Source organism: Pinus tabuliformis, chromosome 6 (assembly GCF_031772625.1).
Source record: "Pinus tabuliformis cultivar Carrire ecotype Pingquan chromosome 6, CPIR1, whole genome shotgun sequence".
Taxonomy (NCBI): domain Eukaryota; kingdom Viridiplantae; phylum Streptophyta; class Pinopsida; order Pinales; family Pinaceae; genus Pinus; species Pinus tabuliformis.
Window position 1 is genome coordinate 723,783,242 of NC_142292.1, and position 72,089 is coordinate 723,855,330.

The following is a 72,089-nucleotide window of genomic DNA, read 5'->3' on the forward strand; positions in this document are numbered from 1 at the left end:
AAATTCAAGTCTCTATAGTCCACAAAAACCCTACATTAGGGGAATTTTGAGGTCTAAATTGGGCCTCCTAAGAAAAATGTACGACCAAAATAAACTTTATAAGAACCAATAGCATTAAAGATGATGATGTCAAACATGGGGAATGTTTCCCCATTTTTCGAGTAAAAAAATAAAAGATTAAAAATTAATAAAATAATAAAACTACTTTTTCAACTAGTATTTTCAACTTATCTCCCTAAGGGTTTACTCAAATTTCGAGTGTGAGTACTCGTTGGATGTAAAATTTAATTCCTCATCTAATGAGTAGCCATGTTGTGTACTTCCAATGTACCCTATTGCATGAAAAATGAGAAATACATGAAAAAATGTGATTGCAATCACGTTTTTCATGTATTTCTCATTTCTCGTGTAGTAGGGTCCATCAAAATTATGGAAACTTAATACTTCTTGGATCATGAATCAAATTTTGCATCCAATGAGTGTTTCTACTCAAAATTTGAGTAAACACATAGAGAGATAAGTTGAAAATACGAGTTGAAAATAGTTTTTTTCTTTTTCCCTCAAACATTTGATGATGTAATCTAATTTTATTTTATTATTTCCATTATTATTTTATAATTTCCTTAGGAGGTCCATTTTATACCTAAAAATTCCCCTAATTATCATCCTTCTTTTCTTTTCAACTAGAATATGATTAGAAACCCACTCAGTTAAGGGTATCAGATAGATAAAATTAGCAACAACCAATTTTTGGACCTTTTCTTTGATAGTACCTACCTTCAAAGGATTAACTAGTTGAAGCCTTTGACAAATAGGTGTATCTCCATCATAACTTTTAATATCATGTTGGATAATCCAGGGGTAAGACCAAGCAAGTACAACAAAAAATTATTTGAAGAGCGTAATTTAAGTTTCAATCTGTTGAGGAATGTAATCTACGCCAACCATAATGTTATCCATGACATATGGTTTCATGGAAATGTTAATGGATATATTCATTGAGATGTTTACCAAGTTCCCCTTCATGGAGACAACCTAAATGAATATAGGGGATTGAGATTATTCATCGTTAACAAAGGAATCTAGGATTTGTGATGACTCATCCAAATGATATACCTGTGGAAGAAGCAATGATCAATTAGGAAGATCCCATTAGGGATGATTGGAGACTGATATGACTTCCATAATTGCTTCATCAGAAGGAAGTGGATTATCAAGAAATGCATGAGAAATTGGATGATCAAGTGCTTAAATGAGCATAAGATAATCATCAAGTGGTTCATGAGGTATGCCACTCGACTTAACAAACTTAGATTCCAAGAATATGCATTGATAAGCAAGCTATGTTATACTTAAATACATTTTCTCACCATACTAATTCATTTCCAAAGGAGAAGGCACCACCAAAGGGTCAGGAGACCAATGGGGTCCCCAAGTGATAGAATAGATCATGTGCATAAGATACATCAAAGAGGAAGGAGTATCAAGAAGGGGTAAAGGAAATAAATTGATACGTGATGGGATATTAAACAATCCTACACCAACACTCTCATAAGTTAGGGGGTTATCTCCAATGAATGACACTGAGTTTCCTATATAGGTATATTTTTTGACGATATGTAGTAGGATAATTGATTTATCATGAAAATATTTCCTTCATGAAGAAATAAAAGCAAAAAAAACGTCAAAGACATGACAATGGCCATTGAATAGAGCTAGCTACGACCAAAGAGTAGATTATAGTCTAAGGGAGCATCAAAAAGTTCAACATGTACAGTCATGGTTTCCCCCTAGATCAATGGTAAATGAAAGAAGAATACCCTAAGGCACAAAGGTATGACCATCAAAGGCTTTCAAGGTAGTACTTGACTTAACAAGTGTTGGAGGACCAAGAGCTTTCCAACATGATGATACCATAATGCAAGTTAGAAACCCTTCATCAATAGGAGTGTATTGTACATTTGGAAGCAAGACACGTACCATATTTGGAAAGTGAGATTATGTGGGAGTCTAAAATTAGAAGAATCCAAATTTCAAATATGATAAAACTAGACTCTGAGGGGTAGACCCTTCTGATAGTAGTCAATATGGCTTTTCATTTCATAGGAAGACTTTGAAAAACATCCAAAGCATACATGGCACAAGGTGCTTGGGCTAGGTGTTCAAAAATATTATAGTATTGAGAAGCCCATGCATTAGTTTTGTTTTTCGACTTTTGTAGAACACCCTTAGGTGGGAGATATATTGGCTCTAAAGGATTATCTAGCATGAGAGGTCTAGAGGGCTCAGTAATGACTGGTTCTTGAGAGGATGATCTCAACTCAGGGGTGTCATAAGACTTGGCCCTCATATACAAGTTAACATGTTGCTGTCACTGCTGCAAAACCCTCCAAAATTTTTCCTAAATCTAAATTTTAGAGCATACTTTGACTTCACATGTTTTCATCGCAAACATCATGAGTCATTTCATGTGTTTTCTCTTAGTGTTTCGATCTCATTTGTGAGAAGATCAAAGTGTCATATTTTAGCATGTCAAGTGTTGCGCAATGTAAACAAGCTAGTTTTGGTCTGTTAGGGAGTAATTCATGTGAAAATGAGTTTTTCTTATAATTAAAACATATATCACACTCATTTTAGATGTTTCAAGCACTATCAAACAAGTGTCATCATAGTTGTCGCACTTGGTGTAAGTCGTCACAAAGTTGTTGCATTGAGGGTAGTGTGTTATGAATGTGTTATGAATGTTCCTTGTATGTCATCAAGTAATCTAAGTGTTAAATATTACTTAGAGTCTTGTTTTGTTAAACTTCGTGGCACAAATCCAACACTTAGTCAAAATTGATAAAACTCCTCGACTAGACCACTAAGCCTCTCTCAGTGAGCCTAAACTACACATTGCGTAGTATCAACCCTTAAGAAACAACATTGTCCCTTGGCACTATGCAATGTGCATTTTATGCCTCTCAGAATTGTGTAGTGCACAATCCCATTTCTCAAGCGCAACCCCTGAGCTCCAAAACTGCACAATCTACTTCTCCAGTTAGCCATGAACAATGCATTTCACAATCTCAATCCTCAATCCTAGCCCTTGAGATCTTGAACTGTTTAATTGTGTAAGAAACTATCCTCCCTCTCCTTCAAGCAATGTGCAGTGAGAAATTGCAGTCATCAAGTCCTTAGCCTGGAGCTTTGGATCCTCCAACTATGCAATCCTCAATGATAGTCTAGCCTGAACTGCACATTTCACAATTTCAAGGCTCATACCTAATCCTTGACTGCTTGAGCTATGCAATTCCAAAGTCACTTAGCCTCTCCCTCAATCTACCACCTAGTCCCAACTCATTCAATGGATTATCGTGAGGCATCTTAGACTAGGGGTTTATTAGACTGATATCATATTGTCATGAGTGAATTACATATATAGCTATTCTATCATGTTATGACAGGATGATGAAGAATGAGATGGAGAAGCAGATCATGTTAGAAGACACTCCCATAGTTGAAAGTTCAAGTTGATCGATCAGGAGGAAGTATAGGGACATAAATTTGCAACAACAGCTCAATATTTGATAACACTAAAGACACATCATCTCTAAGCCATAAGGAGGTGGAAGAAGAGATCATCTCCAAGAAGATACTAAGAAAAAAATAATAATGGATTGGCATTGCCATGTCATCATGCAGTCCATGTCACCTGTGTCATGTCATGTCATGTCATGAATCATCATGTGCCACATCATATTATGGATTAAATTCTTATTTGTAAATTTATTGTAAACTGAAGTCCAAAAGACACATATAGAATGTAAAGAGTCATGTAAAAGTTTAAAAGTCATAGGAACTCAAACAATCATGAGGGTAATCAAAGAGTCATAAGGGAGGTGAAGGATCACCCCACTAGTTATATATACACCGTCACTATACAAGCAAAGGAGTTTTGACCTTGAATTTTCCCATAAAGCATGGAGAGTCAAGTTAGTTCTTTTAGGGAGAAAGTAGTGGCTCCAACGCTTCACTATTGGAGCTAGTGTTGTTCATTATATACAGGTGTGTTGGGACTTTTACTTAATATTTGAAGCTTGATGGTCAACATGTTCTTCATGCATGGATTACAAATATTTGTAAGACATTTCTATGAATGTTTATGATTCATATTTGTTTTCATCTGTACTACATTAGTTGAACTATTTTGGTTATTTTAGTGCTTATCATATTAAGAATGTGTTGTAATGGTTGTAATGACTGTTGCATATTTTTGGACTATTTCATTGGATGTTAGATGGATATTTCCTATTCACAAGTCCCTCTACTAGCATGATACTATTGCCTCTCTCTTAGAGGCTCACATTATTTTTCCTCCCCAATAAAAGAAACTTGACACATCTAAAATCGAACATTCACCATGTAGGTTTTAACCCTGTACAGAAATTACCTGCATATGAATTCTTAAACACCGAAAATAAACAATGCAAGAGCATAACACATAAAACATATATACACAGAGATTTTCCCTTGGATCCCAAAACTAGGACTACCAGCTTGATTTTTCATTGTGTTCCTTTCAATGTTACAATACATATTTATACATGCCGAAGCATCCAATACCATGGACCGAAAACCATAGGTAGGTTCACCCAACCTAATATAGGGTCCAAAAAAATATTTCCAGGGGGAATACCTACCCCCCTCAAACCCCCTGGACAGGGGGGGCTGCCGCCCCCCTTATGACCCCTCCGCTGTGCAATCGGCACAACGAAGGGGGGCTCTACCCCTGCTCTAACCCCTCGGTTCACTATGTAGGTTAGTCATGGAAAGCATATAACACAACCCAACATTCTCCCACTTGTTGTTTTCTTTCCACAGGGGGCCACAAGAGATCTTAGTCATTTTTCCAGCCCTGAAATGCCAATTGTTTCTCTACACCAAGAGAACTTCTCAGAGCTCACAGATTTTGTCAATGCATATGCAGAATTCTTCAAAGTGTCCACCTTTACCAGCAACACCTTTTTGTCTTCTATCATATCCCTCACAAAGTGATATTGAACATCAATGTGCTTTGTCTTTGAATGATAAGCAGGGTTCTTTGCCAAGAAAATTGCACTTTGGTTGTCATAGTTTATCCTTATAGCTCCTTGTACTAACCCCATACTTGAACACAATCTCTACAACCAAACTGCTTCCTTGCTTGCCTGAGTGGCTACCATGTATTATGCCTCTGTAGTTGATAGTGCCACTACAGATTGTTTCTTACTTATCCAACTGACTGCACCTCCAAATAGGTTAAACACATACCCACTTGTAGATCTTCTCTGATCTAGATCTCCGGCCCAGTCCGCATCAACAAAGCCATGGATATCCAAAACTCTATCCAATCGTGGACTTCCTTGGTAGCACAAACCATAATCACTAGTGCCACACAAATACCTGAAAACCCGCTTCACTGTTGTCCAATGCTCCTTCCCTGGTTTTGAAATAAACCTGCTCAATACTCCCACTACATGTGCAATGTTTGGTCTAGTACAGACCATTGCATACATCAGGCTACCGACTACACTTGCATATGGAACACGGGACATATCCTCTTCCTCTTCTTGTGTCTTGGGACACTGTTCAGCAAATAACTTTACACCTACAGGAATAGGAACCTTCACTGATTTACTATCCTACATATTAAACCTCTGTAGTATTGTCTCGACATACTTCCTCTGGTTTAACCAGAGCTTCCTCTTTGCTCGATCTCTTTTAATTTCCATGCCCAAATTATAGTTTGCAGCACCAAGATCTTTCATGTCGAATTTGGAGGACAATTGGGTCTTCAAATCCTAGATAATTTCTTTGTCATTTCCAACTAGCAACATATCATCCACATACAAGACCAGATAAATAACATGGTCACCAATTAATTTAAAATACACACAATGATCTGCTTTTCTTCTGGTGAAACCAAGTCCCCATATAAATGTATCAAAATTCTGATACCACATCCTTGGTGACTGTTTTAACCCATACAGAAACTTCTTTAACTTGCATACCAGTTCTTTATTACCCTTCACCATAAAGCCTTTAGGTTGCTTCATGTAGATTTCCTCTTCCATATCCCCATGAAGAAATGTTGTCTTCACATCCATCTATTCTACCTCAAAATCAAAAGCAGCAGCAACAAATAAAAGTAATCTAATAGAGGTTACCTTGGCAACAGGAGAAAAAATATCACCAAAATCAATTCCCGACACCTGGGAATAACCTTTTGCTACCAACTGAGCTTTATATTTCTCCACCTTTCCTTCTACATTTTTCTTCTTCTTGAACACCCATTTGTTGTCAATGGGTTTCCTTCCAGCTGGGAACTCCACCAGATCCTAAGCCTCATTTTTGTCCAAAGATTCCATTTCATCAACCATGGCCTCTTCCCAAAGTTTTCCATATTCTGAATCTACTGCTTCCTTCACAATTCTAGGATCATCATCAGTAATAGATAAAGCAAAATTTAAACAGAAAATAGATGGACTATACCTTTATGGCTGCCTTCTTTCTTGAACTGATCTTCTTACACCCGGAGTTTGTGGCTCTTCATCTTTTGATTCCTCCTCTGCTGTCTAGTCTAATTCTTCCTCCTTTAGCTCAAACTCTATCTTCTCAGGTTCCATTGGTTGGAATTCATGTTTAATAACATCTTTCACCTCTTGAAAACCACATCTTAGCTGTACACAACCTTCCTTGTTACTGGGTTCCAAAGCTTATAACCCTTTAAACCATCCTTATACCCAATAAAGATGCACTTTTTAGATTTACTATCCAACTTGGTTCGTTTCTCCTTTGGAACATGTATATATGCATCACATCCAAATACCCTCAGATGTGAAAGAGAGGGTTTCTTACCAGTCCATACCTCTTGTGGATTCTTATCCTCCAACACTGATGAAGGTGATCTGTTGACCAGGTAACATGCTGTCTCCACCGCCTCTGCCCAGAATTCCTGTCCTATCCCGACACCACTGAGCATGCTTCTTCCCCTTTTCATCAATGTCTTATTCCTTCTTTCTGCAAATCCATTTTTCTAAGGTGTATATGGAGTAGTATTTTGCCATGCTATACCACACTTCTTATAGAATTCTTCAAATTCCTTACTACAAAACTCTCCTATGTTATTTGTCCTCAACACCTTTATCTTCTTCTATTGTCTAGTTTTCCACCAGTGCCTTAAATTCTTTAAAACTGTCAAAGACTTTATATTTCTTCTTAAGGAAATATATCCATGTATTCCTTGAGAAGTCATCTATAAATGATACATAGTACACAGACTTACCTAGTGATGGAACCTTCACAGGTCCAAATGCATCACTGTGCACAAGCTCTAATATATGTTTCTCCCTCTTACCACCAGAGGGGAAACTCACCCGATTCTGCTTCCCATATACACAATTTTCACAAAAATAAAAATCCAGAGGGCTATTAATCATACCTTCTACCATACCTTTACCATGAAGTATTCGAAGGCCCTTCTCTCTAATATGTCCAAGCCTTTGATGCCACAACATGGTCTTCTCTCCAAAGACCACTAGATTTTCTGCTTCACTTTCAGGAACCACAAAACTGTTGCACCCATCAACAACAGTGCTACCTTGCAGCTTGTATAGAGTTCTAGTCCAAGCTCCCTGCATCAATACCAGTGCTCCTCGAACCATCTTGCAGGTATCCTTCTCGAACATTGTTTTTACACCTACATCATCCAATTTGCTTATAGAAAACAGATTTCTGGGTAATGCAGGAATATACAGAACACATGAAAGTGTTCTAATGCTTCCACCTTGCAACTTCAACTTTACTTTTCCACAAAAAATGATTCTAGCCTTCCTATCATCCCCTAAGAAGACATCACCACCATCGTATTTATCATACTCACAGAACCACTCTCTATGGGGAGTGAAGTGAAAGGATGCCCCTGAGTCAATCAACCATGCCTCACGATCTAGATGTGTACTTGAAGAAGCCAAGTACACATCCCCACTTTCATCTGAGGTGGTTTTCGCCTCTACAGAAGAAGCATCATTAGATCCCTTTCCTTTGTCAGGAGCTTTAGATTGACAGTCCCTTTTGTAGTGCCCTTCCTTTCCGCATTTCCGACACACCACCTTTACAGGTTTTCTCAGAGATTTAGATCTCCCTCTAGATTTAGATCTCCTACTCAATGACTTATTTTTGTTTCTGTTCTGGTACCGTCCTCGTACAAACAAGACATCACCATTCTAGCTCTCCATATTTTTCCTTCTCATATCCTATGTCACCAAGGATGAGACTATTTCATCAAACTGCAAGGTAGTTGCATTGCTACCTATTGCAATAACCAGAGTATCCCATGAATATGGTAGAGAACACAACAAACTGATGCACTTATCTTCATCTAAAATTTTAATATCAACAAACGTTAACTAACTTACCACAGTATTAAATGCGTTCAGATGCTGTGTCACTAAGTCTCCATCTTTCATCCTCAGGTTATATAGCTTTTTTTGTAAGAACCGTTTATTCACCAGAGACTTAGATTGGTAGAAAGTCCCTAACTTGTCCCACAAAGCCTTCACCGTAGCTTCCCCTGATACATTTAGCAATATTGAATCTGAGAAACACAATCATATTGTGCTCTTTGCCTTCCGATCCAACTTCTTCCATTCTTCATCGGATAGTCCCATTGCTTTAGTACTATAATCTACCGTGATCCACTCATCTTTATCCACCAATAGATCCTCCATCTTGAGTTTCCACAACTCAGAACTCTGACCATTAAATTTCTTGATCTTTATCTTTCCACTGCTTTCCATCTTCTTTCACCACCAGAATCGATTTCAAAGATCTCCTAATGAGCAGGGTCTACCACAGGCCCGAGCAAAACCCCTCAGCAACAAAGGCGTCCCCTTGAAGCCAAAACAACTCTGATACCAGATGTAGGTTTTAACCCCGTATAGAAATTACTTGCATACGAATTCTTAAACACAGAAAATAAACAATGCGAGATCATAACACATAAAACAAATATACATAGAGATTTTCCCCTGGATCCCAAAACTGGGACTACCAGCTTGATTTTTCATTGTGTTCCTTTCATTGTTACAATACATATTTATACATGTCAAAGCATCCAATACCATGGACCGAAAACCATAGGTAGGTTCGCCCAACCTAATATAGGGTCCAAAAAAGTTTTTCCTGGGCGCTGCCCCGGACCTCGTAAAGGGGAGCTACCCACCTCCCTCAAACCTCCCCCCACTGCACAATCAGCGGAACAAAGGGGAGGCTTCGTCCCCCCTCTAACGCCCCAGTTCACTACGTAGGTTAGTCATGGAAAGAATATAACACAACCCAACACACCTGGCACACCTACTTGCTTCTCGAAGTCACATATGTGGTTCTCTCTCTTGATGATAGCTAAATCTAAGGAAAGCCTTTAATAAAATGGCAAATGGGTCATATTCCAAATGGGGTTCCTATCCCAAATAGTGTGAGTTCTAATTGGGACCGTATACCAGGGAGACCCCTTGAATGTTGGCAGGTCCAATACTGTAAATTCCTATTCAGTACATACATGGATGGGTGCATATCTAAGAGGGAGATTATTTCCCCACCATTTCTCCTAGGAATGGGTGGAGGAGCTTGTGCAACAATGTTTTGTTGTGGCTAGCAAGGAATTAATGACTCAAAATAGTTTATTGCTAGGTAGATGTTGGTATAGAAAGAATACGATGGACTTCATCCATACGAGGGAACTTGTGAGTGAAATGTTCTCCTTAACAAATATTACAAGGAAATTCAACCTTCTGGGAATCATTTACTTGTGCCCCCACCATGATTAGGTTGATTTTGAGGAGTTTATGTAGTAGGTTTAGGATTATTCTTTTATTTATTCTTTTTCTTCTTACTACCAGGTTTCTCAGGATTCTTAGGTGTTCTGGACTTCACCGTGAGAACATTGATGGTCTACTCAGAGGAATGTGCTTGTTGAGAACCAGATGCACTTTTTAGGGCTTGGGATGTGATAATAAATTTCCTTAGTTGAGTGGCTATCTAGTTCATAACATCACAGACAAGGGAACCAATGACACCATTAGATTGGGGTCCCGACTTGGGTTGTTGTGGATCAGTTAAACGTCGAGGAGAATTAAGTAGAACATCATGCAAATTTCTCGATTTACAATAAATCATGTTTATATGTTGAGAACATAAGATAGCTTTATCCTTATTAGTTTTCCCAACCATAGGACATCCTTGACTATGGGTGGCAATACAGATATGGTGAACCAATATTTAAGAACCTCATTGGGGAATATGGTTTTAACTAACCTTTTACATCTCCTCCTCTCATGGATATGACTAGAGATGTTAGTAGAGTTTTCATGTTTAAAGTTAGATAAGAGGTTATTGTTGAGATCCTTCCTAGAAGGTAATTGGAAGTGATTCAAGACATTATGGGTGAAGCAGGAGAAGTCAGTATAAGGTTCCTTACGAAGTTCAATATATCATTTAATGACATCACTAGTCAGGGTTCTTTAGAAATGTTGCAACCTCATAGGATCATCAACCAAAGAATTAGAGGAACATCATAGATGGTAGGTGGTGATGTGAGTCGAAGGGTTCTCTCCTAGATTCCCTACAAGCTTAGGAATATCAGATGGAATTTTGGGAGGCATAGGTGGCCACCTAGGATCATAGCATATGGGGTCATTCATTAATTTGTCCAATTCTAGTAAATCAAGAGAGGAAAAAATGGAATTTGGTTATGATTAAATGGATTAGGGTGTAAGAAGTAGCCCCCCAAGAAACAATATGGTCCTACCATATTATAGTTCATAGAGGAAGAATAAAGACCTTGGTTGTATTTCATCCTAGTAAGCAAAGTTCATGGGTTAATAGATGAGGTGAAATGATATTGTCCACTAGAGGAAATGCCGCAAGTCAATAGTGACTCTCAAATACACGTCTTCTAAAAGGAATATAATCGACACTATAATATGTACCTCTCTATGTAAAAGTATTCTCATAAGTGTAGAACATCATAATTATAGTGGCACTAATGGGGTTTGTACCCCTAGATAAACTAGCCCCTCTGATGGAAAATGAACCGCTAGAGAAAGGTATACTGCCTAACACAATATTCCAAAGTGAATATGTATCTCCAAAAATATTAGTTCTCTAGGCTCTATAGAGGTACTAGTTGATCCCCCCCGCATGTTCATCAAGTAAAACATGCTCCTATAAGGTAAAGTAATTGTAGGTATAGAAAAACTAGGAATAAAGATCCCAGCTCTAGCTAGTTAACCAGGGCTAACCATTCCAAAAATAAAGGTGGACAAAGTGTTAGGTACCTATAATTCTAGTGATTCCCCATTACTATTGTTATTGTATCCCTTATTGTTATTGTTGTGCCCCTATTGTCCCCATATTATTATTATTGTGCCCCATAGAAGCCCACTATTGTTATTGTTGTGCCATTATATTATTATTTTTATGTCGACTTTGATTATATTGTGACCCCTTAGACTCCTATATATAGAAAAGAGGTTTTGTCATTTGTATCCTCCCAAAACTGTTAATTTGTGTAATGTAAAGGAGGTTTCCCCCTCGAAGAGGGTGATTTTGAAGTTGTTAATCTATCCTTTCTATATTTTTGCGAGTTGGTTTCTTAATATTTGGTATCAGAGATTTGGATTCTAGGTTTTTGTTGCTGCAAACAGGTCATTGTGGAATTTTCACTATAATGTTTTCTCTATGAAGTTTCAGAAGATAAAAAAACCCCATTTGAGAAGAAATCGTTCTAAATCTCGAATCCAGATTGCAGACCTTTTCTTGATATATTTTTAGAGATATTATCTGAGGAAGTTAGGGTTTTTGTAGACTCCTGAATTACATACAAACAGGTGACCTTGGGAAAATTGTCATAACTTTCTATTTGAACATCAGATTGAAATTTTGTAAGAAGTTGAAGAAAGACGATGGACTGTAGTTTTCTATGTTTCTGTTTCAAATTGGAATGTTAAAACCATGACACATGGCATGTCAAATAATTTTTCTCTACTGAAAAATTATATAATCATGCCGTCTAGGGAGATTGAGAATAACTCTTTCTTGGAGAATCTAATTTTGATAAGACTAGTGGAATTGGAAATTTGACTCAGAGGGCTACCATAGGAAAAAAATTCAGACCTTGGAGATTCATGATTACATAGATAAATAGATTCAATATTGAGCTTCTACAAAGAGAAAAAAGGTGTGTAGTATTTTTAAAATTTTGCATAACATTAGGCTGAAATATTATTTTGAAGTTAGAAGGGCATAATGAAGCATAATTATCATTAATTGATGCCACGAAGAAAGAAAATAGAAACACCTAGTAAGTAACCTGAAAGCTCTAGCATGACTCATGAAGAAGAGGAAGAAATGCAACATGAGATATCAAAATTATGAGACCAAGTGCAACAAATTTCACTCTCACAAAAGGTAATAGAAGCTAAGATTGATGTTTTAAAGAAAGGCATGGAAGCTAAGATAAATGACAGGGAAGCTAAGAGGAATGGTGTGGAATTTAAGATGGATGGCATGGAAGCTAAGATGGATGGAATGGAAGCTGAGATGAATGGAATGGATGCTAAGATGTATGGTATAGAAGAAAAACTAAATGGAGACATGGAATATTTGAAGATATATTTGACTAAGTTGCTACAAGAAATGCTTACTAATGGTGAAAGGGTAGGAAAGGAATCTCATGATGAGAACAAAATAAATGTTAATCATGATTTCATAGAGTCTAACGTTGGATTGAAGACTCATCATGTTCCAAATATTGATATGAGGAAGTTTGATGGCAAAGATACTGTAACATGGATTTTACAGATGGAGCAATATTTCGATCTCCATAATATGAAAAACACACAAAAAGTATGCATTGCAACTTTATATTTGGAACCAAATCAGTTTGTATGGTATCGATATATTTTCTCTTGTAAACAAATTGCCACCTGGGCAATTTTTATGGAAGAAATGATAGCACATTATGAGGATACACAAAGCAACACTTTTTTTAGCCAATTGATAAACCTCAAACAAAAGGGTTCAATGATGGAGCACATTGAGGACTTCCAAAAATTGAATATAGGGGTAAAATATACTCCCAAGGAGCATAGGATTGATGTGTTCATAAGGAATTTAAAGGATGACATTGAACATGAGGTTCACGTTTGGGAACCTGACTCATTGGAGAAGGCATTCAGGATGGCAAGAAAAATGGAAACCAAAATTATGGCAACAAGGAAGCTTACCACTCATAACTATAAGGATGGAAGTGTTGTTTCTCCTAGCCTACCACAACTTACAAGGTTGACACCCCAACAATTGGAAGAAAAAAGAGCGAAAGGGATTTTTTACAGTTATGATAGAAAATACACTAAAGGTCATAAATGTGCCAAGAAGAAATTATTTTACATAGATTGTGAAGAGTGGGAAGAAAAGGAACAAGAAATTTCAAAAGAAGAGGATAAACACCAGTAAAAAACCCTAGATAAAGAAGAAATGAATTTGACCATATCTTGTAATGCATTGGTCAAAATTACCACTCCTCAAACTATTAAGATATAAGGACATATCAAGAATAAAAATGTAATAGTGTTGATTGATTTGGACAATACCCATAATTTTATTCATTCTAAGATAGCCAAGGAGTTGAATTGCTTCCTAGATCCAACACCAGAGTGTCAGGTGATGGTTGCAAGTGGAGGAACCATAAATTTTTCTGGAAAGTGACATAATATCAAGCTATCCATGGGAGAATATGTATTCAATATCCCAATATTTCCCATTCCAATGGGTGGTGCTGATGGTGTACTAGGAGTCCAATGGCTACAATCCTTGGGTACAATAGCTTTTAATTTTCAAGAACTTTTCATGAAATTTTATTCGGAAGGAAAGGATGTTGAATTAAGAGGTATTACAAGGAAACCAGGAAAGATAATAATCTCTAATGGAATGAAAAATCTTCTAAAGAAAGAACAATCAGGTGTAATTGCACAATTATGTTTGCTAGAGGTTCCTACATCGAAATCATCTATTTCTCCAGATCTCCAAAAAGCCTTGGAAAATCATTCCATGGTATTTGAGACTCCCAATGTTCTCCCACCTATTTGTGATCATGATCATGCTATTCATTTGATTCCAGGAAGTGTTCCTGCAAACATTAGGACTTACAGATATCCCTATGCCCAAAAGAGTGAAATTGAACGTATGGTTGCAAAAATTCTAGATGGTGGTATAATTCAACGTAGTCAAAGTTCTTTCTCTGCTCCAGTAGTATTGGTGCACAAGAAGGATGGATCATAGCACATGTGTTTGGATTATAGGGATCTCAACAAGATCACTATTAAAGATAAATTTCCCATTCTTGTCATTGATGAACTATTGGATGAATTTCATGGATCAATTTACTTCACCAAGTTGTATCTTCATTCAGGATAACATCAAATCAGAATGAAGACTAAAGACATTCTGAAAATAGCATTTAGAACTCATGAGGGTCATTATGAATTTTTGTTCATGCCTTTTGGCCTTACCAATGCACCTTCTACATTTCAAGGTTTGATTAATTCCATTTTCAAACACTTCCTTAGAAAATTTGTGTTAGTATTTTTTGATGATATATAATCTATAGCAAGTCTTGGAAGGATCATGTTCAACATGTTGACAGGGTGCTCAAACAATTGGAGGAAAAAAAATTATATGCAAAAAGATCCAAATTTTTCTTTGGAGTACAAGAGCTGGAATATCTGGGTCACATTGTATCTCATGAAGGTGTTAAGCTAGACCCTGGAAAAAAAAAATCCATTAACGAATGGAAAATCCCCACATCCATAAAGCATCCGCGAGGATTTATCGAGTTTATATGCTATTATCGCAAGTTTGTTAAAAATTATGGGATAATAACAGCACCTCTAACAAAATTATTGAAGAAAGATGCATTTTTATGGACTCCAGAAGCAACGAAGGCCCTTGAACGTCTTAAAGAGGTAATGTGCAAAGCACTAGTCTTAGCTATGTTGAACTTCACAAAAACCTTTATTTTGGAATGTGATGCCTCAGGAAATGGAATTGGTGTTGTTTTAATGCAAGAAGAAAGACCCATTGCTTTCGAAAGTCATCCAATCAAAGGAAAGTATTTACACAAATCTATTTATTAGAAGGAAATGTTCGCAATACTACATGCACTTAATAAATGGCAACCCTACCTAATGGGAAGACACTTCATGATGAAAATGGATCATGATAGTCTTAAATACTTTTAGAACAAAGATAATTGTCAGAAAGCACCAAAAGTGGGTCACAAAGATGTTGGGTTATGACTTTAAAATCATCTACAAAAAGGGGAAGCAAAATGTTGTGGCAGATGCACTCTCAACAAAGGATGAGGATGTTGAAGCATTGTTTTGTGCCATTTCTATTATCCAACTAGATTGGATATACGAAGCAAGGGATGAATGGAAGAATGGTGAAGAAGTGTGGGCACTCATTCAAAAGCTACAACAAGATCCTAGTACATATGATACATTCAGCTGGAAAAATGATTCATTATGGTACAAAGATTGATTATACCTATGTTATAATTCCCAACTCAAATAAAATATTCTTATGGAATTGCACACCTCTCCCTTCTGATGACACTCGGGATTTTTAATTACTTACCACTGGGTTAAGAAGGAAGTTTTTTGGGATGGCCTTAAATCTGATATTGAAAAGATTATGGTGGAATATTTGGTTTTCCAACAAAATAAAGTTGAAAAATTAAGATCCCAGGTCTATTACAACCTTTATCCATTCCAAGTCAATGTTGGGAGGAGGTTTCAATGGATTTTATCACAGGTTTACCCAAGTCTGAAGGAAAGAGTGTCATCATTGTGGTAGTTAATAGACTTACCGAGTTTTCACACTTGTGTGCATTATCTCATCCATTTAAATCTAGTACAGTTTCTACTCCATTTATGGAAGCAATTCAAAAGCTACATGGAAACCCAAAGATTATTGTAAGTGATAGAGATCCTATTTTCACTAGAAATTTTTGGACGAAATTATTTTCTTCTCTTGGTACTCAGTTAGCTCATAGCACATATTATCATCCTCAATCTGATGGGAAAATTGAGATAGTAAACAAATGTTTGGAAGGATATCTTCGTTGCTTTGTATCTGATAAACAAACACAATGGGTCAAATGGTTGCCTTTGGCTGAATGGTGGTATAACACTTCCATCCATACTACAACAAAAATGAACCCATTTATGGCACTTTATGGATATCACCCACCATCCATCACATCATATTTAAGATAAAATTCTAAGTTTCAAGCAGTGGAAGATCACATCAAGCATGAACAACAAGTTCTCCAACTCTTAAAGGATAACCTAACTTTGGCACAAAATAGAATGAAACAATAGGCAGATCAACATCACAGCGAAAGAAGTATTGATGTAGGTGACTGGGTATTTCTATTTCTACAACCATATAAACAAATGTCCCTCAAGAAAGCTAAGAAGGATAATAAATTATCACCAAAGTATTATGGTCCGTACAAGGTAGTGCAAAAGATTGGTACTATGCAATACAAATTGGAGCTTCCAGTAGATTCCCAAGTGCACCTAATTTTCCATGTTTCATGCTTAAAGAAGCTTATTGATGACAAGCTCCCAGTTCAAACAATATTGTCAGAACTTGACAAGGAAGGAAAAATAATGTTGGAACTTGAAGTACTCACAGAAACAAGAACTAAACAGCTATGAAATCGATCAATTCCAGAGTATCTCGTCAAGTGGAAGAACTTACCCGCAGAAGATTCGACATGGGAGGATGAGAATTTTATACAGAAGCATCCAGAACTACTAAAGAATTGAGGAAAACACTTTTTTGAAGGAAAGGGGCATGTTAGGTCCCTATAATACTAGTGACTCCCCCATTACTATTGTCATTGTAGCCCTTATTATTATTGTTGTGCCCCTATTGTCCCCATATTGTTATTATTGTGCCCCATAGAAGGCCACTATTGTTATTGTTGTGCCCTTATATTATTATTGTTATTTTAGATTTGATTTTATTGTAACCCCTTAGACTCCTATATATAGAAAGGAGGTTTTTTCATTTGTATCATCCAATACTTGTTAATCTATGTAATGTAAAGGAGGTTGCCTCCTCGAAGAGGCTGATTTTGAAGTCATTGATCTATATTTTCTATATTTTTGTGAGCTAGTTTCTTAACATAAGGAAATAGATATAAACATGTTTGGTAAATTTACAAGGGCCATAGAAGCAATTGGTGGAATTCCTCAAGAAGTCGATAGAGGAATTTTCAAAATAGGAGGAGTGGATCCTATTACACTGAGTTGTGGTAATGATGATATGGCAATAAACATTTTCGTTGTAGAAGAAAAAGAGTGACTATCTCCCTCGTGATAGAAGTAATGCTCTCACTAGGCAAATGACTAGACAATATTGAAAATGGTTAAGTATCATAAGGTCTCAGTTTCACTAAAATAAGGCCGAAAGGATTAGTCAAAGGTGGGTTGACATGTGAAGGTGACTATCATCAATGACCTCAGTAATAACTATGTCTCTTCCCTAGGGACCAAGGTTATCCCATTCAAATTAAGTATGTTCTATGCCCTTCGTTGCTAAAGTTATCACACGTCTCTTAAGTGGTGAACCTTCCTCTTCAGGAGAAAGGTTTAAAATTCTATGAAAATGTTAGATATTTTGGTCAGCCATTGTGAATATATGGGATTTTTAAATTTTTTTAATTAATACACCCATATGGCAAAATAGACTTGGACCAAAAAAAACACGCTAGAAAATCTAATTCAAGCACACACACACCAAGAGAGAGAGAGAGAGAGAAAGGATGTTCCCACTTCCATAGCTTGGTTAATTAGGTGCCAAGTCGATAGACTATCGAATTGTCTTGAAGATTCATTTTGGATAGTTAGATAGGTGGTGTACTTAATGATCCTTTTATACCAAACACAAGTGCCCTTATTAGACTTGGGATATCCCTTAGGAGGTCCAAGTGAGTTTGACAAATGTCTTCCCCTGAGTTAGAAAGGATGTCCCCCTCTCCATTACCCCTATAAGGAACATAGGACTATGGCCACTAGGGATACACATACAACAACCCATCTTGGAGGAATAGTCATCAGTTGGGTCTACATGCAAGGGTAGGGAAACTATGCTTGAAACCCCTTAAGAGATTGCTCAAAGCAAGTCGTACTCCTCTCAAGTGAGTCCCCAAGTAATATGTGTAGACCAACACCACCAAGACCAAGTGAAATAGGGTAGATCATTTCGTTGGCCCCAATGTGACCTCGTGATTGACCCTTATGTGAGAATGGTTTCCTAGGAAATGCGTTAATACAAATGGATTGTATCTCCCTATCATAAGAAGTTAGGTTTTTTTCTGGCCTTGTGTAGTTTACCTTACTCCCTTAATCTTAGACCCTAGCCTAACCTATTGCTGGTGTGCTACTAGAGAAAAGAAAAATATCAAATCAATTTTAATATGAGTTAATTGCATGTTTGTTATTTACTCAAACAGAAGTGACATGCAACTAATATGGTGTCTAAAGGGTCAAGACACAATCCTATTGTAAGTAATATGGGAAAGTAATTTTTTCCTTTTCATTTGATGAATTGTAGCTACATAAATGAACATAGTCCTTTTACGTTTCAAATGAAATACAAAAAAATTCATACACTCGCAATTTTCACTCTCTAAAATTCACTAAATTTATAACAAAAATTGACGAAAAAATGAAAGAAAAAACACAAAAAGTTTCAAACAAAAACCAAGGAAGAAAAACAAGTGCACAAAAGCTAAAACTTGGATTTGTAAACCAAAAGATAACCAAAAACAATTTTCCAATGGCTGAAAAAAATAAGAAGGAAGTGTAAAGAGAGTTTCAGGGTTGTAGCTCAATGAAGGCAACAAAATTTCATGCAACAATCACCTACAATGGTAAAAATCCAAACCCAAATTCAAGGCCAAGGCTAAAGAAGTATGAAAACCAAACAAAATTTTTCAAATTTGATTATATGAACATATTTGGAAGACTCAATTGGACCTCTTATGTCTATATTTTAACAACCACAATAGGAAAAAATAAAAAGCGCTAGTGAAAGCAATCAAAATCGAGAGAAGGCACTTTGACAAAAATACCAAAATTGGAAAGTGAACCAGATATAATCTGAAACAATTGTTCTGATTCAAATATGAGATAGATATTAATTTACACACTTATAAGAAACCATATATCAAAATATGGAAGCAATATATGAGGTAAAATCACTCAAAAAACTTAAATTACATAGATTGTCATAGATTAACTAGCACAAAACAAATATAGTGTTACAAATTAGTTGTGCACAATTAGTGAAAATGTTGAACACCACTCTATAATTCACTAAAAATTTGTGAAAATTGACCAAAACAAATTTAAATATTTGAACTAGGCCATATCTAATGAACTATAAATCAAATCAATCTAAAATTTGCCCATATTAGGTCAAAATGTAGCATAAAAAACTAAAAAACCAAAGGAAGACCAAAATCAAAAGCAAAAGAGGAAACAACACACAATAGTGTTAGACTCCCCAATAGAGTCGTGAATTTTATTGTGACAAAAATCACTCAATCACAAGGATTTTTTTCTTTGTGATCCTTTCCTAGGACTCGCCAGACCATGTGTGAACAAGTGTGCAATTTAAACAATCTCATTACATGCAAAAAATTATATGAAATGTGAAGGAAGATGATATATTATACCACTTAGATGAATAAGTAGTATGTGTATGGAGAAAACAGCTTGAGGTCATACACCAAAACTCCTCGCTCCCAAAGTCCAAGCCAAATACCTACAAAAACATAACCAACATGAATATTGAAATTATCCAAGAAAGACCATGTTAGCATAGTAATAATCGATAACAAATGGACAACATACAATCATCAAAATAAATCAACATAATGGAAGAGTATTGGCTTCATTAAAATGAAAAAACGGTATAGAAAAAGAATGTTGTATCATCAATAAGCCTCTCCTCTCCAACCTACAATCGTGGTCTCCACCTCTAACAAGGATAGCCTCAACAAATTAGCAGAACACTCATGCTAGTCCTCACTCTCTACATCTCATTTCCCTTAACATGAAAAGTTTATATATACCTTTTACCCTCTCTAGGGAAATTTATATGGACACCAAGGGGCTATATAATTTAGGAAAACTTTGGAATAATTCGCTTGTAGCCAACTCATGAACAAATCAGTTGAGTATATCTCTTAGGGAATGAGAAAAACTAGAAGGCTTGGTAGTGTTGCAGGTAATGAAGGGATAATCAAATACACTGATTCTGATTCTAAACTGAGAATATGAGTGTTACAAAATATGAATCAAAAACAAAAAACGTTTTTGTAAAAGAGTCAAAATCAAGGGACAAGGCTATGCATAAAGTTCAACAAGGCCAAGGTTCTTGCAACTGACTCAATATGGGTAAAATGGGATATACAATTTGTCATTTTTTTCTTAAAGTTTAAACTAATTAAATGATGAGATATAATGTCCATATATCTAATTCATATTAGTCTTCTTATGTATGTAGAATATTCAAGATGTACTACACAATAAAAATTGTATCTACATGATACATAGAGTTGTAACTTTTGTTCCCAGATAAGTTATGGCCATGCCTCCTCAAACCCATGAAAGGACTAGTATGTGTAAAAAAAATTCTTCTTATTGACAATTATAAGTGACTTATTACTATTTTCAATGATATTTTTTTACTATCATAGAGACCCCACCATTCACTCATTAGTGGACACCTAGTAGTGAGGGGTTTGGGGCACCAAATATATCTTGTGAAAATAATTGATCAATTATTGATATCTTTAATTATGAAGGTTTGATTTCATGAGAAAGCATAGATGTTTCTATAACAAGATGATATCCCATTGAATTTTGCAACAAATATTTTTTGCTAAGTTTATGTTACATATGGACTTAGATTATGCTATCACACCATATACATTTGATGGTCCAAGTATGGGATCTAGTTAATATTGTCTTAAGGCTTATAGTGACCCTACCATAGCACCACTTCCTATAAGATTTGTATAATTTCCTAACATGAGTATTAATTTACCTAAGAAGTCAGTGGAACCATTCCATATCAAAGTTGTGGTAAGGGATGCGATTTATAAAAACATGCACACAATATTATGCATTATTTCAATGTCATTATTTAGGGAGATATATAGAGCACCATTTATTTATGAACATCTTGATTTGTTATGGGTGGACCATGGTGTACTTCAAATTCCACCCCATGTAGATTTACCATGGTATAGTGTGAGACTATAAGATTCATGTTTTCATTTTCATGAGGGATGTAGGCCACATCCTAGAGGTGAGGCATAGTTTTGTCCAATTATATGTGCTTAAATTATCTCTATTAGTCATTAATTGATGATGATAACACAGATAGGATCAACACATATTTACTTTTTTTTTGTTTTTATAACATGAAGATAGTTGCATTACTGCATGATATTGAATTTAATACAAATATTTTCCCTGCACTTAATATATGGAGGACACCTGTTTAGCATATTATTGGATTCAAAATTTTTCAATATAAATTTGTTTTATGTATTAAAATGGTTATTTCATTCTAATTTTATTCACATGACCCTCATTCATATTATAAAATATAAAGGAAAGGTATGGTAAATTTTCCTAAACCCAACCTAAGCTTAAACCTACACATATATTCACCCTTATAGTGATGGAAATTCAAACCTAGTTTCTGTGGAAATTTCATTTAGCACAAAAACTCGAAATCATTTTCCTAATTGTTAATTTATTTACCAATTTTTTTGTAGTTTGCTACGGAAAATACCAAATTATTCACACCGTTATTTTCACAAATAAATACTGTGGAAGAAACCTAGCGTTGGAAACTGAGAAAATATGGCACACACACACACACACACAAAATGACACTGTTATTTTTGGACAAATGTCCCCGAAAAAAACCAACTTGGGAAAACGGATGCAGCAACTAAGGGTTTTATTATTATGAAACATTGAAATTTGAGTACAATATATGGATGCCCAACTGGAAATCCAAACAACAACAAAAATTGGCCAAAATTATCTAAGGTAATTTCCCTTCCTCCACAAGAAATCCTTGCACAACTCTACCTTAGAAAACTCATCCTCCTGGCCTATGGAAGCGGAATCGAATTTTCCTCCAAGCAAATCAAGTTACTCTTCTAAATAAACTGTGTAGACCTTTGTGCTGTCGCACTCAGAATAACTCGGACTCTTGTTGTTTCCCCTTCAGATCTAGAAAAAAAATCCTTTAGATCACTATCTCTACCCCTCATTATCTCTTCCTCTTCACTAAAACTTGAACTCTTTGGAAACTGACTACTGCTACTTTGGAAAATTGATTTCTCCAAGTGTCTCTAGTGTATTCTCCAAGTGCCCATTTACTTCTCTTATAGTCCTTTATTGGAGTACCAACAACCAATATTAAAACATAATCAAGGGCTAGGATCATCTTAGAGTCGTTCTGTGTGATTTTATAGAGAATTCTCACTGTGACTTAATTAATTCCAATTGATTACCTAGTTTTCATAAGTTTAGATTTACGAGACATTAAAAATAGGTTAGTAATCTAATTAATTCATCTCTATGTGGAACTTACAAACACGATTTTTGGGTTTTGGATATATCATGTATTCTATCCCCTCCACCAAATTTCATGGCTAGAACACAACCAATGCTACAAAAAATAACACTCCCTCTTAGCAAGCATTGTGTTCTAGTGTTGCACATCTTGCCACAACACCCTCTATTTGTATCATCTCCCATCATGCTGCTAATGTCCTTCCATACTGCCCACAAACCATTGCACATCTCTAATTCTGCATCTATGTTGTTGCTAACATTGTTTTATTGCTTCCAACTCTGCATCTACACTACAACTCCCTCTCATCTATTTTTGTTGGAACTATAACTACTACAATTAAGAATCTAATATGAAATACTTAATCAATTTTGTTCACTATGATGCATCTGTCTCCCAAGCCCTGACTATTACTAGCATCTGCACTATCTTCGAAGAATTTGCACTACTGCCAACTATGCACTGAGCCACTTGTTCTATTGTTAACACTACTCTACACTCCTCAACATTTGACTACTACTTGTCTACAAAGGTGACTCTCGTACTAACTGCATCTACTGCCACTAATCCATGCTACTACTGAATAATGTGGCCCCCCTGTAGCTAGGTAATGATCCATGAGGTGGACTCCTCAAGGACCTTTCCCAATCTCTATAGCTCTCTTGGGCTACAACTATAGATCACCCCACCTCACTCCTCGAGGTATATATACGAACATAACAAACTCTTCCTTTATCCTAGAGGAAATATTTTCTATTTCTGTGGATACTACCTGTTGGTCCTTCTTCTCCTACTTTTCCTTCTTCCTAAGAGAACAATACGTGTTGTAGTGGCTGAACTCATCACATCTGAAGAACTTGACCTTTGATAGGTCCTTATTTTTCTTCTTCTACTCCCCTTGGCCCTGAGTGGGACCTTTATATGTGAGGGCTACATTATCCTCTTCCTTCACACCCTTAGATCCGATGTTGTTGCCACTGATGGAGCTCTTTAGAAGAGCTCGCCTCAACTCCTCTTGTTGCAAGTCAGATCACAACTTGTCCCATTTTGGTAGCTTGTATCAGCCCAATATACTTTGGACAAAGACTTATCAGTCCTTTGAGACACTGTTTAGTTCCAACTACGCTAGATTTTTTAGTTGAGTTGCTGCCCTAACAAATGCAAGTTGATCCTAGACTTCTTGAATCCTAGTGAGGAAAGGATCTATACCTTCCCCTTTCTACATCCTTATTCATCTCATATTTTCTTTGAGAAACATCTTTTATTGCTCAGAAGTACCCTCATATAGCTGGGCAAGAGCATCCCACATCTATTTGGAAGTATCCTTGCCAAATATATGCGATACTGTATGGTCTTGGACTTCATCTAGGATCAACCGCTATTTAATTTCCATTTCCCTTTGGTATTCCTTCAGCTGATCTGTATCCTGGGGAACTGCCACAATGTTGTATATGTAGATGTTCATGCCATATTCATCTAACAAGAAGGACATTCTAGCCTTCTCGATGCCATAGTTAGAGGAACCCTCCAACCAATCCCAATCTCTAAGACCTATTGTGGCCATCTATAAATCTATTGAAAACTCCCTCTTTCCTTGTGCTTGGTTGTGGATTTTGGTATATGCACTCCCTTTTGGAGTGAGAAAATATGCACCCAACTACTACCAATCTGTGGCTAGAAAATCAAACTTCTGACACTCGAAGTTCCTTGAGAGAAATTTTCCCTATGTGTGTGCTTTTCTCTTCCACCTGACATTGATTCTACTACTGGAAAGCCATCTACATCCAACCAAGGAATCTTTACATCTAAATTTTGAGTTGTTGTTGTTACCTGTAACTGTTAGAATCCCCATCACGGGAAACCCTATTTTTTTCTACCAATCCTACAACTGAAAATCAAATTTCTTCGGTAGCAATTTGGCTTGCCTGTCAGTGACCTACATAACTTCTAGGAATTTTGGTATGCTTCTCTGTCTGAGCAATGAAATTATCTCCTCCTCTTATGAGCTTTCAGACTGATCACTTATGCTCTGACACCATATGGAAATTTCATCTACCACATCAACTAGAAATTATTTTCCTAATTGTTAATTTATTTAACAATTTATTTTGCAGTTTACTATGACAAATACCAAATAATTTACACTGTGATTTTCACAAATAAATACTACAGAAGAAAAATAGCACTGGAAATTGAGAAAATAAAGAACACACACAAAAAAATGACACCGTTATTTTTGGACAAATGTCCCCGAAAAAACCCAACTTGGGAAAATTGGTCCAACAACTAAGGGTTTTATCATTATGCAACAGTCAAATATGAGTAAAATCTATGGATGCACAACTATAAATCTAAACAGCAAGAAGATCTGGACAAAATTATCTAAGGGAATTTCCCTTTCTCCACAAGCAATCCTGACACAACTCTACCTTAGAAAACTCGTCCTCCTAGACATTTTGTGTTAGCTTCTGTCCAGTGCTTGCGTAGACCCTTGGATGTCTAGCTCGAGACTTCCTCTAGTGAAGTTGTTCTTCCTATCTCTGCTGAGGAAATTGATTCTATGGTCCTATGGAAAACTCTCTCATCCTTTGGAAGCTGACTCGAATTTTCCTCCATCTAAATAAAATTTCTCTTCTAAAGAAACTGTGCATTTCTCTACATTGCCTCATTGGGAATACCTCTACCTCCTACTGATGGCTCTCTAGATCTAGAAAACTTCCTCCACATCACTGTCTCTGCCTCTCGCTGCCTCTTCTTCCTTACTGAAGCTTGAAATCTCTGGAAATTGATGCTGCTACTTTGGAAAATCGAATTCTCCATGTGGCTCCAGTGTATTCTCCAAGTGCCCATCTACTTCTTCTTATAATCCTCTATTGGAGAACCAATTTCGAATACTTAAAATTAATCAAGGTATAGGATCATCTTGGAGAAGACCACTATCAATTTATAGAGAATTCTCACCTTGAATTAATTAATTCTGATTAATTAACCAATTTTCCTATGTTTAGACTTAGTATTTAACATTCAAAAATAGGTTAATAATATAATTAAGTCATCTCTAGGTGGAATTTCTAGAGACTATTTTTGGTTTTTGGAGATCTCATACATTTTAGCCTCTCTACCAAATTTTGTGGCTAGAACACATATGATGCTAGAAAAACTAACAGTTTAAAATCGATCATGTACAAAGGGGTTGGATAAACATGTAACACCTCAAAGAACCATGTGGCACCTCAAAGAAATACAAAGGGGTTGGATAAACATGTAACAAAATTATGTTGTAACAACATATAATTGGAGCAAGGAGGTTCGACATCGCAACCTTCGAGTGAGGTGGAAAACACCCAACCAATGAGCCATAACGCATGACTATGCAGGTGGAAGACTACTATATTTAAAGTTTGGTTATGACAAATATGGAAGGTCGGTGGGCTCGACCTTGGGAAATCCACACATAAGCCAAAAATCAATGATTATTTTAATCAAAAGCACCAATTGAATTGTCTAATGTTTCAAGACATGTATGGCGAAGTTATAATTTATTTGAATTGAATATTTCACGTTGTAATTCTTTGGGGTTTATTATAATATGGTTTTGGTATGAAAAACCAATGATTATAAAAATGGTACACCAGCCAAAACACAATCTGTTGAATGATGATTAGGGAACAAGTTAATTTGTTTAAAAAATATTATCTATGCCAACTAATGAGCCAAGGGCTCATACGTTTATTGGACTATGTGTTAATGGGGGTGTAACATTTAGATCAAACGTTATGTTTTGATTAGGCTGCCATACAAGTGGTTATAACAATAATGCACCATGATTTTTTGTTGTAATGAATGGGCTTGACCCAACGGTCTTAGACACAACCTTCGCGGGCTCAACACCAGGGCCACGGACCCCCAAAAAATATATGCCAAAATATATTTCCATTATAAGAGGTTTTTGGGTTGTGAAAATTTCATAGTGTTGAGGCCTCTTATTACTTTCTTAAACCTCTGTATTTTTAAACTAAGAGTTTTAGAGGTAGATTTTGTAGAAACTGAAAGGAGGTTTTTGGTGGAGTTTTGGAGGCCACTTCCTGGTAGAAAAGATCTCATTTTGTAGTAGGTTTTAGAGGCTTTTTTTGATGTAATAAAGTGTTTTTATTCTTAGCATGAGAATAATGAAAGGGGCCATTCCATTGGAGGTAGGACCCAAAGACGTAGCCCACATTGGATGGAAGCTATTATCACATGGTTGTCATTATTCTTCTCTTCTCTTTTCAATCTTCTAAGTTTTGTTTCTAATTTCAATTTCATTCAAGTCTTTCATGCTTGATTTAAATTTTTAAGATGGCTTAATTTAATCATTCACACTTGAACATTTTTTACAAGCCAATTGACTTTAAAAGATCCATATCAACCATTCAACCATGATTCCGGGGAGATTCATATGCAATATACTTTGAGGAAGTTGTTTGAGGGTACCTTTGGGTTGGACCCTTAACTCGTTTTTTGGGTTTTAAGTTGGATATGTTGATCAAGAGTTGATTTGTGAGCTCATATGGCCCCCAAAAACTTGAAATGAAACAACTATAAAAACCCATAGCTAGATGTATTCGTTACCTTGTGACTTGAGTCAACCTTAACTTGTGATCAAACATAGTCATTACCCTGTGATTAGAGTTAGTCCTTAATTTGTGACTCGAGTTAGCCAAAATTTCCATGCTCATCTTAGGTGAGGCTATAGCTTGAAAGGGACATTGGTTGAGCTTCCTAATGACTTATATGACCAATTTCTCCTTGCTCTCGTGGGGAAATGTTTCAGTTTGGAGGGATAATTTTTCAAACTCATATACCAGAGTGAGGCATTGTACCCAAATGGTACTAGATTGTATGTCAAAATTTGGCTCAAGGACACCCTTTACCCTTGTGGAGTTATGGCACTAGATCAAGGTTTACTCACCATTAAAATATTGTGAGCAACATAGTCTATGGTTCGGAGGAATATCAAAGGTGTACAACTAGTTGGTGGTATATTATAAGAGATAAGTATTCAAGCCTTGTGTACAAATCCTTAATGTGCATAAAATATGTTATGTTATATGAATATACATTGTAATTAATTAATCTTAATGTTGTGTCTATTTATAATGAAATATATGTTGTTATGTACTTTGTATGTTATGCATGCCTACAAGGCCTCCATGAGTAGATTAATTGATGCATAAATGAGTGAATTGCATGGAGACTTATTAGCTCCAAGTAGGAAAAGGTTACCTTAAATATGATACCTATGAGTAGTGCATACCATTTATGAATTAGACCAAAAATCGTGAGTCAAGGTTTGAGCTTTAGGGTGAATACTTAGAGGAAGAGTCTTCATAGAAAATATGACCCTTAAGGTTAAAGTGTGCTCTAATAAACTTAAGGAATCCTATTATAATGTCATAAATTAATTTTATATGGGATGAAATAAATTATAGATCTAAATTAGTTATAGATTTAGCCCATAATTGTTAGAAGATCTATGAGGACCCTTGGGCTATAATGAGTGCATTATTTACATGTAGAATTGAAGTATGAATGAATAAAGAGTTAATAATAGTTTCAAGAGGATATTATTTCCATAAGAAATCAGCCATAGCGATTTTTTTCATAGTTACAATTAAAATGGGCTTGGTGCCATTGGTTTCCTGACTGAGAATAGATAAAGCTAAAATTTCCTTGGTCAAGAAGAATGAATATGCAACTTGTCGATTTATTTTACCTCATAGAAACTATCTATAGGATGGTCCAATGTCATGAAATTCGATTATAAATTAGACTAAGTATGATATAATCTCCTTAGATAAATTTGTACAAGTGTAATGTGAAGTGAACAAAAACTTGAAATTCCATGTTGAACCTGTATCATTTAGAAAATTTGTGGATGGGAGCCCCAACTCTAGCCCTTGCTCACATGGGTTGGTAAGGGGGTCAATACCATGGGCCTATCCATAGGGAGGTAAATGGATAAAGATATAGAATGGGTCGATGCCCCATTATCTACATTAGTAGGAATTTGGGAAAAATTTGTAAAGGGATTCATGAAAAATCCCAAATGTGGGATGGCCAAATGGGAAGAACCTATAGATGGAACTTAGAGTTGGAGCTATGAGGAATCCATAAATCCAAAATTTTCATTCAGTGATACTTAATGTTTTTCCTAGATCCATATATATCCATTAGTCATGTTTTCGCTAATATTTTGGCATACTAATAGAACTTTATTATCGGAAAACTTACCATCCCATCACTTACCATGGAATTTTTCAATGTCTCACATAATATGGATATCCAAAAAAATTGAAATCTAATAGATGTTGTATCTATTAGAGTTTCCCCATTTATTAATAGAATCTTAATGTTAGAAGGACTAAGAATCATTAGTTCACCTTTTTATCAAATGATTGATATTCTCTTATTGATTAATAGGGTTCAAATAGTGGAAATACATAATATGGTAATTGAATACTTTATAAAAATGCACCCTATGGAAAAAAACCTCGATTTGTATTCTAGTGGGATACAAACATATAGGATCCATTTGTTGTAATAGCCCTCAATATTTGAGTGGAAATGTTGTAGCCTTGAGAGTCTCATCTTTAATATGTCAACCCAAGGTTCATACAAACTTATGAGGTACCGTGCATTATATGCAATTTAAAATTTTCCTTTCTTTTATTGCACATTAATCTATGGAATCTATGAATTTATTGATTAGGTGAATAAACTGGTAATCTTAGTCAGATGTCACTTTATCTGATCTATCTTGGTAGGAGGTGAAGTCTGAAGCATCTAAGTGCAAAAATGGAAGTTCTACTAAATCAAATAAAATGGAGCTATAAAAATAAAAGTATTGGAAATTAAAGTTATAAGAATTTAAACTAAATTGATGACATTCAATAAACTACTCTATATTGCAGGGAAAATAATGTTAAACTAATCTTGCAAATATAGTAAGTAAATCTAATTAAAAAAATTAAATAATATGATTCAAGATCCTATAGGAATCTTGTAGTTGTAAAAATTTCTTTCTCAATCCCTCCTCATTCACTTAATTGACTAACTCATATGTTTTGCATATAACCAATATGATATCCTAAATAATCAAGCAAAAATAGTGCACTCAAGTATGTTTTATAGGAAAACCCATATTTCTATAAGAAGTCCCATAACATTCTATAGGAAACACAATAGATGAAATAAATGTATTAAATACATAAAGAAAAGGTGAAATCAGACATGTGAGACAAATAATAGCTTATGGAAACTAATATCAACACTCGAAAAATAAGAAATGTTAACTACAAGCATCTATATGAACATGAAATTACATCAATATCACTACACAACAAACATAAATTATAATATCTTAAAAAACATGTGGAAATAAGGTTCATAAAGTAGCACAAGGGTTCTAAAATGCCTATGGATGGTCCCTCTACAATGTTCTTAGGAACCTCCAACAAAATAAACTTAGGAAAGCTGCAAAATATATATATATATATATATATATATATATCCATTAATAGAAAACTATCATTATAGAAAATGGAAATAAAAAAGTTGGAAACTCTACAAAGTAGTAATATCATTTTGTCAACACCTTAATAGTCCTTTCCACTGGTTCAAGCTCACCTTTTTATACAAAATGTGAGTGAGTATCCTCCTCCATAGGATGTTTTCATTTCTTTTCAAAAATCCATAGAGTTATAGTGATTGTCTCCCTAGGGTTTGTTGTGCAGCCACCTTATCTTTAACTATTGATACCCCTAATTTTAAAGTGATTATGTACGTAGATATTGATAGATGAGGGGACAAGACCCCCGTATTCATGGTAGGCTACTAGATGAACTAATTTTTCTTCAAAAACCTATCCACACTAGGATGTAAAGGCTACTAAACGTCATAAAAAACATAAGTATGGATAAATCATTTAGGCACACATTTCAACATAAGGAATGACATGTAAACTAGAAGAATGCGTAATAATCAAGGTCATAAGTACATGCATTCCAAGGTGAAAGAGGTTATATATGGGCCTTTAAATGTAAAATTTAAAGCCCCATCATAACCCACTACTTAGATGTTTTCCAACCCATGGAAAGATTTACCTTTTTCAATCTTCTTGATCCTCGAGTTGCTCCTCCCTTATCTCTTTAGAAACTTATCTAGCATCCCATGCTACAAAGTTAGTTGTTTCTCTTGCTAGATAAAACCTAGCTAAACTATATATTTATTTCCATTCCCTTGATTCTTATTTGTGACTAGTGTCTTATGTCATCCTCAATAGTAATGGGTAGTATAACTTCAGTCCAATCCATTGTATCCCCATTCTCTTTTCCATTTTTTTTAAATGTTAATTAGTTATTTTGGGGGTATTTTTACTCTTAGCCATATTAACATATTATTTCCTGATTGTGTGGATGAATTCCTCTTTCATCAAACACCTCTTATAGACCTTAAGCCTAAAACCATAGACTAGTAGAGATATTTTCTATTCATCAATAGTCATAATCTTGATAGATCCATCCTCATGACATTTCTCTATTCAATATGATCCTAACCATCTATTCATTAACGTTCCTTTCAAATATTTGACTTTGGAGACATAAAGAGGGTACCAATCACCTTCCTTAAAGTACTGTTTTTTGATAAATTTGGCATGCCACATTTTCCTTTACAATTGGACCATCTTAATGTGAACAAACCCTACATTCTATGTTCTTCTAATGTATTAAGCTATTGTCTTCTTTCTTCCCAAGAATTTGTCAGATCCATTTCGAGATGTGAAGCTATCCTAAATGTAACAAATTCAAACTCAAAGGGAATCATGACCTTATCTCCAAATACTGATTAATAGGGGGTAACCCCTATAGTAGTCTTCTAGGTAGTGCCCATGTTTTTTCAATAAGCTTGTCAGCCTAATCTTTTCTACTCATGCTAATTAATTTTTTTAGGATGTTTTCTAATTACCGATTTTTCAATTCAACTTGTCCATTGGATTAGGTGTAATATGGATCATCCTTCTTATGATGGATGTGATGTTTCTCAATAATCCTTTTGCTAATACTCAAAGTGAATTTTGTTCCTTGATCTATTACTATTTCCATTAGGAATCCATACTTATAGAAAATGTTTTATTTTAAAAATTAGGCTACCTTTTGTTCTATGTCCACATTGATTGCTCCTGTTTCAACCCACTTAGACAAATAATCAATACATATAAGGATGTACCACTTCTACCTTCCCCAATTTCCCATCCCCTGTTTCTCAAATGGTCCAAAAGATGCTTGGGGCTATAAAGGAATTTCATTTCTTCTAGTAGGTTTTCCCATCCATTGACATTCATTACAACAAGAGGTGTATTGATGGGAATCCTTGTGAAGGGTAGGAAAAACACATCTATTCTGTAATATCTTGTATATTATTCTTCTAGATACAAAATTCCCTCAATAGAGCCCATCATGGAAAGTCACTAGAATGTCATATACTTCATCTTCCCTTACACACCTTCTTAGGAATTGGTCAAGCCCCAATTTGAACAAGAATCCCTTAATGCATGTATACGAGTTACTTTTCCTAATTATTTTACATCTCTTCTTATAGGATGGATGAGGAGGATTTTTGTTTTAGACAAATAGTTTCCAAGTCTAGCAAAAAAGGAAGTGTATGCTAATATGGAGAAGAGGAAAAAATATGCTATGACATTCTACTTTCTAGGTTTATCAATGAATTCTAAGTCAAATTATTCGAATAATAATAATCATCTAATAGTTATTACATTAACATCAGACATTTTCATTGGATAATTAATGTTGACATCGTCAATATGTACAAGTAATTAGTAACAACTGATATAGTGTTTAAACTTATTAGAGTGTGAAAAAGAACAAGAATCTCCTTTTCAATCACATTGTAATAAAACCAGCAATAGATAAGTTTTTTACAATGAAATAAATTGCATAAGGAATATTATCTATTTTCTACCCAATGACTACATCTATAGCATTTTTTTTTGGCATCAATGTGAATATGAAAAGGTGAAGTCCAATTGGGTCCTTTTAGGACATGTACATATGCAATTTTTTATGTAATTCTTTTACAGTCTTCTTAAAATTTACTTGACCAACGAAATTTTGTATTTAGTGAGTAGGGACCACTAACGGGAAGAAATTTTGTTAAAATCCTTTGATGAGCCTTCTATTAGTACCCTACATGAGAAAGGAAACCTCTAACATCATGTTTACATTTCTTCCTTATACAGAAAAAGGTCAGTCTCATAGGGTGCATATATAAAATCCCTTTATGTTTTTGAAGAGGTGGTTATCCTCTATTCAAAAAAACTCATATTTAAAACTTGAATATCAAAGATTAAATATTAAACTCAGGAAATTGTGAGTGAACCATGTGTTCTTTGGAAAGAAAATTTGATAAAATAATGAATTTAGTTCTCATAATTTCGTTCCACATTGATATCCATAAGAATATGTGAGGATATATATATATATATCTATATATAGATATATATATATATATATATATATATATATATATATATATATATATATATATATATATATATATATATATATATAAAGATGGAAATATAAAGCATTGGTTCACATATACAGAGAACTATAAAATGGTATCATGCATTTGGAATCACAAGAGCATAGGAAAACATCCATGAGATTCTTCTTATTTGGAAAATAAAGTTCATAACCACAAGTGAAATGAGTTCTCAAAATAAGCTCTCTACAAGAGTTAAAAATAATATATGGACTTCAAATATCAAAATAGAGTTGAATTTCTAAATCATAGTCACAAAATCTTGTCACCTAATCAAAAAATTAAATGCCTTTAGCCCATAATGGGGTTGGGATTGGGCTCGCATATAACAATAGCTATGGGAAAGGGTACCTGGAAGAAAGGAGATAAATAAAATCATGGATTGGATTTAGAAAACGTGCAAAAATTACTTAAGGTGGATCAATCCAAGACTGAGAAGATACAAGGGAATTTATTTAGAAGGAAGAAAACACTGACAAAATTGTAAAGGGATGAAATGTGGAAGAAGTTTATGTCCTATATGGTTACAAGAAAGATCATTATTCCAACTACTTGGGAAGTACTGAGGATTAACAATTTCTTATAACGATTGTTGTAGACATTTGTCAATACATTCTTTCTTGGGAGGAATCGTGATGCCTTGCTTTACACGTAACTCAAATATCTCTTCATCAGTTTCTCATGCATATGATCATAGTTGTTTGGCCATAGATAATTGATCCAGATTTTTATTAAAAAAGTAACAAACCACTTTTAACCTGGGACTCCAAAAAGTGTATTAAGTTTTTGAATTTAGAAGCTAATGATGTTTTAATTGTTTCTAATTATTATTTTAATATATATTAAGGAATCATAGTGGAATCTATGGTTATTCATGGGCCCCAAATGTCCTTGAAAACTTTAAGAACTTTGATAAAATTGTTACCTCTATGATCACCAATATTTGAGCACTCAACAATAACATCTTGCAGTATTTTTATCCTAGGAAACTAACCAACTTTTATTTTCTTTATTCTCTTCAAATTAGGATGGTTTCGATGTTTTTTTTAAAGGTCACTTATACTACTAAATGCATTCACAAAATTAGACAATTCATTATCAACAAATTGTTGATCATCTAGGAGATATTTCTTTATATATTCAACAAATGAATGAATCCCCTGGGAAGTTCCTTGTATGTAAAGTACTTTTCCATGCTTACTTGATAATTTCTACTCACTTATTAATATTAGTTGACATATAATCTGACAACATTCGATAGGTTTGATTGTTTCTTAATTGTTTTGGGGTGTGCCAAGGGTAGTGACTGTAATCTATGGTCCTTGAATAGCCAATGGGGTCATAAAGAGTGGAGAAAGATTTAGAGAATTTTCAAGCTCAATTCTTCTTAAGCTTCAAATTTTTTGTTCCTTTTTCAATAATAGTGTGCAAAGGGCTCACCTATAGTTTGATGCAAATTTAGTAGATATATGATTCCAACTCTAGAAAAATCAAGTTTAGAATTCCATTGGTTGGTCACCTTCTTATTTAAAACCTCGACTTTTTTAAATCAAAACTTTTTAGTTTCCTTGTCATATTAGGTTTTTTTATGGCCAAGGATTTTTCCTCAAAGGTGACTAATTCTTCAAAAACAATTTCTTCTATCATTTTCTTGATTTTGACCATATGTGTCATAACCCAATCAGGCATGATAGTATTGTCAACTTTGATATCATCAAGTTCTTATGGAATTTGAGACCCTTTGTTAGTAGAAATTTTATTCTTATATAAATTGGTAATATGTGAATTTTATAAAGTCACGCTGGGAGGTGGATCCTCTCCATATCCTTTGCTAGAGCACTCATCATTACTCTCTCCTCTGACATGGACAAGACGTCTTTTATTGTGACTAAAAGAAGAGCTTAATCAAGGTTTTGGCATTGATGTTGGTGGACCAATCATAAGTTTTTTACCTCTATGTTTAGTATTCCCTCTTGTGTTGGTTTTGGCTTCCATGATTACTTTTGTAGTAGGGATGAAAACTTCTTTTTCTTTGGATGGGCCAGTAAAAATTTCCCATATTTCTTCAAAAATTATTTTAAACAAACCCTTATATATGACCACAAGCAGATGCATTGAAAATATGCCTTCAGGGTCAACTTCTTAGATAGATTATGCTTAAGTAAAATTTAAAGAATCTTGTAACTTAGACAATTCATTTATATGAGCAAACTTACAATAATCTCCCTATTGGTAAATGGTAACAAAATGAACTTCTTTGTATTTGTTTAAAATAAAATTAACTTTAGGTGGTATTGTTGGTAGATTTCAACAACAAAATATCTATCGAGAATAGAATTTGGTAGTAAGAAGTTTTTATCTTGAAATCCATAAATTCTGACAAAGGTATGGTCTTCCCTCTCCTTATTTATTACCTTTCCCCATAGGAAAGTTTATGATTCAGTAGAAATTCACTAGGGCTCCCACCTAGCTAGCATAAAATTGACATCTTTAACATATACATCTTAAATTTGGAAAAAATTAAATCGAGACTTATGCTTCCATTGTAAGAAAAACCAAAATTATATTGAATCCAGATGTAGATTCAAATTTCTTCTATGTGGGAGTCCATTAAAAGTATGCCATGAGACAAGATCCTTAACTAGATAAGTTGTCATAAAAAATATTCAAGTCTTAAATAAATTCACTAAATGAAAGGAAATCTCATCAGAGGTGACCCTTTCCTAGGAAGAGATGAAATCTTTCTCGAAGGTATAATATAATACATACAAACTAACCTGAGAATAGTTGATTTTGTTTCTCATCCCATTAGTAACATTGATAGCCAGGGGAAATATTTTTATGGCTCCATAAATATAGAAATGTCAATAAAAGAAACATTGGGTGGGACTTGTGTTGAATGTGGTAGGAATTCCCAAATGATATTTGTCTTGATGCCCTAAGAATTGAGAAAGGCATCGACTTTAGATATTTAGAGTTGCTTGGTGGTCTTTGGTAACTTGAACATTCCTGAAGACTTTGAGTTAGAGTAATTGGATTATACTTAATGCTAAGCTTAATAGTCCTAGTCTTTGGGTTGAAATGTATGGCACAATTATAAACTACTTCTCTAAAGTTGAACAATTGAAGAACACATGCAATGTTTGTCATCCCCATGGTCCAAATTTTATTGGTGTTCTTTTCTTCTGGAGCCATATTGAAATACCAATTGTATGTAGTGGACTAGTGGAAACTCTTTTCTAGGAGGGTGTGTGAATTAGTTAATGGTTCTTTCTTTCTTTTTGTGGTCATCTCTTTAATGTACGTAGAGATGTATGAGAGATCAATGAAGCTTTAGTGGAACTTAGATGTTAAATTCTCATTCTTTGGTATAATTAATAGGATGTTACTTTATTTCATGCCACTTCCCTTGGTCCATGTGAAATAATATTTGGGATTTAATGCTCATGGTCATTTTCTTAGTAAGGTGATGAGGAGTATTTCATGTAGTACAATGTCAAGCATCTGAAGAGAGATTCACATCCTACCATATAAAGTGCTTCCTTTACCTTGACGATCAAAATTCCTTAAATTAACTCTTAATTTACCTTGAAATGAAGAAATGGTTGTGTTAATTAAAGTGTTAAAGCCAGTGAGGTGGTCTCTTAATATTTCATGCATGAAGAACTATCATGCATGGTGTTATAGACATTTTTGGGCACTACAACCCCAAGCATGAAATGTCCATAAACCAAGGGATCCTAAGTCCCTAAAAGTGTTGTTCTAACCCCTAAAGGAACAAGGTCAACTGATTACAGCTTCTCCCAGAAGTTCTCCATGAAAAACTACTCAGAACTGGTCAAAACAGGATCATTTCAGCTACCCCATAGGCAAAGTGCGTTGCATCTCACCTAAACACACTGTGTGGGTGCGTTGCATTTCGAAAAGCCCTTCTATGGGGTGCGATGGGCGAGAAGTGACAAATGGCAATGTCATTCCGCAAGGTGGAGAGGCATGGAAACTTCCAGAAACTTCTCCTGTGACACTTGCCTCTCTGAATTCGACCAAGGATGAGTAAGAGATCATCAATCTCCAAGTGGAAGCAAGAACTATCATAGGGAAGACACTAATCAAATCACAAGTTGACTCATCTCCCTTACAGATATCTATATATGGATCCCTCATCCTAGAGATCCAGAGGCTGGAATTTTGCATATTGTAAGGAATTGCTATTGGTTTCTTGAGACAACATCAGACTGTTGGGTGATCTAAGCTTTGTATGAGGTGAAGAGGGGCTTCCTTGCTGAGAGGATGATGGTGGGTCAGAAAAACTGGTTGTAACTCCCCTTGGCTCTTTCTTGTTTATCAATAAAAGCTATTCAAGTTTTCCTCCATACTCTTGTATCACTCATGTTTGCTGCATTTGTATGGTCAATTTATATCTGATCCTAGATTGTTTATGATTATAGATCCATGTTCTTGTATAATGCTATGCTACTGTGATCTTACAGGTACTTTGTGAAGCTGGGCGTGAAAGGGAACAAGTAGCGAAAGACTATCAAGAGAGAGAGGAATCGAACTAGGAGATTAGCGCAAGACAGAGGTTGGTCTTCTTTGTTCTTCTCTCATCTATACTTCATAAGGGAAAAACGAAAGTAGCTTTACTTTGTTTGTTTCTAAGGTAGCTATCACACCTTAGTGGGATAAGCAGTTCTGTGTAGACACTTTTCCCTGTAACAAAATGGTGACCATACTGGGGATGAATTAGTTTGTTTGTTTATCTTCCTTGTTGTCTATTTTATAAACTTACAGATGGAGCCTGAAGTCGAGCCAGGTAGCTTTCGAACTGCATTTGCTATGCAAATGCAAAGTAGATAAATGCCGCTTCAGTCAATCTCCGGGATTTGTTTATAAATTAAACAACTGATTTACAAACTCTCTGATTGCCCTCTGTGATAGCTCTTAGATCCTCCTTAGATATACCCCTAATTGTTGCATTACTGATTACCATTTTCTTGGCCAGAACCCATGAATTGAACTGCAAACTGTGACCCAGAACCTAAGAAAAGTCTCGTCTCTGGCCCATCGCAGGTACTGTTCTGTGAATCTGAAATTCAGCACACTTCCCGAGTGTAGTAGGTGCGATGCATTTCAAATTCCCTGTGTTACAGGTGCGCTGATCAGACTAGGCATTGTTCAGTTTTGGTTTCTGTAGTTCACTCTTTCCAGTTCTATTCATGAATTTTGCTGCCTGTGATCAGTATATCTATGTTTGAGACCCCTTTTCTTTGTTGTTATTCTGCCTCCTTTGTACAAAAGAACTGTAAATGTTTGTGTGTGTTTGTTCGGTCACTTTTAGTTCTCCTTCACAAAAGCAACATAATCGTACTGTCGTCCTTTGATTTGAAAGCGTCGCAAGTGTCGTTTTTAGGCATAGGAAAGAGTTTGATTGCTGTAGATAGTCGATTATCCTGTTACTATTGTATTTGGTCTGAATTTGTAATTTTTCTAGTGTTGAAAACAAGTATTCATTTCCAAATCGTAAGGTGTTGTGATTGCCTCCATTTTTTATTTCGAAAAGAAACTTGTTGATAATTGTCGCTTGAAAAGTAATTCAGATTTGTGCATCAACTTTCTTTTTATCATTTACATACTAAGAAAGTCGAAAACAAATACATGCATGTGCATTTGCATTTAGACTATTTGATTGGTTTGATTTAGGAAAGTGCATTTAGAGTGTGCTCTTTGCTCTTTGTGAAAGAATACTATCTCTCTTTCCTTAGTAGCTAGGATTTTCATTGCACAAAGAAGATAAAAGACTGTTTATCATCTTAGATTGCATTTTAGGAATTACACATCTACATCTCGTGGTGAACCTGAAAGGCAAACTTCATAAACAAGATCAACTATAAAATAAATTCAATGAATCTAACAACACTTTGGAACCTAACGCACAACATTTAGAAGTCTAGGCTAGAGACGTATTCCGGCGTCATAAAGCCTGGTAACTGTTGTTCTCACTGATGGTTGGGTGATTCCTCCACTTTGAGACGATAAGTGCCAGTACGGACTTGTGCTCCCACGTACTGTCGAGTATATTTTGGGAGACCACAATAGGCTTAATCCTTTATCCATAGGAAGCCGTGTCTGCTGCCCTATCGATCGCAATGCACTGAACACAGCATTCGGGAAGATTGACTGCCGTACCGTAAAAAGTATTCTGCAGTTTTGCGATTGGTTTGGTAATCCCTCTACCTAGATTTCCAGAGCAGTCCCTTTCGTTCCTTTTCAGACTCCTTAACGGAAAAGGTCCATCTGAGCACTTGTCACTTCAGGCTCATTAAAAATCGAAGGCGACTAGAGTCATCTTTTGTTTTTTCTCGACTCTTAAAAATTGAAAAAACAAGTTGTGTCAAAGCGTCTAAAATTTATTTTAAACGAAATAATCATCACCTTTCCCTATGTTGATCTTAGGTTGAGGAAATGGAACCCACCAACCAAGGAATTCCCCTTGGAGGAAATCCTAGTCCCTTCTCCTCTTGGGGAGATGTTGGTGCGCCCCATATGGCCACATTGTCGCTTCCAGGATTGACAATCGGCTTGCCCGTATGGCTCTTCTCAACCTTTGTCATTCAGAACACTGTAATTCCTGAACAATCGAGTCAGCAACTAGATGAATCTAGAGTTACCCACCAACCTTCTACTTCCTCCAATTCTTCCTCTCCTCCTTCTTCTTCGCTTGATGGGGATGGTAAAGCCAAAAATCAAGTACCTGAGAAGAAGAAGGAAAAGAAGAAGAAAGAGAAGAAGAAGAAGGAGCCAAAAGCGAAAGGGGGCAACCAAGCGTCGTCTAGCGAAAATCCACACACTGCACCGACCAGGCCTAAATCACCATGTGTCATTTGCAATGGAGACCACTATCATAGAGATTGTCCTGACATCCCTCGGATCTTAAGGGACTGGTCTCCTCGTTTGCACAACCCGGTGTCGTCAACCTCTGATGATCATGTTGAAAACACACCGTCGACTAGTGAAAGTGAAGCCCCAGGACAAAAAGGGAAATACAGATTTCCTTGTAAACAGTGTGAAGGCGACCATGCCGTCCACCATTGTCCCTTCTTAGATGAGGCTAAAAGATTTTTGGACGATCGTCCGGTTTCACCGTTACGACTTCCTCCTAGATATAAAAAACTCTTGCCGAGTCTGTCACTAGTTGAAAAGCCGATTGACCCGCCCAAGTGGTCGGCCGAAGCGTCTATCATTGAAGACAAACCATCTGAACCCATACCAGATGAAAGTCAAAAGGTCGATGTAGCAGTTGACCCGGTCTTGCCTTCAGAGGTTCCATCTTCAGATGATACAGTCACAGAAGAGAATAAGGATGACATCGTCCAAATTCTTTTCGTAAGCACAGACTCCGATGAACATTGGGGCAATTTACCCATTCCTTTACCACAGGAAGGAAGTTCGTTAGAGTCGTACCCAGCCGTCTATTCGATCCCACCTCCAAGCAACCTAGTTGTCTCCTTCGACTGGAATCAACTAGGGAGACCCCGTTCACCAGCTAGTGTACTATTCCGAATTATTGCTCAAGTATATAGAATGGTCATGGCTGGTACCATCATAGATGAAGGGCTTCTGTGAGTATCCTTTCCTCAACTGCTTGTAAAGCGCTTGGTTCACCATCGCTTTTGCCTGAGATGAGAAATCTAACAGGCTTTGACAAAGGAACCAGTCGACCGTTAGGGATCCTTCCCAATGTGCCCATAACACTGAGAGGGAAAGCCGTTCACATGAACGTAGTGGTAGTTCAAGGACCCCTGGATTATAATCTACTCCATGGACGAGACTATATTTATTGCATGGGAGCCATTGTCTCATCACTCTTTAGAGTAATGTTTTTTCCGCACGAAGGAAGAGTGGTCAAGCTCGTAGACCAGCTTTCATTTCCCGGATCACGTATAGCAAATAGTCATATACCATCCCTGAATGGTCTTTTCACACAAGGAATGTCTCATCAAACCCCAGTCCGTCCACCTGATGAGTGCGAGTGATTCGGGGGACATGACTAAAACCCAGGGGGCATGCACCCTGGTCTGCTTCGACAGGAAAACTTCGGGTATAGGATAGGTTTCTGCGAGAGATATATGAATAGACTGTACTCCCGTCCGTGATTGGAAGAGGGGGTTAGACTGGAACAAGATTCTCTCGTCAAAGTTATGTGAGTGGACTATCTCACCTTTGTCTATTTCGGTAGACATCGCCGAAGAAATGTTTTGCTTGCGCTGTGAATAGAACAATCTTTGGTAACTTGAAAGAGGATTACCTTTCCTGATAAAACAAATGTTTTATCAGTAGAACAAAAGCTGGCCTTGAAACTTTATTTTATACCTGGGGGCATGAAAACCTTTTGGCATGCAAGCAAAGAGTGACTATTTCCTTTTTTAAAATTTGTAGGTCCTCTAACCCTTTAAACTCGTAGGATTGGTCGTTTCCTAACTTGCATAAAGAAAGGATGTGGGGCAAAACTCTAAAAATTGTCGTTTTTAAATGGGACATTCTTATTATGCGACTAGATTAATCGAGCGGTTTTAGCACATAGTTCAAGCTCGTTAAAAAATAAACATAAGCCATGAGCAAATGTTTCCCCCCGCGTTTAAGCTCATTAAAAAATGAACTATTTCCCAGTAAACAACCATCATGAATGTAGTACTTCAGCCTTTAAAAGCCTTGGTCGTGTTCTCATCATCACCTCCAATCTGTATTGGCCGATCATTCACCTCCATTTGATTGTTTACCCCTTTTGAGGAACAGCTGCGAAGAGTGATCTCACTAGCCATCCTTGTAACATTGCCATGATTGGAACATTCCAAACCTTACTAGGAATTCGCTGCTACCCAATTTTATCACTCGTTCCTCAAAAGACAAGTCTACTTTAAGCTCTTTTCAACTGACTCGTAAAATATGAAAAGATTGCCAAGCCATTGGCCTCTCCAGCTCGCTAAAGGGACCAGAAGTGCTATCCCTCCTCTAAATTTTAATCTTTTTGGACCTGAGGGATTATTACACAAAAAGATCGAGCGCTTGTTTTGTTCGGCTCGTTAAAAGTATCGAAAATTCATCCCTTCTGTATTGTTTTATACTTTTTTGGACTTAAGGGATTAGATGACGAAAAAGGAATTTTGGAGTTTCCTTTACGTTCCTTTTCAGACTCTCTAAAATTGAAAAGGACCGAGTTATCTTTGTCGTTAAACTCGTTAAAACTTAATAGCGACAAACTTGTCCATAGCAGACAAGAACGAGTTTCACTATCGCTAGGCTCGTTAAAACATAGCGATGGGTTTGCCCGAAGGGCAAATTATAGAACAAGCATATGTTATCCTCCTCAAGCTTGACAAAAATAAAGAGGTACTGGTCAGAAATGACTGGGGAAAATTGGGAAGAAAACTTGAAGAAACTTTTTTGGTAGCCAGTCACTCTTGAACATGACACTTTCACTCCACATCCAAGTCGGGTTGGGTTGTTTCACTCACCGGTCACATCGCCATGGTCCCATCACACCATCCACATTTGGGGTAATGCTACCAATCCATCATGTCAGTGTCGCCGATATGTTCAAGAGAAGTCATTCAGAGAATTCACCTGTGTGTCACCCGCTACAATACATTCATACTCCATTCTTTCATGACCGCCACCCTGAACCGTATATCATCAGATCGTTTTCACCTCCATTAAAATCATTTGCTCCGTTCCGTGTCATTGATGTGGGATTCATTAAGGCCCTCCTGTGACGGACCGCTTCTTGTCGACATCAGCTCATTATCCAAGAAGTCGATCTAGGAACACCCCGTTCAATACTTTGAAGCTTGCATGCCTCAATGGCAAGTTTCTCACTTCCGATGACAGGTTTACATCAATGACCTTTGACCGAAAGATTTTGCGTGGTGTTCGACGCCAAGTCCTTTATTCACACCACGTGAATTGTACTGCAGTACCTTGAGGGTCATTATCATTATCGGTGATTCCTCTCGCGCTTGTTAACATCTTACATCATTCGCTGGTAATCAGGCGATGTCTTTCCATGTTCGACTCCAAAACATCTCTCACATGGATAGACTTGTACTTTGAGTGAAGATCGGACGAGATTGAAGACACCGGATCTAGTTTCATCCATCCGGGCTGCGATATATATTCAGTGAAATAAAGACATCAAATGTACACAGATAGTCATCCAATCAAAGGGATGATGGCTCTACCAGAATCATCAATCTACACTCAGACGATTGTTTGTCCTATGTACATGAAAATGAATTTATAAAGCTAAGCATGGGAATGCCTGCCTCAGCTAGATCATGAAAATATTATGAAGATAATGTATTGTATTGTATCTTATTACAGGTCTCCTCCCAGCTTGAAAGAACTTCGGATCCTCATAATAAAGCATTTCACCCGACATCAAAAGATTAACGACCACATGCTTTAGGGGGCAATTGTTATAGACATTTTTGGGCACTACAACCCCAAGAATGAAATTTCCATAAACCAAGGGCTCCTAAGTCCCTAAAAGTGTTGTTCTAACCCCTAAAGGAACAAGGTCGACTAATTACAACTTCTCCGAGAAGTTCTCCATGAAAAACTGCTCATAACTGGTCAAAACAGGATCATTTCAGCTGCTCCATAGGCAAAGTGTGTTGCATCTCACCTAAACACACTGTGTGGGTGCGTTGCATTTCAAAAAGCCCTTCTCTGGGGTGCGATGGGCGAGAAGTGACAAATGGCAGTGTCATTCTGCGAGGTGGAGAGGCATGGAAACTTCCAGAAACTTCTCCTGTGACACTTGCCTCTCTGAATTCGACCAAGGATGAGTAAGAGATCATCAATCTCCAAGTGGAAGCAAGAACTATCATAGGGAAGACACTAATCAAATCACAAGTTGACTCATCTCCCTTACAGATATCTATATATGGATCCCTCATCCTAGAGATACAGAGGCTGGAATTTTGCATATTGTAAGGAATTGTTGTTGGTTTCTTGAGACAACATCAGACTGTTGGGTGATCTAAGCTTTGTATGAGGTGAAGAGGGGCTTCCTTGCTGAGAGGATGATGGTGGGTCAGAACAACTGGTTGTAACTCCCCTTGGCTCTTTCTTGTTTATCAATAAAAGCTATTCAAGTTTTCCTCCATACTCTTGTGTCATTCATGTTTGCTGCATTTGTATGGTCAATTTATATCTGATACTAGATTGTTTATGATTATAGATCCATGTTCTTGTATAGTGCTATGCTACTGTGATCTTACAGGTACTTTTTGAAGCTGGGCATGCAAGGGAACAAGTAGCGAAAGACTATCAAGAGAGAGAGGAATCGAATTAGGAGATTAGCGCAAGACAGAGGTTGGTCTTCTTTGTTCTTCTCTCATCTATACTTCATAAAGGAAAAACAAAAGTAGCTTTACTTTGTTTGCTTCTAAGGTAGCTATCACACCTTAGTGGGATAAGCAGTTCTGTGTAGACACTTTTCCCTGTAACACATGGGAATCAATGTATGTGGCAGAATGGGTGTGTGGAATAATGTAATGCATAGAGGATAAGGACATGTATATCTAATATTTGGAAATGATGTGTGCGAAGGTCTAATTGTGTGAATAACATGTGAATGAAATGCTTCCACACATTAACATTTTTTGTAGAGGAAAATGACCGTGAAGAAATACGTTATATGGGTTTCGTCTAAATAGGCCCATAAGAAAAAATAACTAAGTATGGATATTTCCTATAATTCATATAATTTGGTTCGAAATTTGACTCCTATTGTAATAGAGACTCTGTTTGGGTTACCAAAATCCCAGAACATGGCCAATAACCTACTCCATTAGGCTATGTTGTTAAAATATACAAGTAGATCAAGTTAGATACAAGGTTAATAGGTACAATACTATAAATTTCTACATATAGGAAGATGTTTTAAGAGCTCATAGGTAAATAAATGTTTGAGATGTTTCTCATTAATACCAATAGCCGACCATCCATTCCCTTCAAAATGTATAAATTGAAACCATTAATTTTTTGAATGATTTATGGTCCAATCCATAAGGCATCAAACTTTTTATGCATTGAAGTATTTTCCTTTTCTTTATTACACAATAGAACTAGTTATCATATTGGAAAACTCTTTCTTGTTGCTATTGTTATTGAAATTTATGGTTGAAATCTCTTCTCTGCTCTAAATATTTCTGAAGGCTTGCTCCCTTTGTTCTTCTCATTCAATTAACCAATGAATTATAACTTGAATAGGTGGGATTTTGTCTTCATCATAAATTTGTTCTAGTATGGTGAGTGTATTAAATTCTATACATACAAGTAGCCTTTTATCCTTTACATACACCAAATGATTTTTTTTTTTGACAAATGCTTACTTTTGGACTATCTCTACAAGCCTGCAAAGCATTTAACAACCTTTTGAGCCAATTCTTTTGATTATATTCTAAATTTTTATTTATAATATTAATCAAGGTTTCGCTTGTAAATTTAGCCAAACTATTACCTTATGGATAATAATTGGAATAGTTTCCTATGATTGTGCCAAGCATTTCACAAAATTCTCTTAATATGGATCCAATATATATATACTCATTATCAGTGACAAATCTTTTTAGAACACTAGATTTCGCGAGGATGCTTTCTTCTAGAAATTGTATTAGGTGCTCTATATTAGCCTGCTTTAAGGCTACTAATTCTAGCCACATGGTGAAATAAGTTTTTTTTGTTATGATGCAAGCATGACCAGTGCCTGATCTGGGGTTAATTGGACTAATAACATCTAATCTTCATTGAGTGAAAGGAGAACATACAAAAATAATATTTATAAACATAGTAGTTTTCTTTTGTTTTCATGAGAAATTTTGACATGAGGTACACTTCCTTACAAATCATCGGAGTCTCTAAAGAGTGTAGGCTAGTAAATTGTAGCTTTAATAATTTTATGAGTTGTTACAATAGGAGAAATGCTCTCCACACATGCCTTCATGCATTTCTCTAATGATTTCAAGGCTTTTTCTTGAGGAATGCATCTTAGTAATACTTTATCGATGTTCCTTAGGAACAAAACTACGAATACCAATACATAAGAATTAAATTTCATTCTCAGTGTTCCTCTGGCTTTTCCTACTATCCCATGTTAAAATTGTCATGATTTCAAATAAAACATAACATATTTTTACAAACATTCGTAGAAAATATTTTTGATCTTCTTCATTCAAAACTCAATATTCACTACTTCAACCCACTTGATTAAGCTAGATAGTCCTTGTCCCTTTATAGCTTTTGAGAGATTGATCTTAATACCATATTCTTGTATTTTTTCAAATTAGTTAGCCAAATTACCTTCTCGCAATGGTTTCATTACTATCATTTTATAAGTGTATACAATACATAATAACATTGAAGCTTCTGAAGTATGAAACAACTTTAGCTAGGGGATAAACTTATTTTCTAATCAAAGAATACTTTAATGTTCTTGCAATCACTACTCATGAAGGAAAAATTATGCTCCTCTTTTGGTTCCTTTGCTTGAATCAATACTACAACAATAATTTATTTGATGCAAAGGTGTACAACATAATATATTTTATGAACTCACGGACGATGAAAACAAGAGCACATTCTATTGCTAATTCGATATCACTGAAGGCCTTATGAGTATAATTTATCTATTTAAACCTAGTGTCCTTATACAACAATTTATTGAGAGATTTGACAATAGATGCATAATATAGAAAAAAGCATCTTAAAATTTATTTTCCAAAAAAAAATTGGACTTCTTTTTTTGTAGTAGCTGGACTTAGTCAACATATTGCTTTGAATGTCTTTGGGTCTATATAAATCCATTCTATGTGGCCAAGCAATCTTCCCTCTAGTACTGCAAATAAACACTTCTTAGGATTAAGGGAGAATATTTGTTGTATACATCTTTCAAAAAATTGTTTTACATGAGATCAGTGGGACATCCTAAATATAAATACATGGTTATGTCACCCTGATAATATGCCATATTTTTTCCTATCATTTCCTTAAATGTGTAATCCATGGCTCTCTAAAATATGGCCCTCACATTTTTTAGTCCAAATGGAATTTAAGCATAAGCATATGTTCCCCATGGTGTATTTAATGTGTTATTATGTTTATCTTCTTTTTCCACTAATATTTGATTGTATCTATAAAATAAATTGTTGCTCCAATAACTTGTCGCAATGGCCCTTCCATATTTGGAAGGGGATAATCATATTTAAGGGATGCTTTGTTAAGATCACAAAAATAAATACATAATATTATTCCTCCAATCTTGTTTATGACAATGAGTGGATTTGCAATCCATTTTGATGGCACTATTCGAAAAGTAATTCCCTATCTTTCCATTTTATCACTTTCTAACTTGATCAAAGGTTTTATCTTTAGATTAATTATCTATGACATTTTTCTGATTGGTTTATTCCATTCTTTTAAAGACATGACATGCTCAATGATCCTCTTATTATATGCCTTAAAATCTTGATATGCTTGCATGAATAAATTGAAATATAATTCCTTCAATAAGGTGACATACTGATCAAATTACTAGCTATAGGTTGTCCCAACATTTAACCATTTGGGTGCTTTAGAAGTTCTAGCATCTCTCTTTCTAACTTCTTCGATTTTTTAATTTCATGGTTTTTTTGACAATTGGAACATATATATTTGATCATTAAAATTAAACATTGATTCCAAAGACATTGGTAACCTTTTTTTTCCAACATTTCCTCATTCTATTCCCGAGAAATAAATTCAATGATATGTTCTTTGTTCTCAAAAACTTGAAAATTTTCCATGTTTTCTATGACAAATGGGTGGAATAATACTTCAACCTTTTATAGTGTGTTAATAATTTGTTGTTGTTATTGATTTCAAGTCTAGTCACTAATGTCAAGTGATGGAAAGTTCATGGGAATCTTGTTGAGTATTCATAATACTAGTGATTCCATTGATTAATGAGTGTAGGTTGTAGATTATTTGACTTGACATCATGAATGTAGACCAGTTGGATAGCCTAGAATTGTAGTAATTTTTCCTTTGCTAATCTTGATCAAATGATCATGCAACTTTTTTTATTAGACATTCATATCAAAGATATTTCCAACAATATATAACACTTAGTCAAATTCTCAAGGAAAGAGGAGATTTTTTTTTTTTTTTACATAACATATGTTTTAGCAAGCAGAGATGGTTTCAAGGCATCCCAACATCGAGACTCACTTGTGGTGTTCTCACTTATTGAGTAGTTGAAACATGTGCATGCTAGATACTTCAAATTTATATGAGCTTTACTAAAATCTATGCTTTGAGGGTATCTAGGGTTGCACAAGGAAACCACTTACGAGAAAGGCTAGATATCGTATTTCTCAAGTAGGTGGTTGACTCCCATATAGGTGGTATAATGAAGTGAAAATATAGGTAGTAGGTTGATGAAATATCATCTGGAGGACACGACATGTGGAATGATGATGTGAAAACTATAGAACAAGACATATGGAATGATGATATAGTAGCCATAGGTAGTGAGACATGGCACCCATCTTTTGGCATCTTCGGTGGCCAATTGGAAAAGCAGAAAATGACATGTGGTAGGTACCTAGACATGTGAAAATAAAAAAGGATTAAATGTGGTAGTGTGCTGATATGGTAGAGATGATGCCACAGTAACATGGCAAGAGAACCACGTAACAACTTCTTATTAGTTCTTGAATTTTTGACATGGTAGTCTCTCAAATATTGGGATACTCACTAGGAGGATTTCTTTTAAGTATTCACATTATTAAATATGTTGGCCATTTTTCTGTGGTTTTGAAATCTAGAGGAAAAGGCCATCCAGGTATCTTGGGATCCAGAGGTGTACACTGCATACTCATTTGTCAAAATTCCTAGATCCAGATTTAGTTAAAGTGAAGAGGTAGCCATGTCAAAGTTCTAACAACAACTTTCCACATGCAGAAAGAGGCATTCATGTACCTTCCCATCTAGATATGGAATAAGTGTTATTTTTTGTGAATTCCCAAATCTATATTAAGTTGTGAACTATGTTGTTATGGTTCTATAATATGTCAACATTCCATGCAGTAGAAGGCATATTTGCATTCGAGGGTTCAAAAATGCATTAGTTATGGTCAACTGGCAAAAGGACCAGATACTGGATACATAACAACAATCAAGATTTAAGATCTAAGTTAAAACACTTAGTCATGTGGAGGTTCAGGCATGGTAGGTGCCAAGAAATGGCTCTCAATCACTCATGTGCCATTTTTAATTTTTTGTAGCAATGGTGTGCTAAAAGACACTTTCTTAGGAGTAGGTTGTTCCCTACAAAGAAAAACAAGTTGTTTGGTTATTGCCAATGGACAAGCATGAAGAAAAAAATTATTGCAAATGGTGGAAACAATACATACACAAACATAAACTAAAACAAAGAGATAAATACACAAATAATGCTTAATGAAGTAAACAAGTCAACATAATTATGGAAAATGTCTCCCTTTATTGAAAATTGGTGGTATAAGATGAATATAAATAGTAGAATACTAAACAATTGAAGATAATTATTTGAGAAATGGTGCTAAAAAATCCTCAGCAAGGAGGTTATTTTATTCACTCTCTTTGCAAGATTCTCCTCTCTATCCAAGAAGTATTAAGGCTCTCTCAATGGTGAAATATTGTCCACACTAGAGTGTTGGATTTCTTGTTGGCTTGTTGGGGCCTAACCCAAGTTCGAAGGTGATTTAGCCAAACAAATCCCGATTCTACTGGCCCTTTCAGTAATAGTCCATGGAGCGTGGACTGAGGTCTCACCCGAAGTAGTATGGGAGGGTGCTAGAACTAGGTTTCCACACCCTGGGGATGACTGATGGGTTCAAGTGGTCCGTGGTTCGACCTTGCGCACACGTCACTACGTGCACTTACCTATACCTCGTAGCTTGTGATGTTGTCTTCGCGCAGCCCTACTCAGGGGTTGAACAGTGTTATTACCAAAGTCTTTAATAATCATCCAATATTAGTTAATTAACTTAGCTTATTTGTATGCCTTCAGTTATACTTAACAATATTCATACAAATGCGCACAATAAATAAACAATATAATTGCAATTCATATTCAATAGATAATAACCCAAGATAGATACACGTAATTCAGATAACACTTCTATTTATTATTCTCTTCCTTTAGTCACAGAGTCTGTTCTGCCCTGCACACTCAGCTAGAGGGGTCTGCGCACTCAGATGCAGAGCCTCTTCCTACTACTATGACCCAAGATACAAATGGACACTTGCTCTATATTTCTATCTCATACTTTGCTATAACTTTCTTACTTCTTTTTACACTTAGAGCTTCAATCTATTTGTAGGCTGACATTACATTCAAACCTAGGACAGATATCCCTATGACTCTAACATACATTTCACACCCACAATTCATAGAGCTTTACAATAATATCACTCAAAACTTGGCCTTTGAGACCCCAACCCTGCTGTGGGGGGATTCCATGCCCAACATTGCTAAGAAGCAATTCTTCCAACACAATAGTGCTCTACTTCTTTTGCTTCAACAATGAAATGAAGGTTTTCTCTTATATAAATTTGGCTAGCATAACATTGTCTCATGTTTTGGTTCTCCCATGGCCTATTGCTATAGAATTTTTTGAGCCTATATTCCCTCTTTTGGTCCATGATTGATAAAGACTTATGATTAGGACAAGATTATTCCATTGAGGGATGCACATCTTTGGGGAGACTTGAATTCAGTTGTCCTTGACTGAAATCCTGTCAGGAAATCATCTTCCAAGTGTGGGAAGTGGTCCCGAATTGTTGATTTGGCCATTCATTTGACTGCATGGATTTCAAAGAAAATACAACCCGTCAAGCGACTACCGAAGAAAAATCCACACAAACATCTATTTTTTAATTCCATATAATTTGGAACTTAGGAGAAATTAAATTTTTTGACCTTTATAATGTCTTCAGATAGAACATCTTCACTTAAGCATTCTTCTAGATGAATTTAGGTGTTGTTTAGATTGTACAAATATCTATATGACTTTTCGGTGTTAATAGTTGATCCCTGATGTGTGAGGTTAGGATCAAGTGTATAGCCAAAATATGTCATGTTTTATTTACTTAATGAGAGTTTGATCAACTTATGGATAGAGAGAATAACCTTTTTTGGAGATGTGCAAAGAAACAACCTTAATTGAGGATAAAATATAACCATGCTCTGAAAAAAGTGCTTATACGATGTTGGGATAGGGTCCCTAGGGTCAATTTTAGGTTATTTTAATCAAATTTTTAGTGGAATTTTGTAGAGAATGTAAAGTCTCCATGAAATGTGGAAGCAGAGCGTGCAAAAAAATGGGAGTCAAAGGGCCTTTAGTCCCTTGTATGGTTAAGTGATAGGATAGTTTTGAGACTCAACCATAGGACGTGGGCCATGGTATTGTAATAGAAAAGCTATAAGTGTTTGAGTGATAGTGATTTTATAGATATCAATATTTTGGAAAAAGAACAAGTGAAAAGGCAAGAAAGCTCTGTTTCCTGTACTTAGGCGAAAGGGTAAGGCTCCTATAGCTGAGTGTGCAAAGACCTTGGCAAGTCCACAACTGATTGTGTGGGCCCCTACAGTTGGGCGCATAGGTTGGAAGAGTCTATAATTTGAACATTAAATCTAATAAAGATTGATTTTGGACCGAATCTATTGCATCTATGCCTTGTTCTTAATTCTATTTAAGTTTATGCAATATTGCTTAATAGTATGTTTTCTAGGAAAGGAAGTATATCTTCTGTGCGAATCTATTGAATCTTTAATGTTTATGTGTGAAATGAGTAATGATTTTTTTTCGAAATGGTAGTATTTAAATCTGTGATGGTAATTGTTCGAAGTGGGTAGATTTGTGCGAAGGTAGATCTAGGGTTATTATTTACTAAGAGAAAGTTATAACTCTGCTCCCTTTAGGTTTGAAATGTATGATCGTAGATCTTTGCAAAGGTATAGAAGCCATCTGAACATAGTTGTATTAGTGGACCATATGAGGACACATATTTGCATGAACGAAGATCTGATATACAAGGGCTTCAGATTACTTATCACTTGATCTCTAGATGCAGAATCCTAGTTCTAGCACCTCCCAATACTTATTCAGGTGAGACTGCAGCCTGCGCTATGTAGGTTATTGCCAAAAGCGCTAGAAGTTAGGGTTTTGTTGATTGGCATGAATAACTATGAACATGGGTCAAGCCCCCTTAAGCAAACAAATGGTTATGTTCCCTAGGTACTTTAGCATGGAGTGATTTGTATACATTTTAAAATGACCACCCAACAAATAATCTCAAAACTTTTGCAGCGCATAGAACATCGCCAACCCTTCACACTATGTAGTGGAATAATTCTTCTCAGCCTTTGATAACTTTCTACTCGCAAAGGCTATTAGATGATCAGTTTGCTCCTCTCCTGGCTATGTTAATAAGACACCAAACACAATACAAGAAGCATCTACATGCACATGGAATTCTTGCTTCTTGTCTGGAAACACCAAAACGTTGCATCCTTCTTCAATAATGTTTCCATCATTGCGGCTACCTGAGCATATGCCTTGATAAACTTTCTATAATACCTAGTGTGCCCCAATGTCACGCGCAACTGTTTTACATTCCTAGGAGCCTACAAATTCACAATCACAATGATCTTCGTAGGGCCAATCATCAATCCCTACTTACATGCGACATGGCCAAGAAAAATTCCAAAGGGCACACAAAATATACACTTGTTAAAATTTAGCATGATTTGATACCTTTGACATGTATCCAGCATAAGGTGTAGACTCGTAGTATGGCACTTCACCAACCCAAACACAGTCCAATCATCAAAATAAACCTCCAAAAATTTATTAAAAATTCTTGAAATGTCGCGATTACTACCCGGGAGAAGATTGCAGACACATTCTTTAATCCAAATGGAATTATTGTATATGGCTTCCTTGACCCATTTATGGTGCCAGTAGTGTCGTTGGATTCCCAATGCACAAAGGGAGTATAGTACAACTAGGCGCAGTATTCATGTAAGGAATTCCTCGCGGACTGCCATGAAGCATAGGAGGACAACAAGCCATTTCACTATGCCTAGCTCCTTTTGCTAATTTTACTAGTAGTATGGCACCTACCAGAGGATAGTTAGTTTCCTCCGTAGGAAGAAGATTTACCAAAGGCAATAGAGTTCACTTCGTTGTGGGCGACAAAGGATCCGGAAAGGATTAAGAAAACCAAAATTTTCTGGATATTGGTTGAAATGGACCTCCACATAATAATCAATCAGCAGCCAAGGTTGTCTTTAGCCTTATTCGAGCACTTGAGGGCCTTCGTAGAATTTAATGATGACTTCCATAATCTCACCATTAGGGCACATTGGGATCCTAAGCATATATGGCATAAGTTTCCATACTTAATTTCAAAAAAATATATGCAGTAAATTGTGGGAAGTTGGCTAGCAGAATGGCGACAACCCAAGGATGTTGGCAGAGATACCAGTCATGGTGGAGAAAGATCTGTTGCACAGATGAAAATTGCACAGAAGTGAAAAGAAAAAAAACAAAAAATCGTGCGAGAATTGGACGAGGAGAGAACGAAAGAAATTGTTGCTAAGGTAACTGCTGAAAAAAGAGTGTGCTGCAAAAGAGCATGTTGAGACAAAGTGCACTGAAAAAGAGAAATTCAAAGCATGGGCTTCCCAACATAGCGAGGAGCATGAATTCTCCATGCAGGGTGGAGATGGAGGAGAGGAACATAACACTCCCTTCAAATTGAAGAAGCGCAATACAAAGACAAATGCCAGGCCATGGAAGAAGCAAAAATGAGATAAACAAAAGCGCATTGACCCAATGATCCTCACAGAAGGGGATCTCAATGAAATTAGGGACAAAGTTAGAGACATCACAATGGAGCTATGGCATCAATTTGAACAACAATATATGCAGACATTAGGGAGTGTCCAAAAGGATCTGCGTGAGGTACAGATCTAAACAGGTAGGATTCAAGCGAGTGTAGGGCAAGCGAGCGGGGCGCAAGTGAGCCTGATGTAAGGGAGCGAGAAAGTTTTGGAAACAGAAAGGACAAGCAACCTCAGAGTCATCTCCTTATTAGAAGGACTAGTTCATGTGGAAACATAGGAAGACCACGCTCTGCTGAGCATAATGATGTAAGGGAGCGAGAAAGTTTTGGAAATGGAAAGGACACTCGACCTCAGAGTCATCTCCTTATTAGAAGGATCAGTTCATGCAAAAACATAGGAAGACTATGCTCTGTTGAGCACGATCAAAGACATTGGAGTGAGCTTAGCTGCGCTTCCACATTAGACCCTCCATTCGCAGAATCAGGGGGTCTTGGACAAGCTTAGAATCAGAGAGAAGTGCTCACTTATAGTTATCAGTGAATTTAAGGTAAACAATGAATAGATGTTCCTTGAGAAGGCTTAGGCTATAAAAGAAAAGGAAGAGTTGAAAATATGAAGTTAGAGCCTGGAAATAACAATAATTTTGATTAGTGGTTGTCATTGATGTCAACCCAAGGAGCACCAGGGGCTACCCAGACCTTGCGTGGTAATTTTGACTTGACAAATTACTCTATTCTTAGTCAAGGATCTTCTATATGTATTCTACTCATCGATATGTTTCCACTAATATATGTAACGCCACGTAATTATTCATGGTTTGAGAGATATTCGTGTTTGAAGTTAGTAACCCCAATTAGTGGGTTAAAACCCTATGGGGTTGTTGTCTTATGGGGGCTTGACCCATGTTTAGATTTATTTAGCCAAAAAAATCCCTACACTACTGGCCTTTTCAGCATCAGCCCACAGAGCGCGGACTAAAGTCTCACCTGAAGCAGTATGGGGCGATGCTGGAAACAAGTTTCTACACCCTTGAAATGGATGTGATGTTAGTTTAGTCCAACTAAACCTACCTTTGCAAGTCGCTTTGCACATTGTTCTATGCTTCAATACTTCACGATTTGTTATAATAAACTTTTGCATAGCCCTCACCAAGGGCTAAAGTCCTTTCGCACTGCTAAGGCAGTGAACTGCGATATCTCCTAAACTACGCCAAGTATCTTACTTATCTCATTAACAAGTCTTGATTATCCTCATGTAAACATATATTCTATCTTGCGTTCACTTAGCCAATACAATTATACACATTCACGCATCATATAAGCATTAAAAGTGAAATTCATACCCAATATGACAGATGCATAAAACAAGAGATGCAAAATTGATAGAAACTTTTCTTTATTAATACTTCCATTGTTTACAGACTCGACTTGCCCTACACACTTAGCTGCAGGGGCCCATGCACTCAGCTGTGGACTACTAGGCCTCTGCGCACTCAGTTGTAGAGTCTTCCTATGCTACGACCCAAAACTAGAGTTTACACTTCAGAACTATCTCGCATACATCATATCTTTTCCATATTGTGATCTCCTTAGCTACCTTAACTACTTAGAGCTTTGCTCTATTTATACAATCCCATCATCTACGGACCATGGGTAGATCATCTACAACTGATATTACATTATAAAAATTAAGGGCAGACAACCGTATGACTCTTTAACAAACTACGTGCTCCGCGCCCACAAAATGCGGAGTATTTACATTGGAATAAAAAAACTAACCAAAAACTAGGCTCTATGCCCCAAAAATTCCCTTGGGGGATCCCGTGCCCAACAGGTTCCCAACACAAACATCGTGACTCGCCCTCGAGTCACTCTTTAGGTGCGGATATCTTTACGCAAAGACTTTCCAACTCTGATTGGATCGTTGCAAGTTTGGTAGCGCACTGAGCGCTGCTTGCTGAACTTCCTCTATGCACCATTCGGTGACCTCTGTCATCGAACTACTGCCCTGAATCCTTTCTTGAGTTGCTTGTAGCTGTGCAAGCTTTACTTCAATGGAGTTTGTAATGGTATACGCCTCATCAATCCATGGCTGTAAGCGCGCTTTCAAAACTGCTTCCTTATGCCGAGCAGCATCCACCTTCTCCTTGAGCACCTTTGCCTGCTGCATCCTTGCAAGCCTTTGTGTAAGGGAAACCATCTGCACGGTACCTTTTACCTCATCATATCTCTTCTACAGCTCGCGTGTCTCTGTCTCCAGGTGCTCTATGTTTGGGTCCTCTTGCAGGGTGGTGAGGGCCTCAAACGACTTCTCGAACACCTTCGTGCAGTCTGTCACTGCACTGTTCACCATCATCATTTCTGTTCTGATCGTAGTGGTGAACTGTTCCTTGACCTCCAGCAGAGTTGAAGGCGAAGTGGTTCTGCTATCTGAAGGTTCAGCTCCAACTAAACCCTGGTCATTTCTACTTTGGCATCGCGTACTATTTCTGCTAAATTTCGGATGTGCGCCTCCACCGGTTCCTCTGATTGGATGGCCAACTCCAGGACCATCTGGAAGGCTTCCTCCACTACCTCCACTATCTATTTACTATGCACCACTGCCTAATTGCACTGCAGGCTCAACTATTCAATGTTGATGCACTGCTCGCCCATTACCTGTAGCGCGTGACTCTCCCTAGTGCATAGTTCTGCAGTGACTCCATCCTGCAAAATATAGAGCTTCTCCCAAGGGAGCATAGCCATGTTTAACTCAATGCCTTTCAAGTTGCTGTCCATAGGCCTATCAGCCTCATTTTCTGTAACGAGTGCTCCATCTGGTAGCACTATTTTTTGGTCATCCTGGTGCATAGCATTTCCTCAGCCGCAGATGTACCGACTGTGAGGTTGGTTGACACTGTGCCAGCCTGCGGAGTGCACACCTGCAAATCCTGTATTTGCTTCTGGAGAGCCCCCAATACCATCTAGTGCTGCTCCTCAAACTATGAAGGGCCTCCGCGGTGACATCCCTCACTGTTTCACCAATATCGTGTAAGTCTCCTTCAATAAGGGCGATAGGGTCCAAAGATGTTTTTGAGGCCTTTGTCTTCTTTCACGGCCTTACCTTCTCTTTTGGGCACGAACGTTTTAGCTGGGTGGATGTTGTCTATAGGTCTGCGCCACCTTATTCTGTGTATGTTTGGCTTGGGCGAAGGCTAATTCTGTCCCTCGCACTCTTCTTCTGATGTCTTCTGTTGTTCCTCAGCCAACTTCACAGTGTCGTGCATCGCCTGGGCCTTAGCCACTGCTTCTTCCTTCCTGCATTTTTCCGCCAGCTACACTATCCATAATTTCATTTCTTCCTTCTTTCACTATGCAGTAGAGTTCTCTACTTCCACTGTGGAGCTAAAGCACGCCACTCTTGCGGCCAAGACTGAAGGACCACGGAAATTACATCATCAATCACAAATTTTGGTAGCTTATGGCACATTTTCATAGGGTCCTTTCACGCCCTGATGAGGACATGGTGGAAGTCTACTTTAAACTTCGTAAAGCTCTATAGACTGCTGTAGACCATGGGTGATAACCGTGGCTTATGATTAATCCCCATTATGATGTTCATCTCCATGAGCACCCAAAATATCTTTCTCTCCCTTATCCTCTATGCATCCCTAGTTGCCCATAGCAAAGCGTACTTCGCTACCTCTGGAAGGTCTTGCACGATCAACGGAAACTGGATATCTTCAAGCAGCACCCATGCCACTAGTACTATCGAAAATAGGAGCCATGCATAATGGAATGTTTTATCCTACTCCTATGCCTCATGACAGTTCTCAAGGAACTCACCACATAGATAGTTTGCCCAGTTGAACTGGACCCCTGCTATGCATTGTGCTGCTAATGAAACCATCGACGTCATTACCTCATCCGCACGACACTTCTACATCACCTTCCCTGCCAATATATGCGTCACAACCTTAACTGTAGGGTTGTTGATGCTGGAGATGGCGCACCCTCACTTCTTCTTCTCCAACTTAAATTTATTTTTCATGGCCTCTGCGATGGCCAAATCATCACTCTTTCCTTATGAAATGTTCGTCGGGTCTTCCCTTGCACAAGGGAGCCTTGTAATCCTATGAATTAGATGGTCTATGATGGGAATGGGCTCCTCCAGCCATAAGCACCCATCACGCACCAAGCAGAGCAGCTGCCTAATGACAAAAATGGTCACTGGGGCAAGGTGGTAATGCCACACCTAGAGTAGGTTTAGCAACCCTACTTTCTCAACACCTCTAAGCCATTTGCACGACTGCAAATCTTTCATTCTAGCCCACACATCTATCTTTTGATGCATTAGCTGTGCGATTGCTAAATGTGGGAACATTTCATGGTCCTCGAGGTCCCAATCTTCAAATTTTAGTATGGGCACCTGTCCCAAGTCCGCTCCTTCAAAAATAAGGAGCAGCAAAGTTTGTAGAGATCTCTTTCTCTCATCCATATCCTTGGGCACCTTGGCTTTACCCTTCCACAGAGGAACATATGCAGGTAACTGGGTGGAAGGGTCCACACCCTGGGGTTCGACTTCCATCTTTACATCCTCCTCCTCAACCATGATTTCTTCAAATGCTTCCTCCTCATCGGCCTCCAAATTAATGACCTTCCCCTTTTCCTCCATTGTGATCTTGGATCTTAGCATATTACTAGGCGATACATGCACCAGTATCATGGCTTGCTTATCCTTCTTAGGTCTCGGTGTGTGCAATGATTAGGGATCTCAGTGACTATCTTAACACTCTATGGGGCTTCCACTTCCGTGATTGCTTGCTCAGCTTCCTCGGTGGTCATTTCTCTGGTATCCATGACTTCTTCGGGTGTAGCCATAGTGCAATTCCACAGTTCTCTCAACGTCTCTGGGAATTGCTCAAGTAACAAATTTACCTTCAGAATATCGAACAAGTCCTGGTTCATGAATATCTGAGTGCGCAACAACTTAGTTATCAAATTGCCAAGTGTTGTTTGTTGGACATCCCTTTGTAATTTATAACACCTTTTGAATTTGAATTCGATCGTTTCCCCCACATTCAGTCCATTAATGCTAGATTGGCAGCAGATTTTCAAGAATCTAGCCCATAAAGTTCGCTTTAAATGCCTGCCGCCCACTCCATTTGGTCTCAAACCAAGCATCACATCATGAATAATGACTTTAACGGTCACTTTCTGGCTGACCTGTGCACCAGCGTAGCTACCCCCGCGCTCTCACGCACCCTGTGACACTTGGCTATTGTGCACAGTCCTGACATTGCGCAGTCCCCGGGTAGAGTAGATTATAGTCTCGCACCTCCTTTTAGCTACCTGGAGCACTAAGACTATGCTTCAGTCGGCTAGTCAGGTGGTCAGGCTAGCTGTGTATGGCTTCAAATGATTTCCATTCACTTTTCCTAGGAAGGAATCTGCATTTAACTTGACCAAATGTACCGCGCCTCCATCTGTAGTCTCCTTAATAACATATGACCCTAACCAATGCATTCCGAATTTCTCCAGGAATTTATCAAAATTACTATCATACAAAAACACCAAATCGTTTACCTTGAATGTGTGCAACTTAATATTTCGATTGTGCCAAGCCTTTTCATGGTGCTTTTGGACCTGCTAGTGGAATCCAACCAAAAATCGTTCTTCTTTGAGCTCTTTCAGCTGCGTTAACCTCTCCTCCAAAGCTCTGTGATCTGTCATACCTATGAGCACTACTATGTGCAGACTAGGCACGATGTATTCCATACACATTACGGCTTCAACTCCATAAACAAGCCTAAAAGGTGTCTATCCCACTAGTTTCTTGCATGTCGTCTAATAAACCCATAACACTACAGGTATCCGTAGATCCCAATCACTTCGTTGCGCCTTGCATACTCTGGCCAGTGGATTTTCCAGTACTTTCTTCTACTATCTCGTTAGCCTGTAGGTGATACAATGTCCTCTTCTGATGGTACACCTGAAACTATTCCACCAATGTGCTGATTGTTTCATTCAGGAAGTGTGTATCGCAATCGCTCATCAAGATCTTTAGACATCCAAATCGTGTTAGTATGTGTTCAAATAAAAACTTCGCAGTAATCACGCACGTACAATCCTTCACCGGCTACGCTTCTGCCCAACGATTCAGATACTTCGTTGCGCTGATAATATACCTCGCTCTTGTCTTTCCTTGAGGCAACGAAACCATTTGTTGGCGTATGGGGGCTTGACCCAGGTTCAGAGTTATTTAGCCAAAAAAATCTCTACACTACTAGCCCTGTCGGCATCAGCCCACAGAGCGTAGACTGAAGTCTCACCCAAAGCAGTATGGGGGGATGCTGGAACTAATTTTCCGCACCATTGAGATGGATGTAATGTCGATTTAGTCTAACTAAAACTGCCTTCGTGTAGGTCACTTTACACAACGTTCTACCCTTCAGTACCTTTGTAATTTGTTATAATCGTCTTTCACGTAGCCCTGACGAGGGGCTGAAGTCCTTTTGTGCTATTAAGGAAATGAACTATGGTATCTCCTAAAATACACCAGGTATCTTACTTATCTTATTAAAATGTCTTCATTATCTTCGTGCAAACAGATATTCTATCTTGTGTTCACTTAGCCAATACGATTATACACATTCGCACATCATATAAGCATTAAAATTGAAATTCATATCCAATATAGCAGATGCATAAAATAAGAAATAAAGACATAGAATTGATAGAAACTTCTCTCTATTAATACTTCCACTATTTACAAAATCGACTCGCCCTGCACACTCAGCAGCAGGGGTCTGCACACTTAGCTGTAGACTGCTAGGCCTCTTCACACTTAGCTGCAGAGCCTCTTCCTATGCTACGACCCAAAATTAGACTTTACACTTCATAATTGTCTCGCATACATCATATCTTTTCCATATTGTGATCTGCTAAACTACCTTAACTACTTAGAGCTTCGCGAGCTATTTATACAAAGATCTTCTACAGCCCACATTACATTATCAAAATTAATGGCGGACAACCCTATGACTCTTTAACAAACTACACACTCCGCGCCCACAAAATGCAGAGTCTTTACATTGGAATTACAAAACTAACCAAAATTTGGGCTCTAAGCCCCGAAACATCCCTTGGAGGATTTCGCGCCCAACAAGGGTTGTGGCATGGAACTCATAATTGGTTGTGGTAATTTAATAGTAAATAATTAATAATTTTTTCTTTTTTTTCCTAAAATCCTTCCAACATTCACTTGTTGAAGACCCTCTCAACTCAAGACATTCATATAAATAGTGACCCTCATATCCTCCTCTTGTAGGGATTTTATGGCTTAAAACCGGCCACTGTAGAATTTTCACTATAATGTTTTTTCTGTGAAGCTTCAGAAGCTGAAATTAAAACCCACTTGAGCCATAATCATGCTGAACTGCATGACCAAATTTCAAATCTTGTTTTGCGATATTTTTGTAGATATGATTTAAGGAAGTTATGATTTTTGCAGGCTTCCAAATTGTATGTCAAATAGGTGATGTTGGGAGAATAGTCATAACTTTCTCTCTGCGAATTAGATTAGAATTTTTTAAATAGTGATAGAAATCGGACATAATGTAGTTTGTTGGGTATCATTTTCAGGACCGAAGGTTGCAACAGTGACATGTGGCACTTTGCACAAGTTTTCTCTACTGAACTAGGCTATAATCAAGCCATCATGGGAGATTCGGCATACCACTTTCTTGAAGAATCTAATATTGATCATACCTGTGGGGTTGGAAATAACACTCAAAGGGCTATCATAGGATGAAATTTCAGATCCTGGAGATCCGAAATTACATAGATAAAACAGTTTCAATATCGAGCTCCTAGAAGGCAAGAAAAAGTATGCATTCAAGGACCATTACAGTAAGGACCACACAAACAGTCAAGGGTAGGTCTCCTACACCAAGGTGTAGAGTCTCAAAGAAGGTATGTTTTGATGTTTATTTCAGTATTTTTTTCATCAGGATATATAAGCCTTTTTGCATTTTAAACTTAGATAATAACAAAACACGTGAGGTTAATAGGCAAAACTGATAATTGTCGTTCTTATGTGCAGGAAGGAGGAAAAGCAGAAATTAGCCATCTCAAAGGGAAATACAAAGTGGAGCTAACTGCTGTCCCTTTGACGGGGAACCGCAAACAGACCAGATCAAAACGGACCAACCCAGAAAAGGAATTGGAGATACCAGTTCGGAGCAGAAAAGGAAAGAAGTGACTCAGGGTTAATGATTCTGCGAATCCCTCAGGATCTTAGATCCTGAGGGATCGCTATATTATCTATTTTTTGTATCTAGATATCTCCGTCATCATCCTTATATAAGAGATAGCATTGTTGGCTATAGGGGAGGTTCTGTTGTAATTCATTTTTACCAGATCGAAACTATGATCTTTATGTTCTGTTAAGACTCGCTTTGCTGTAAGTTGATTTCATGCATTAATACAGACTTGGTTACTCTTTTATCTTTGATCCTGGATCAACTTTAAGCGGTGTACCCCTGGAGGCTAAGGGCCCAGCCCTGGACGACACTTGCTCTTGTACCATTACGCGTGGTGTTTGTGTGGTTTGTTCATAGGCGTAATCTGGTAATCTGTTGTGAACGTTATATTGCACGCTCTGTGATGTTTAACTTGTTTAATGTTCCTGCAAATTGAAGTCTTATATTGACACTGCATTATGTTACCAATTCATTAAAGTGTTGATTAATCTCTACAGGATATTATCACTCCAGTACAGAGTTCATGGTGATTGTGTTTTAGCATTATGACAGTTATCTTGAGAAGTCTAATTTCAGATAATTATTGAATGTTACTGTTTATATCTTGAGATGCAATCGCATATGTTTATTTAGATCAATAACGGAAGCAGATTGAGCACGTTGTGTTTCTAGGGTTGTAATTCCTTTAAGACTGCAGGATTGATGTTTTGATTGGAGTGGTTAGATAGAATCGCAGCTTGATGAACTTGGTTATTCCTTTTTCCATTTGCTGTTCCATTTAGTTGCTGTTCCATTTCCGAATTGCTGTTCCATTTAGTTGCTGTTCCATTTCCGAATTGTTGTTCCATTTAGTTGCTATTCCAATTCTGAATTGCTGTTCCATTTCAATTGCTGGTCTATTTCAAGATTGTTGATTTGTTGTTTCATTTACTTGCCATTTCTTAAGGACAGACTCAGGCTGTAGTGAGTGTCAGCTTCTGCTATTTGGCTCCCAGACCTCTGATTTGTTCTCATCAGTTATGAAAAGGATGGGTTATTGCTACCGAACCTTCGACTGATGCAATGCTTGGTGTGATTTAGCCTTTTGAAGTAGTTAAGTTGTAGACATACAGCCATTTACTTTTGTAGCCTTTAAGTAGTTGTACTACGAGCATTACTCTGACAAGTGCTAAGCCTCAGACTGAGACACTCTTTTGAAATAGCAAGACATTCCCGGATTGACATTCTAATGTGAGGTAACTAGAGGTGAAAGAGACCCTTTTTATAGCTCTACATTTTGGCGCCGTTGTCGGGGAAAGAGTGTAGCCATTTGTCTTTTTCAGGGTAGTGTACGAACCTGCTAGGGAAGAATTGGGTTTTGAAAACGGAAGGTAAGAACCTACGTACGGAGCATGTAAAAGCCCTGCTCCTTTGCCCGCTTTCCTGCAGATTTGCTGCTATCTGCTTAAGAAAGATTTAGTAGTTAAATTGAGTGCATGACTAAGCAGAAAAAGCCGGAGAAAAATCCCAAACCTTTGCCGAAGCCAGAAAAAGCTAAGGGGCCAGTGACCCTTGGTCGAACAACATTCATAGACGAAATCTATAAGAAAGCCGAATCTCAGCCTTCAGTAGGACCTAGGAAAGTTATTTCCAGACAACCTACTAGCTCCCTTCAGGCCACAAGTTCACCATCTATAGCCTTTGCTGAGGTGCATAGTCAAACTGACGAACAAGACTTTCAAGAAATTGAAAATTCTATTCCAGAGTGATTGCAAGAAGGGAATTTTAGTAATCTTTGTGAAGGAGAAGGGGAAACAGGGGAAGAGCTGAGATCTCCTCCTAGGATAACTCAGCCATTAAATAGCCCAGACAAAGGAAGTGCGGTAAAAATTATTATTGAAAAGATCCAATCCCCTCAAATAGGAATTCCAGATAGAGGAAGTGCTATTAAAACTAATCCTGTCAAAGCCATTCCCGCTCAACCAAGGAACACTCTTCTAGATATTCTGGAAGGTTATTGGCATATATTTGACCCAATGGCTCAAAATCCACCAAACACCCAAACCTCTACAATACAATACCCCATAGTGGATTCTGCAGCAAATGCCCCCATGAAAGCAATTCCCCTTCAACATATCCCTACATTTCACGGACTTACATCAGAAGACCCGGATGCATTTTTATTTGAATTTGATGTACTATGCAGGGGATATGACTACACCACTGACCCCCAGAAACTAAAACTGTTTCCCTCGACCTTGAAAGGGGCTGCTTTAAGATGGTTTATGGGTTTAGGTGGTGGGGTTATAAATAATTGGGATCAAATGAAGGAATATTTTCTAAAAAAATATCAAGATTACTGCAGGTCTAGAGAACTAAAAGATGAAATATTCCAGATGGTGGCTAGACCAAGCGAAACATTAGAAGAATATGTGGAGCGTTTTCAGTATAATTTGCAAAGATCGCCCTATGCATCATCACCCTTACCTGATAATGTGTTGAAAACAGCATTAATAAGAGGCATGAAAGAACAATGGATTGAGACATTAAACATTATGGGAAAAGGGGATATTTATCAGGAAAGTTTTGCTGACATAATTGATCTATGTATCAGGAGTTCGAGAGGCAGTACACGGATCAAACCAGCAGAACATGATCGATTTGTAAGAGAAAACAAAATCTCATCAGAAGGAGTAACGCGGGCTGAAATCGGAAATTTATTGGAAAACTTTAAAACTGATATACTAGGAACACTGACTACACAATTGGACGTTTTGCAGGCCAAGCAAAAGCAAATGGAGGCAGAACAGAATTTAGCTATCTTCTGCCCCAGATGTAGGAAGAAGCATAGCCATAAGGAATGCCCACTAGATGCAGTCCAAGCATGCGCCATTTGTGCAAAGGATCATTCGATAGAAAGTTGTCCCTCACTACCTGGACTAAAAGCAGTATATAAGGAGGCAAAAGAAGAACCAAAAATGGTGTACATGCTCAACCAGCGTCGTTAGTGGCAGCCACGACAAACTGGTATGTTTTCAGATCCAACTTCTTCTTTTCAGTATCCCCAGTATAATGCTCAACAGTATAATACATGGCAAAGCCAATTTCAGCCCCCATTCCCAAACTGGTCACCACAGTCATATCCTTCTGTTAATCCATGGCTAAATTAGACGAGCCAATCCGGTTGGTCGAATCCTCCTTATCCCCCACCATATTGGCAGAACAACCCATATCCTCCACAATGGACTCCCCCTACTTCACAAAGTTCAGCCTGGTAGAATAACTGGCAGAGACCAACAAATCAGCTAGTAGGGAATGTCCCTCTCCCTCAACCTACACTGCCAGCTTTACAGCAAAATCCCCAGGCTAATCTGAGACTGCAACTCCCAGCCCAGCCCAATCCCAATCCAAATAACAGACCAGTCCAAGCACTCCAAATTTTAGAAACACCAGAAGAAGGACCCGATCTGAGGGAGTGCAATGATCTTCAGCTAAGATCTGGGCATATTATCCAAACAAAGGGAAATAAAACAGTTCAGATTGAAGATCAGTTACCTAGAGAACATCTGTCACAAGAAGAGGATGTGAATAGACAACAAACTCATAATCAAGCAACCACATCCTCTCCCCCGTTCCCAGAACGTTTAGTCATACCTCGACCGATACAACAACCTAATTTTGACATTCTGGGAGAATTACAAAATTTGTACATAAAAATTCCATTCCTTCAGGCCATTCAAGACATCCCGATATACGCAAAAACTATTAAAGAATTGTGCATAAAAAGGCCAAGGAGGAATATAATAGATAACCCAAGAGTTCAAGTAGTCGGTACTTTATCTGACCTATTGTCAGGAAAGGAAACACCTATTAAGTATGAGGACCCAGGAAACCCAATAGTAACTGTTCAAATTTATGGTCAAACCCTAACCAATGCCTTAGTTGATCTTGGAGCTGCAATCAATATATTGACAACTGCTACTTGCCAAAAGCTAGGCATTACATCTGCAGAACCTACCTCAACTCTGCTAGAATTGGTCGATCGGTCTGGGGTTAGACTGGAAGGCATACTGCACGATGTCATGGTATCGGTTGACTCCTGGGAATACCCAACTGATTTTCTGATAATAAACCCTAAAACCCGACTTGATGGACATCCACTGATCTTAGGAAGACCTTGGCTCGCTACCGCTGATGCCTATATCGGCTGTCGGCAAGGGAACATGATTATAACCAAGGGGGCGAATATCAAGAATTTAGTACTATATCCCCCAACGCAGCCAAGTATCACTATAGTTAAAACTAATAGGCACCCTGTATCATATCTAACTGACAACATCAGATCTCCATTAACTATACAAGAAGCACTAGAGTTCAAAGACCAAACAGAAAATGATGCCATCAGTAATTTCATTAGTCAAACTGAACTCACATCTCGTACCCAGTGTCATATGATAAAAGCAGCATTTGATAACGAAGTAGAAGAGGAACCTCTGAAAGATGCACATGATCACACAATCCCTATCACTTCAGTTGCACATAGTAAAATTGTGGAAATCGAACCTGGAAAGACCTTAAACATTAACGCTGATCTTACACCCGAACAAGAAACAAAACTCATCTATATTTTAAGAAAATATAAAGAAGCATTTGCATGGGATTACCCTGATATGAAAGGAATTGACCCGCAGTTATGTACACACCACATCTACATAGAAAATGATGCAAGACCTGTTAGGCAGCCTCAGAGAAGACTAAACCCTCACCTAAAAGAAGTAGTAAAAGCTGAGCTTCAAAAACTTTTAGATGTTAACTTCATCTACCCTATCTCTCATAGTAAATGGGTCTCCCCGCTTGTGGTGGTACCAAAAAAGAATGGGAAGTGGAGGATCTGCATGGACTACAGGGAGCTAAATAAGGCAATGCAAAAAGATCACTTTCCTCTCCCGTTCATCGATCAAGTATTGGACACTTTGGTAAGGAAGAAATTCTTTTCTTTTCTCGACAGCCTCAGTGGGTATAACCAAATACAGATTGCCCTTGAAGATCAGGACAAAACTACTTTTACTTGTCCTTGGGGAACATTCGCCTACCGAGTTTTACCTTTTGGTTTATGTAATGCCCCTGCCACATTCCAAAGGGCTATCCTTAGCATTTTTGCAGATCTAATAAATGAAGGACTGGAAGTATATATGGACGACTTTACTCCATATGGAGATGAGTTTGATCCAACATTGGAGACACTAGAAAAAGTCCTACAACGTTGCATAGCTACCAGGCTCTGTTTAAGCCATGAAAAATGTTACATGATGATGACAGAAGGACTTATTTTAGGACATTACATTTCAGCAGCTGGCATTCAGGTAGACCCAGCCAAAATCCAAATACTTTTGCTTATTCCTACTCCTACTACTCAAATAGAGGTACGTAGATTTCTTGGATTCTCTGGTTATTACAGAAGATTTATAGAACATTATTCACGTATTGCTGCACCATTGTATGCATTAACTGGTAATATTGATTTCTGTTGGACAGAAAAATGCGAACGTGCCTTCAATGATCTGAAGAAGCTCGTATCTATAGCCCCAGTTCTTCGGGGACCAAATTGGGATTTTCCATTCCAGATATCATCTGATGCCTCAGATACAGCCATTGGAGCGGTCCTTGGACAGGAGGAGGATAGAAAACCATATGCAATTTATTACATTAGCAAAAATCTATCCCCTGCTGAATTGAATTATACTGTCATTGAAAAAGAATTTCTAGTTGTTATACATGCTATCAATAAATTCAGACATTACATTACTGGATATCCTGTTATCATGTACACAGATCATTCTGCTATAAAATATTTAGCAAATATGCCTGTCACAAATGGCAGAATAACTAGATGGCTAATTTTATTGTAGGAATTCGATATTACAATCAAGGATCGACCCGGGAAAGAAAACCCGGTAGCTGATTTCCTCTCAAGGGTGCCAAAACCAGTCGATGCAGCAACAGTTGAAGATCAGTTTCCAGATGAGCATCTCTTTGCTGTTGCTATTCAAACACCCTGGTATGCGGATGTCGCCAATTACCTAGCAGTAGGTAAGTTACCAAAGCATCTAACCCCTAATGAGCGAAAACAGATTGTTCAACGAAGTACCAGATTTTCCTGGATTGGGGGTTATTTGTTTCATACAGGGGCAGACATGCAAATCAGAAGATACATTAAACAAGATGAAATTTTTGATATATTGGAAGCATGCCATGACCAACCATGTGGTGGACATTTCGCTGATCGTAGGACTGCACATAAAGTATTACAAACAGGGTATTATTGGCCCACAATTTTTAAAGATGCAAAGAAATTCGTCCAAGCATGTGACAGTTGCCAGAGAGCGGGACGCCCTAGTCATTCAGATGAGATGCCTTTGAAACCACAGATAGTCATCGAACCATTTGAGCGTTGGGCTCTTGATTTCGTGGGACCAATCAACCCGCCATCAAACCAAAAAACATACATTTTGGTGGCAACAGAGTACGTCACCAAGTGGGTTGAAGCAGAGGCCTTGCCCAGAGCTACAGAAGAATCTGTTATACAGTTCCTGCTCCATCTATTTGTGCGTTATGGCCTCCCTAGAGAGATAATTACAGATGGAGGGCCATAGTTTGCTGGGAACAGAATAGCGGCAACACTCAATAATTATCATGTTCAACATAAAGTTACCACCCCATATCACCCGCAGGCAAATGGGCAAGTAGAAAGCAGTAACAAAATAATAGAGACGATTCTAACAAAAACAATTGCATCACATAGACGCGACTGGGCAGCCAAACTACCAGAAGCACTGTGGGCTTATAGAACAACATGGAGAAGCACTACTGGTCACTCACCTTATCAGCTAATGTTTGGAAAACAACCTATCTTTCCTATAGAATTTGAAATCCAGACATTACGAACAGCACAACAAGTTGGTTTAGATTTAACTGAGGCACAGACCAATCAACTACAACAGATTAATGAGCTGGATGAAATTAGGCTCTCTGCACTTCAACACACTGTTCTGATACAGCAGCAGAGAGCTAAATGGCATTATGCTCTCATTAAAAACAGAGTCTTCCATGAAGGAGACTGGGCTCTTTTGTATGACTCTAGATTTCAGGACTTCCCCGGGAAACTCTAGACTCATTGGTTGGGACCATATGAAACTCAGAAAGTCCATGACAATGGGACCCTTACCCTGACTACTATCGATGCTTCTGGATATACCTTCAAGGCAAATGGCCATCGAGTCCGTCTCTATTGCAAACCACTTACTCGGGAGTCCTTTTGCCAACAATTACGCCAAGATTCAGATATGGAGATCTTAGGGGAGGAAGACAAGCCTTCCTCGCCTGTAACTCACTAAAAAAATCTACTTTTCTTTATAATTTGTATATAACTTATCGAATTATTTTTGTACATATTTTTGCAGTATGTTTTGTTATTTCTGTTGTTCCTTTTCCAAAAGGAACAACACTTTTGATTTTTGTTGTTCCTTTTTTTCAAAAGGAACAACACTTGTGATTTCTGCTGTTCCTTTTCCAAAAGGAACAGTACTTTTGATTTTTGCTGTTCCTTTTGGAAAAGGAACAGCACTTGTGATTTTTGCTATTCCTTTTCCAAAAGGAACAACACTTGTGATTTTTGCTGTTCCTTTTCCAAAAGGAATAGCACTTTTGATTTCTGCTGTTCCTTTACCAAAAGGAACAGCACTTTTGATTTCTGCTGTTCCTTTTCCAAAAGGAACAACACTTTCGATTTTTGTTGTTCCTTTTCCAAAAGGAACAACACTTTTTATTTCTGCTGTTCCTTTTCCAAAAGGAACAACACTTTTTATTTCTGTTGTTCCTTTTCCAAAAGGAACAACACTTTTTATTTCTGCTGTTCCTTTTCCAAAAGGAACAACACTTTTTATTTCTTTTGATTTCTGCTGTTCCTTTTCCAAAAGGAACAACACTTTTGATTTCTGCTGTTCATTTTCCAAAAGGAACAACACTTTTGATTTCTGCTGTTCCTTTTCCAAAAGGAACAACACTTTTTATTTCTGTTGTTCCTTTTCCAAAAGGAACAAGCACTTTTGATTTTTGCTGTCCCTTTTCCAAAAGGAACAGCACTTGCAACTTACGATTTTTTGCGGTTCCTTTTTCAAAAGGAACAACACTTGTGTGTTTTTGCTGCTTCCAAAAAGAACAACACTTTTGATTTCTGCCGATTTTTAAAAAAAAAAGGGGAACGGTATTTCCTTGAAACTACTGTTCCTTTCTCCAAATTACTCATATGATTTTGAAACAGCTTGCTCCCTCTACCCCAAATTAAGGATGTTTATTGCTGATGTTCTTTCAAGACTTTTGGAATACGCCTATACATGTATGAGATTAAAGCGAAAACGCAGCACACCGAAATCACTAAATCATAAATCACTATCTTTAGAAGAAACTGCCCTGACTTGGTGAAAGGATGCGGAGAAAGACATGCTTACTTATCATCTTTTGCTACCATTGTTCTACCAACTTCGTTCTGATTGGTTATCTGTATTATGGTGGTTCTTTTTCCTTAATTATCATATGGAAATATGATCAAAAGATCTATACCTTTCTATTGGGATATTAAGACTTCTTCCACCATTCCTACTCTTAAGGAGTGTTGAACCACCCTTTGTGCATAAACAGGAAAGGCTCTCTATTAAAAAGAAGCAAAACAGAATTTCTAAAGACTGTCAAATTGCAGGATAGGAAGTCTCATTACGAGCTGGCCTACCATGATCATCAGGATGGAAGCAAAGTGGCATTCCCATTAGGGCCACCACACCTGGGAAATGGTCCAAAAGGTATATCAAACAAATAATCCTTGGAATAGGAGGTCTCACCACGAGCCGGCCTGCCCACTATTCGCTCCTTCCTCATGAATGGCATTATGACCAACTGGTCACCAAGCCAGCATAGTGGCCTACATTTTGACATTGCTCAAACGCTTCCTCGCATACACAAAGGACTATGGTTCCAGGGGTGAAATAAACAACTCTGCCAAGGTTATGGACACCTGTCGGTAGCAGAGCACTGTTAATGGTATTGAAGTCGTATGTTTACACCAATAGATAAGAAGATTACATCCTTTTGCTTCTTATGCCGTGATAATTAAATTATATAATATTACCCAACCATATAGCGCATAACTATATATCATCACCAATCATTACGAAGTTACTGATAGTGACCGCATGAGACTTTCTATTTATGGAAAATGTCTTATCCCCAAACTTTCATCAAATCACCGCAGTCCCATAATATTAAAAGCGATCTAACTTTTTTTACCTCGATTTCAGTATTAGGCTGTTTTTGGCGAACATGTCATATATCCATAAGCTGTTCCATAAAGACCTCGCGGCAGAACAGACGCTGCTCCTTTATTTGACGGCTGGGACAGCCTATCATATTGCGGGGGGGGAGGTAACCTCATCATTCCCTAGAGTACGTGTCAGTCCGTTATTTGAGAAAATTTTGTACTCAAGCACGGCATGGCTCAATAGTATGATCTTTTGCTAT